The sequence below is a fragment of the Chiloscyllium plagiosum genome, unplaced genomic scaffold (genome assembly GCF_037043375.1).
Source record: "Chiloscyllium plagiosum isolate Xiang-an unplaced genomic scaffold, Cpla_swu_hap1 HiC_scaffold_51, whole genome shotgun sequence".
In the NCBI taxonomy this organism is placed as follows: Eukaryota; Metazoa; Chordata; class Chondrichthyes; order Orectolobiformes; family Hemiscylliidae; genus Chiloscyllium; species Chiloscyllium plagiosum.
Genome location: NW_028270189.1, coordinates 28,516,027 through 28,587,074, shown reverse-complemented (window position 1 = coordinate 28,587,074; position 71,048 = coordinate 28,516,027). Strand labels below are relative to the sequence as shown.

At 45.2% G+C, this 71,048-nt stretch overlaps 12 non-coding genes across 12 annotated transcripts; all 12 read left to right on the top strand.

The window, feature by feature from the left end:
• Positions 1-211: 211 nt before the first annotated feature.
• On the top strand, positions 212-293 carry trnal-cag (transfer RNA leucine (anticodon CAG)). The gene has a single exon. It is a non-coding gene; the product is annotated as a tRNA-Leu (tRNA).
• Positions 294-13,613: 13,320 nt separating this feature from the next.
• Positions 13,614-13,695, top strand: trnal-cag (transfer RNA leucine (anticodon CAG)). The gene has a single exon. It is a non-coding gene; the product is annotated as a tRNA-Leu (tRNA).
• Positions 13,696-20,318: 6,623 nt separating this feature from the next.
• trnal-cag (transfer RNA leucine (anticodon CAG)) lies at positions 20,319-20,400 on the top strand. The gene has a single exon. It is a non-coding gene; the product is annotated as a tRNA-Leu (tRNA).
• Positions 20,401-23,661: 3,261 nt separating this feature from the next.
• On the top strand, positions 23,662-23,743 carry trnal-cag (transfer RNA leucine (anticodon CAG)). Its single transcript has one exon. It is a non-coding gene; the product is annotated as a tRNA-Leu (tRNA).
• Positions 23,744-30,357: 6,614 nt separating this feature from the next.
• trnal-cag (transfer RNA leucine (anticodon CAG)) lies at positions 30,358-30,439 on the top strand. The gene has a single exon. It is a non-coding gene; the product is annotated as a tRNA-Leu (tRNA).
• Positions 30,440-37,054: 6,615 nt separating this feature from the next.
• trnal-cag (transfer RNA leucine (anticodon CAG)) lies at positions 37,055-37,136 on the top strand. The gene has a single exon. It is a non-coding gene; the product is annotated as a tRNA-Leu (tRNA).
• Positions 37,137-47,112: 9,976 nt separating this feature from the next.
• On the top strand, positions 47,113-47,194 carry trnal-cag (transfer RNA leucine (anticodon CAG)). The gene has a single exon. It is a non-coding gene; the product is annotated as a tRNA-Leu (tRNA).
• Positions 47,195-50,464: 3,270 nt separating this feature from the next.
• trnal-cag (transfer RNA leucine (anticodon CAG)) lies at positions 50,465-50,546 on the top strand. The gene has a single exon. It is a non-coding gene; the product is annotated as a tRNA-Leu (tRNA).
• A 3,271-nt stretch (positions 50,547-53,817) lies between these two features.
• On the top strand, positions 53,818-53,899 carry trnal-cag (transfer RNA leucine (anticodon CAG)). The gene has a single exon. It is a non-coding gene; the product is annotated as a tRNA-Leu (tRNA).
• Positions 53,900-57,182: 3,283 nt separating this feature from the next.
• trnal-caa (transfer RNA leucine (anticodon CAA)) lies at positions 57,183-57,264 on the top strand. Its single transcript has one exon. It is a non-coding gene; the product is annotated as a tRNA-Leu (tRNA).
• A 3,271-nt stretch (positions 57,265-60,535) lies between these two features.
• trnal-cag (transfer RNA leucine (anticodon CAG)) lies at positions 60,536-60,617 on the top strand. Its single transcript has one exon. It is a non-coding gene; the product is annotated as a tRNA-Leu (tRNA).
• Positions 60,618-63,888: 3,271 nt separating this feature from the next.
• Positions 63,889-63,970, top strand: trnal-cag (transfer RNA leucine (anticodon CAG)). The gene has a single exon. It is a non-coding gene; the product is annotated as a tRNA-Leu (tRNA).
• Positions 63,971-71,048: the final 7,078 nt, after the last annotated feature.

Here is a 71,048-nt window from a genome sequence, read left to right as displayed (position 1 = left end):
TGTCTGAGAAGATAGACTCAGCTTACCATTGATTTTTGTCTGGATTGATGGGCTATCAATATCTGCTGCGAAATTGACATTGTAGCCGGGCACATCCCAGCAGCTGTGCGAGTCCGAGAGGAATCATGGAACCCTTTTCATGTGACTTTGCATCTGTTGTTATGCAGGAGCACAATTGGAGATACAAGTAAATGAGGTGGCGCGGCCGGCTGGTAGTGTGGCCGAGCGGTCTAAGGCGCTGGATCCAGGTTCCAGTCTCGAAAGGGGCGTGGGTTCGAATCCCACCACTGCCATTTCTGCTGATCAACTCCAACGCTGCAGCTTGTTAAAATGCTGTTTCGGTACCCACTGTATATTGATGTTGAAAACAAAAGTATAATGGGTTTGCTTCCCAGGGAATTAACTTTGGTGTGAGATATTGCCAAATATTTGAAAATGTCTCCACTGTCATGATCGTGTTCGCCTCCCGCGCGGAAAATCGCAAACAATTCTGCAGTCCCACGCAAGTTGAGCTTTTACTGGAACCGAATGGAGACTGTTATTTCATCGTTGTTGTGAAACGAAGTCCTACGGTGACTCTACTCGTTGTTATTTGGGTTTCTAGCTAATGGGAAAATCGTTCCAGTGAATTTCGATGTCATACCTTATTGAATTTCTCCCATTTCCTTCATTTCCGTCCTGGAAACATCGGAAGGGAAAGGTAATCTAATCGAGACTGTGATTGGTGAAATTCATTTTTACGGCCAATTCTTATTATGTTCTTTCTTTCTCTCGTTTCAGCATTGTCTGGAAAGTGGTGGTGCGCTAAGGCTGCAGTATGTTTGAAAGAGTCGTTTGGAAATGCCCTCTTGTTAGTTGTGAGATTACTTTATGACTCATGCCCTCGGACTGTATCACATTTAGCATTCATGCATCTCTGCGTCTGAAAATGCATGAGGTATGCCAGTTTTGTTTGTGTTCCATGTTAAATGCTTTCTGTTTTGCGATTCGCTCAACACATTTCGATTTAACAGGATTTCTGAGGTAACTTCCAGCAGCAAAAATCCTCAGCTGAGGATCTGGGAAAATTTCACAGAGTATGGTCAGTCGGAGCTAAAGTAAGGAAGTCGTTCCTTTTTTGCAGTGTTTCACAATACTACCTTTCCCGTGAGCAGTCGAACAGACTAAATGATTGTGCCACAGACTGCGATGGCAAACTCCGCTAAAAAGTAATCCTTTAAAGCCGGTGGAAGCAACATGACGTTATTGGGGTACACCGTGGAAAAAGATACTTCGGTGGACCTCGTCCATGCTCACCACATTGCCAAAATTAAACAAGTCCCGTTCCCCAGCATTTGACCCCAATCCCTCTAAACGCATCCTATCCAGAAACTCACCCGATTACCTTTGCAATTTTCTGAGTGTAATAGCCTCCTCCACTTCCTCTGGTAGATCATTCCAAACACGCACAACCTTCTTTGTGGGAAATGTGCCTCAGGTCCTTTGTCACTTTCAGCCCACTCACCTTAAAGCTATGCTGTCGAGTTTTCAACTCACACCAACTTGGGTAAAGCACGTAAATACACAGTTTACCACCCTTCCATAAGGTCATGTCGCAGCTGTTACGCTGCAGGGAAAGTCGTCCCAGCCTATTCCACCTCGCCCTACGGTACAAACATCGACGACATCTTTGTCTATATTTTGTCATCAATTTAACGTGTCTTTTTTTTTACGTTTCCAAGATGTCGATTACGCTGGACAACAACGAGCTATTGGAAACAGAAAGGGGAGACGTAGAACGGATTCAACTTTCAGTGCTGGACGCCACGGAGCTGCAGCACATCCGGCTGTGGCTTGTTTCTGTCGTGTAGTGGTCATCACGTTCGCCTAACACGCGAAAGATCCCCAGTCCGGAACTGGGCAGAAACTGCTTTGTTCTTCAACTGCAGCCTTTTACATGGACAAGAGCTGAGCTTTCTTGCATGCTTTCCCATCTGAAAACCTGCCTTCGAATTTGCTTGAATAAACCTGCTCTGGTAGTGAAATGTAATGCAATTCCATTTAATTACAGTGCAAAGCGTTGTTAATTTTTTCTCCAACCTGGTTCTGATCATATGCCATTCTGTTGGAGAGTGCAGTTACTGCCTTCTGATCCTTCCACGAAAAGCAGTACCGCATTTGCCTTCCTTGCGCAGGCGGCACGGTTCAAAGACAGGAAAGAAGCAGATGCTCTGGTGTCACAGCACACCACGAATTCCTGAACTTGTCTGTCTGTCAAATGTACCCCAAGGTCGTCTCAGAAAGACCTCATTTGGAAGCTGTCAATCGTTATTCAACGTGCGAGAATTGGCACCAGATATCCTGAATCATGTTTTGGAGCAATTCGCACGTTAGTGGCTCATTCAATCAGCAACAGCAATGAAAGAAATTGCACTCTCAGGAACCTTTCGACTTGCGTCGCTAGTATTAAGGTCCGCCCCTAGATTTCAGTCATGTTGGAACTGAAACCGATGAATCGACAGAGAGGCTACAGAATGATATCGCATCCATTTGGTTTTCTTTTAATCACTGACGAGCAGGAAAATGTAAACGGGGAGGGCGTGTGGAGAAGTGAGGCAGTTGCAGCTCTGGTGAAATTCCTTCTTTGTGATTCACTCAGCAGCCAGAGACGTGAAGGTGACTCAGGCGTGAAAGCTCTTCACATCGAGAACAAAAAGCACTCAATGGCAGTTAGCACCTCTTCTGGAGTGGGGGTGGGGTGAGGTAATTACCTTTTGACTTCTGTTGCTATGTTCAGAAACTGGCTTTTAGATTGAGGTGAACAGAAACTGCATTTCGAAAAAGCACCACGGAATTTAGCAAAATTTATTGAGTCGCTTCTCCTCGATTCCCACCCAGGTTTCCAACTCAGTTGGTATCCATGTGGCTCATGTCCAGGAGTGAACATCTCAGCAACAAATTGCACGGTTAAGGTAAAAGGCACGGAAAGTGGCATCTCGAACTGGCTCCGAGGTCAGAGCATTCTCACAATGTGATCTGTCGTTCTCGGATTGTAATGCTACCTCCGGTTTTAGGGTGGAGAACATTCTTTGGGACTCTTTTCTGAAAAAAAAAACAGATACAGTGACAGAAACTATGCTGCAAGGTATGATGTGGAACACGGCCTGCTCAGGTATGTGCATTTTCCCTGTAGTCCGGTGTGTTTCGTGTTCCGTGTAAACGTGAAAGTCGTCCTGTTTCGAGCAATGGGTGAAATCATTTAGCAAAGCAAGAATGGAAATTCCAGTAATGTCAAGCAGCTCATGGTTATTTGAACAAATCATAAGCGAACCCATATTCTCACGCACTGACAGATACATTTGTAGCTGAAAAGAGTCTGAGAAGATAGACTCAGCTTACCATTGATTTTTGTCTGGATTGATGGGCTATCAATATCTGCTGCGAAATTGACATTGTAGCCGGGCACATCCCAGCAGCTGTGCGAGTCCGAGAGGAATCATGGAACCCTTTTCATGTGACTTTGCATCTGTTGTTATGCAGGAGCACAATTGAAGATACAAGTAAATGAGGTGGCGCGGCCGGCTGGTAGTGTGGCCGAGCGGTCTAAGGCGCTGGATCCAGGTTCCAGTCTCGAAAGGGGCGTGGGTTCGAATCCCACCGCTGCCATTTCTGCTGATCAACTCCAACGCTGCAGCTTGTTAAAATGCTGTTTCGGTGCCCACTGTATATTGATGTTGAAAACAAAAGTATAATGGGTTTGCTTCCCAGGGAATTAACTTTGGTGTGAGATATTGCCAAATATTTGAAAATGTCTCCACTGTCATGATCGTGTTCGCCTCCCACGCGGAAAATCGCAAACAGTTCTGCAGTCCCAGGCAAGTTGAGCTTTTACTGGAACCGAATGGAGACTGTTATTTCATCGTTGTTGTGAAACGAAGTCCTACGGTGACTCTACTCGTTGTTATTTGGGTTTCTAGCTAATGGGAAAATCGTTCCAGTGAATTTCGATGTCATACCTTATTGAATTTCTCCCATTTCCTTCATTTCCGTCCTGGAAACATCGGAAGGGAAAGGTAATCTAATCGAGACTGTGATTGGTGAAATTCATTTTTACGGCCAATTCTTATTATGTTCTTTCTTTCTCTCGTTTCAGCATTGTCTGGAAAGTGGTGGTGCGCTAAGGCTGCAGTATGTTTGAAAGAGTCGTTTGGAAATGCCCTCTTGTTAGTTGTGAGATTACTTTATGACTCATGCCCTCGGACTGTATCACATTTAGCATTCATGCATCTCTGCGTCTGAAAATGCATGAGGTATGCCAGTTTTGTTTGTGTTCCATGTTAAATGCTTTCTGTTTTGCGATTCGCTCAACACATTTCGATTTAACAGGATTTCTGAGGTAACTTCCAGCAGCAAAAATCCTCAGCTGAGGATCTGGGAAAATTTCACAGAGTATGGTCAGTCGGAGCTAAAGTAAGGAAGTCGTTCCTTTTTTGCAGTGTTTCACAATACTACCTTTCCCGTGAGCAGTCGAACAGACTAAATGATTGTGCCACAGACTGCGATGGCAAACTCCGCTAAAAAGTAATCCTTTAAAGCCGGTGGAAGCAACATGACGTTATTGGGGTACACCGTGGAAAAAGATACTTCGGTGGACCTCGTCCATGCTCACGACATTGCCAAAATTAAACAAGTCCCGTTCCCCAGCATTTGACCCCAATCCCTCTAAACGCATCCTATCCAGAAACTCACCCGATTACCTTTGCAATTTTCTGAGTGTAATAGCCTCCTCCACTTCCTCTGGTAGATCATTCCAAACACGCACAACCTTCTTTGTGGGAAATGTGCCTCAGGTCCTTTGTCACTTTCAGCCCACTCACCTTAAAGCTATGCTGTCGAGTTTTCAACTCACACCAACTTGGGTAAAGCACGTAAATACACAGTTTACCACCCTTCCATAAGGTCATGTCGCAGCTGTTACGCTGCAGGGAAAGTCGTCCCAGCCTATTCCACCTCGCCCTACGGTACAAACATCGACGACATCTTTGTCTATATTTTGTCATCAATTTAACGTGTCTTTTTTTTTACGTTTCCAAGATGTCGATTACGCTGGACAACAACGAGCTATTGGAAACAGAAAGGGGAGACGTAGAACGGATTCAACTTTCAGTGCTGGACGCCACGGAGCTGCAGCACATCCGGCTGTGGCTTGTTTCTGTCGTGTAGTGGTCATCACGTTCGCCTAACACGCGAAAGATCCCCAGTCCGGAACTGGGCAGAAACTGCTTTGTTCTTCAACTGCAGCCTTTTACATGGACAAGAGCTGAGCTTTCTTGCATGCTTTCCCATCTGAAAACCTGCCTTCGAATTTGCTTGAATAAACCTGCTCTGGTAGTGAAATGTAATGCAATTCCATTTAATTACAGTGCAAAGCGTTGTTAAATTTTTCTCCAACCTGGTTCTGATCATATGCCATTCTGTTGGAGAGTGCAGTTACCGCCTTCTGATCCTTCCACGAAAAGCAGTACCGCATTTGCCTTCCTTGCGCAGGCGGCACGGTTCAAAGACAGGAAAGAAGCAGATGCTCTGGTGTCACAGCGCACCACGAATTCCTGAACTTGTCTGTCTATCAAATGTACCCCAAGGTCGTCTCAGAAAGACCTCATTTGGAAGCTGTCAATCGTTATTCAACGTGCGAGAATTGGCACCAGATATCCTGAATCATGTTTTGGAGCAATTCGCACGTTAGTGGCTCATTCAATCAGCAACAGCAATGAAAGAAATTGCACTCTCAGGAACCTTTCGACTTGCGTCGCTAGTATTAAGGTCCGCCCCTAGATTTAAGTCATGTTGGAACTGAAACGGAGGAATCGACAGAGAGGCTACAGAATGATATCGCATCCATTTGGTTTTCTTTTAATCACTGACGAGCAGGAAAATGTAAACGGGGAGGGCGTGTGGAGAAGTGAGGCAGTTGCAGCTCTGGTGAAATTCCTTCTTTGTGATTCACTCAGCAGCCAGAGACGTGAAGGTGACTCAGGCGTGAAAGCTCTTCACATCGAGAACAAAAAGCACTCAAGGGCAGTTAGCACCTCTTCTGGAGTGGGGGTGGGGTGAGGTAATTACCTTTTGACTTCTGTTGCTATGTTCAGAAACTGGCTTTTAGATTGAGGTGAACAGAAACTGCATTTCTAAAAAGCACCACGGAATTTAGCAAAATTTATTGAGTCGCTTCTCCTCGATTCCCACCCAGGTTTCCAACTCAGTTGGTATCCATGTGGCTCATGTCCAGGAGTGAACATCTCAGCAACAAATTGCACGGTTCAGGTAAAAGGCACGGAAAGTGGCATCTCGAACTGGCTCCGAGGTCAGAGCATTCTCACAATGTGATCTGTCGTTCTCGGATTGTAATGCTACCTCCGGTTTTATGGTGGAGAACATTCTTTGGGACTCTTATTCTGAAAAAAAAACAGATACAGTGACAGAAACTATGCTGCAAGGTATGATGTGGAACACGGCCTGCTCAGGTATGTGCATTTTCCCTGTAGTCCGGTGTGTTTCGTGTTCCGTGTAAACGTGAAAGTCGTCCTGTTTCGAGCAATGGGTGAAATCATTTAGCAAAGCAAGAATGGAAATTCCAGTAATGTCAAGCAGCTCATGGTTATTTGAACAAATCATAAGCGAACCCATATTCTCACGCACTGACAGATACATTTGTAGCTGAAAAGAGTCTGAGAAGATAGACTCAGCTTACCATTGATTTTTGTCTGGATTGATGGGCTATCAATATCTGCTGCGAAATTGACATTGTAGCCGGGCACATCCCAGCAGCTGTGCGAGTCCGAGAGGAATCATGGAACCCTTTTCATGTGACTTTGCATCTGTTGTTATGCAGGAGCACAATTGAAGATACAAGTAAATGAGGTGGCGCGGCCGGCTGGTAGTGTAGCCGAGCGGTCTAAGGCGCTGGATCCAGGTTCCAGTCTCGAAAGGGGCGTGGGTTCGAATCCCACCGCTGCCATTTCTGCTGATCAACTCCAACGCTGCAGCTTGTTAAAATGCTGTTTCGGTGCCCACTGTATATTGATGTTGAAAACAAAAGTATAATGGGTTTGCTTCCCAGGGAATTAACTTTGGTGTGAGATATTGCCAAATATTTGAAAATGTCTCCACTGTCATGATCGTGTTCGCCTCCCACGCGGAAAATCGCAAACAGTTCTGCAGTCCCAGGCAAGTTGAGCTTTTACTGGAACCGAATGGAGACTGTTATTTCATCGTTGTTGTGAAACGAAGTCCTACGGTGACTCTACTCGTTGTTATTTGGGTTTCTAGCTAATGGGAAAATCGTTCCAGTGAATTTCGATGTCATACCTTATTGAATTTCTCCCATTTCCTTCATTTCCGTCCTGGAAACATCGGAAGGGAAAGGTAATCTAATCGAGACTGTGATTGGTGAAATTCATTTTTACGGTCAATTCTTATTATGTTCTTTCTTTCTCTCGTTTCAGCATTGTCTGGAAAGTGGTGGTGCGCTAAGGCTGCAGTATGTTTGAAAGAGTCGTTTGGAAATGCCCTCTTGTTAGTTGTGAGATTACTTTATGACTCATGCCCTCGGACTGTATCACATTTAGCATTCATGCATCTCTGCGTCTGAAAATGCATGAGGTATGCCAGTTTTGTTTGTGTTCCATGTTAAATGCTTTCTGTTTTGCGATTCGCTCAACACATTTCGATTTAACAGGATTTCTGAGGTAACTTCCAGCAGCAAAAATCCTCAGCTGAGGATCTGGGAAAATTTCACAGAGTATGGTCAGTCGGAGCTAAAGTAAGGAAGTCGTTCCTTTTTTGCAGTGTTTCACAATACTACCTTTCCCGTGAGCAGTCGAACAGACTAAATGATTGTGCCACAGACTGCGATGGCAAACTCCGCTAAAAAGTAATCCTTTAAAGCCGGTGGAAGCAACATGACGTTATTGGGGTACACCGTGGAAAAAGATACTTCGGTGGACCTCGTCCATGCTCACGACATTGCCAAAATTAAACAAGTCCCGTTCCCCAGCATTTGACCCCAATCCCTCTAAACGCATCCTATCCAGAAACTCACCCGATTACCTTTGCAATTTTCTGAGTGTAATAGCCTCCTCCACTTCCTCTGGTAGATCATTCCAAACACGCACAACCTTCTTTGTGGGAAATGTGCCTCAGGTCCTTTGTCACTTTCAGCCCACTCACCTTAAAGCTATGCTGTCGAGTTTTCAACTCACACCAACTTGGGTAAAGCACGTAAATACACAGTTTACCACCCTTCCATAAGGTCATGTCGCAGCTGTTACGCTGCAGGGAAAGTCGTCCCAGCCTATTCCACCTCGCCCTACGGTACAAACATCGACGACATCTTTGTCTATATTTTGTCATCAATTTAACGTGTCTTTTTTTTTACGTTTCCAAGATGTCGATTACGCTGGACAACAACGAGCTATTGGAAACAGAAAGGGGAGACGTAGAACGGATTCAACTTTCAGTGCTGGACGCCACGGAGCTGCAGCACATCCGGCTGTGGCTTGTTTCTGTCGTGTAGTGGTCATCACGTTCGCCTAACACGCGAAAGATCCCCAGTCCGGAACTGGGCAGAAACTGCTTTGTTCTTCAACTGCAGCCTTTTACATGGACAAGAGCTGAGCTTTCTTGCATGCTTTCCCATCTGAAAACCTGCCTTCGAATTTGCTTGAATAAACCTGCTCTGGTAGTGAAATGTAATGCAATTCCATTTAATTACAGTGCAAAGCGTTGTTAAATTTTTCTCCAACCTGGTTCTGATCATATGCCATTCTGTTGGAGAGTGCAGTTACCGCCTTCTGATCCTTCCACGAAAAGCAGTACCGCATTTGCCTTCCTTGCGCAGGCGGCACGGTTCAAAGACAGGAAAGAAGCAGATGCTCTGGTGTCACAGCGCACCACGAATTCCTGAACTTGTCTGTCTATCAAATGTACCCCAAGGTCGTCTCAGAAAGACCTCATTTGGAAGCTGTCAATCGTTATTCAACGTGCGAGAATTGGCACCAGATATCCTGAATCATGTTTTGGAGCAATTCGCACGTTAGTGGCTCATTCAATCAGCAACAGCAATGAAAGAAATTGCACTCTCAGGAACCTTTCGACTTGCGTCGCTAGTATTAAGGTCCGCCCCTAGATTTAAGTCATGTTGGAACTGAAACGGAGGAATCGACAGAGAGGCTACAGAATGATATCGCATCCATTTGGTTTTCTTTTAATCACTGACGAGCAGGAAAATGTAAACGGGGAGGGCGTGTGGAGAAGTGAGGCAGTTGCAGCTCTGGTGAAATTCCTTCTTTGTGATTCACTCAGCAGCCAGAGACGTGAAGGTGACTCAGGCGTGAAAGCTCTTCACATCGAGAACAAAAAGCACTCAAGGGCAGTTAGCACCTCTTCTGGAGTGGGGGTGGGGTGAGGTAATTACCTTTTGACTTCTGTTGCTATGTTCAGAAACTGGCTTTTAGATTGAGGTGAACAGAAACTGCATTTCTAAAAAGCACCACGGAATTTAGCAAAATTTATTGAGTCGCTTCTCCTCGATTCCCACCCAGGTTTCCAACTCAGTTGGTATCCATGTGGCTCATGTCCAGGAGTGAACATCTCAGCAACAAATTGCACGGTTCAGGTAAAAGGCACGGAAAGTGGCATCTCGAACTGGCTCCGAGGTCAGAGCATTCTCACAATGTGATCTGTCGTTCTCGGATTGTAATGCTACCTCCGGTTTTATGGTGGAGAACATTCTTTGGGACTCTTATTCTGAAAAAAAAACAGATACAGTGACAGAAACTATGCTGCAAGGTATGATGTGGAACACGGCCTGCTCAGGTATGTGCATTTTCCCTGTAGTCCGGTGTGTTTCGTGTTCCGTGTAAACGTGAAAGTCGTCCTGTTTCGAGCAATGGGTGAAATCATTTAGCAAAGCAAGAATGGAAATTCCAGTAATGTCAAGCAGCTCATGGTTATTTGAACAAATCATAAGCGAACCCATATTCTCACGCACTGACAGATACATTTGTAGCTGAAAAGAGTCTGAGAAGATAGACTCAGCTTACCATTGATTTTTGTCTGGATTGATGGGCTATCAATATCTGCTGCGAAATTGACATTGTAGCCGGGCACATCCCAGCAGCTGTGCGAGTCCGAGAGGAATCATGGAACCCTTTTCATGTGACTTTGCATCTGTTGTTATGCAGGAGCACAATTGAAGATACAAGTAAATGAGGTGGCGCGGCCGGCTGGTAGTGTAGCCGAGCGGTCTAAGGCGCTGGATCCAGGTTCCAGTCTCGAAAGGGGCGTGGGTTCGAATCCCACCGCTGCCATTTCTGCTGATCAACTCCAACGCTGCAGCTTGTTAAAATGCTGTTTCGGTGCCCACTGTATATTGATGTTGAAAACAAAAGTATAATGGGTTTGCTTCCCAGGGAATTAACTTTGGTGTGAGATATTGCCAAATATTTGAAAATGTCTCCACTGTCATGATCGTGTTCGCCTCCCACGCGGAAAATCGCAAACAGTTCTGCAGTCCCAGGCAAGTTGAGCTTTTACTGGAACCGAATGGAGACTGTTATTTCATCGTTGTTGTGAAACGAAGTCCTACGGTGACTCTACTCGTTGTTATTTGGGTTTCTAGCTAATGGGAAAATCGTTCCAGTGAATTTCGATGTCATACCTTATTGAATTTCTCCCATTTCCTTCATTTCCGTCCTGGAAACATCGGAAGGGAAAGGTAATCTAATCGAGACTGTGATTGGTGAAATTCATTTTTACGGTCAATTCTTATTATGTTCTTTCTTTCTCTCGTTTCAGCATTGTCTGGAAAGTGGTGGTGCGCTAAGGCTGCAGTATGTTTGAAAGAGTCGTTTGGAAATGCCCTCTTGTTAGTTGTGAGATTACTTTATGACTCATGCCCTCGGACTGTATCACATAAAAGCATTCATGCATCTCTGCGTCTGAAAATGCATGAGGTATGCCAGTTTTGTTTGTGTTCCATGTTAAATGCTTTCTGTTTTGCGATTCGCTCAACACATTTCGATTTAACAGGATTTCTGAGGTAACTTCCAGCAGCAAAAATCCTCAGCTGAGGATCTGGGAAAATTTCACAGAGTATGGTCAGTCGGAGCTAAAGTAAGGAAGTCGTTCCTTTTTTGCAGTGTTTCACAATACTACCTTTCCCGTGAGCAGTCGAACAGACTAAATGATTGTGCCACAGACTGCGATGGCAAACTCCGCTAAAAAGTAATCCTTTAAAGCCGGTGGAAGCAACATGACGTTATTGGGGTACACCGTGGAAAAAGATACTTCGGTGGACCTCGTCCATGCTCACCACATTGCCAAAATTAAACAAGTCCCGTTCCCCAGCATTTGACCCCAATCCCTCTAAACGCATCCTATCCAGAAACTCACCCGATTACCTTTGCAATTTTCTGAGTGTAATAGCCTCCTCCACTTCCTCTGGTAGATCATTCCAAACACGCACAACCTTCTTTGTGGGAAATGTGCCTCAGGTCCTTTGTCACTTTCAGCCCACTCACCTTAAAGCTATGCTGTCGAGTTTTCAACTCACACCAACTTGGGGAAAGCACGTAAATACTCAGTTTACCATAAGGTCATGTCGCAGCTGTTACGCTGCAGGGAAAGTCGTCCCAGCCTATTCCACCTCGCCCTACGGTACAAACATCGACGACATCTTTGTCTATATTTTGTCATCAATTTAACGTGTCTTTTTTTTTACGTTTCCAAGATGTCGATTACGCTGGACAACAACGAGCTATTGGAAACAGAAAGGGGAGACGTAGAACGGATTCAACTTTCAGTACTGGACGCCACGGAGCTGCAGCACATCCGGCTGTGGCTTGTTTCTGTCGTGTAGTGGTCATCACGTTCGCCTAACACGCGAAAGATCCCCAGTCCGGAACTGGGCAGAAACTGCTTTGTTCTTCAACTGCAGCCTTTTACATGGACAAGAGCTGAGCTTTCTTGCATGCTTTCCCATCTGCAAACCTGCATTCGAATTTGCTTGAATAAACCTGCTCTGGTAGTGAAATGTAATGCAATTCCATTTAATTACAGTGCAAAGCGTTGTTAAATTTTTCTCCAACCTGGTTCTGATCATATGCCAATCTGTTGGAGAGTGCAGTTACCGCCTTCTGATCCTTCCACGAAAAGCAGTACCGCATTTGCCTTCCTTGCGCAGGCGGCACGGTTCAAAGACAGGAAAGAAGCAGATGCTCTGGTGTCACAGTGCACCACGAATTCCTGAACTTGTCTGTGTGTCAAATGTACCCCAAGGTCGTCTCAGAAAGACCTCATTTGGAAGCTGTCAATCGTTATTCAACGTGCGAGAATTGGCACCAGATATCCTGAATCATGTTTTGGAGCAATTCGCACGTTAGTGGCTCATTCAATCAGCAAAAGCAATGAAAGAAATTGCACTCTCAGGAACCTTTCGACTTGCGTCGCTAGTATTAAGTTCCGCCCCTAGATTTAAGTCATGTTGGAACTGAAACGGAGGAATCGACAGAGAGGCTACAGAATGATATCGCATCCATTTGGTTTTCTTTTAATCACTGACGAGCAGGAAAATGTAAACGGGGAGGGCGTGTGGAGAAGTGAGGCAGTTGCAGCTCTGGTGAAATTCCTTCTTTGTGATTCACTCAGCAGCCAGAGACGTGAAGGTGACTCAGGCGTGAAAGCTCTTCACATCGAGAACAAAAAGCACTCAAGGGCAGTTAGCACCTCTTCTGGAGTGGGGGTGGGGTGAGGTAATTACCTTTTGACTTCTGTTGCTATGTTCAGAAACTGGCTTTTAGATTGAGGTGAACAGAAACTGCATTTCTAAAAAGCACCACGGAATTTAGCAAAATTTATTGAGTCGCTTCTCCTCGATTCCCACCCAGGTTTCCAACTCAGTTGGTATCCATGTGGCTCATGTCCAGGAGTGAACATCTCAGCAACAAATTGCACGGTTAAGGTAAAAGGCACGGAAAGTGGCATCTCGAACTGGCTCCGAGGTCAGAGCATTCTCACAATGTGATCTGTCGTTCTCGGATTGTAATGCTACCTCCGGTTTTAGGGTGGAGAACATTCTTTGGGACTCTTATTCTGAAAAAAAAAACAGATACAGTGACAGAAACTATGCTGCAAGGTATGATGTGGAACACGGCCTGCTCAGGTATGTGCATTTTCCCTGTAGTCCGGTGTGTTTCGTGTTCCGTGTAAACGTGAAAGTCGTCCTGTTTCGAGCAATGGGTGAAATCATTTAGCAAAGCAAGAATGGAAATTCCAGTAATGTCAAGCAGCTCATGGTTATTTGAACAAATCATAAGCGAACCCATATTCTCACGCACTGACAGATACATTTGTAGCTGAAAAGAGTCTGAGAAGATAGACTCAGCTTACCATTGATTTTTGTCTGGATTGATGGGCTATCAATATCTGCTGCGAAATTGACATTGTAGCCGGGCACATCCCAGCAGCTGTGCGAGTCCGAGAGGAATCATGGAACCCTTTTCATGTGACTTTGCATCTGTTGTTATGCAGGAGCACAATTGGAGATACAAGTAAATGAGGTGGCGCGGCCGGCTGGTAGTGTGGCCGAGCGGTCTAAGGCGCTGGATCCAGGTTCCAGTCTCGAAAGGGGCGTGGGTTCGAATCCCACCACTGCCATTTCTGCTGATCAACTCCAACGCTGCAGCTTGTTAAAATGCTGTTTCGGTGCCCACTGTATATTGATGTTGAAAACAAAAGTATAATGGGTTTGCTTCCCAGGGAATTAACTTTGGTGTGAGATATTGCCAAATATTTGAAAATGTCTCCACTGTCATGATCGTGTTCGCCTCCCGCGCGGAAAATCGCAAACAATTCTGCAGTCCCACGCAAGTTGAGCTTTTACTGGAACCGAATGGAGACTGTTATTTCATCGTTGTTGTGAAACGAAGTCCTACGGTGACTCTACTCGTTGTTATTTGGGTTTCTAGCTAATGGGAAAATCGTTCCAGTGAATTTCGATGTCATACCTTATTGAATTTCTCCCATTTCCTTCATTTCCGTCCTGGAAACATCGGAAGGGAAAGGTAATCTAATCGAGACTGTGATTGGTGAAATTCATTTTTACGGTCAATTCTTATTATGTTCTTTCTTTCTCTCGTTTCAGCATTGTCTGGAAAGTGGTGGTGCGCTAAGGCTGCAGTATGTTTGAAAGAGTCGTTTGGAAATGCCCTCTTGTTAGTTGTGAGATTACTTTATGACTCATGCCCTCGGACTGTATCACATTTAGCATTCATGCATCTCTGCGTCTGAAAATGCATGAGGTATGCCAGTTTTGTTTGTGTTCCATGTTAAATGCTTTCTGTTTTGCGATTCGCTCAACACATTTCGATTTAACAGGATTTCTGAGGTAACTTCCAGCAGCAAAAATCCTCAGCTGAGGATCTGGGAAAATTTCACAGAGTATGGTCAGTCGGAGCTAAAGTAAGGAAGTCGTTCCTTTTTTGCAGTGTTTCACAATACTACCTTTCCCGTGAGCAGTCGAACAGACTAAATGATTGTGCCACAGACTGCGATGGCAAACTCCGCTAAAAAGTAATCCTTTAAAGCCGGTGGAAGCAACATGACGTTATTGGGGTACACCGTGGAAAAAGATACTTCGGTGGACCTCGTCCATGCTCACCACATTGCCAAAATTAAACAAGTCCCGTTCCCCAGCATTTGACCCCAATCCCTCTAAACGCATCCTATCCAGAAACTCACCCGATTACCTTTGCAATTTTCTGAGTGTAATAGCCTCCTCCACTTCCTCTGGAAGATCATTCCAAACACGCACAACATTCTTTGTGGGAAATGTGCCTCAGGTCCTTTGTCACTTTCAGCCCACTCACCTTAAAGCTATGCTGTCGAGTTTTCAACTCACACCAACTTGGGTAAAGCACGTAAATACTCAGTTTACCACCCTTCCATAAGGTCATGTCGCAGCTGTTACGCTGCAGGGAAAGTCGTCCCAGCCTATTCCACCTCGCCCTACGGTACAAACATCGACGACATCTTTGTCTATATTTTGTCATCAATTTAACGTGTCTTTTTTTTTACGTTTCCAAGATGTCGATTACGCTGGACAACAACGAGCTATTGGAAACAGAAAGGGGAGACGTAGAACGGATTCAACTTTCAGTGCTGGACGCCACGGAGCTGCAGCACATCCGGCTGTGGCTTGTTTCTGTCGTGTAGTGGTCATCACGTTCGCCTAACACGCGAAAGATCCCCAGTCCGGAACTGGGCAGAAACTGCTTTGTTCTTCAACTGCAGCCTTTTACATGGACAAGAGCTGAGCTTTCTTGCATGCTTTCCCATCTGAAAACCTGCCTTCGAATTTGCTTGAATAAACCTGCTCTGGTAGTGAAATGTAATGCAATTCCATTTAATTACAGTGCAAAGCGTTGTTAAATTTTTCTCCAACCTGGTTCTGATCATATGCCATTCTGTTGGAGAGTGCAGTTACCGCCTTCTGATCCTTCCACGAAAAGCAGTACCGCATTTGCCTTCCTTGCGCAGGCGGCACGGTTCAAAGACAGGAAAGAAGCAGATGCTCTGGTGTCACAGCACACCACGAATTCCTGAACTTGTCTGTCTGTCAAATGTACCCCAAGGTCGTCTCAGAAAGACCTCATTTGGAAGCTGTCAATCGTTATTCAACGTGCGAGAATTGGCACCAGATATCCTGAATCATGTTTTGGAGCAATTCGCACGTTAGTGGCTCATTCAATCAGCAACAGCAATGAAAGAAATTGCACTCTCAGGAACCTTTCGACTTGCGTCGCTAGTATTAAGGTCCGCCCCTAGATTTCAGTCATGTTGGAACTGAAACCGATGAATCGACAGAGAGGCTACAGAATGATATCGCATCCATTTGGTTTTCTTTTAATCACTGACGAGCAGGAAAATGTAAACGGGGAGGGCGTGTGGAGAAGTGAGGCAGTTGCAGCTCTGGTGAAATTCCTTCTTTGTGATTCACTCAGCAGCCAGAGACGTGAAGGTGACTCAGGCGTGAAAGCTCTTCACATCGAGAACAAAAAGCACTCAAGGGCAGTTAGCACCTCTTCTGGAGTGGGGGTGGGGTGAGGTAATTACCTTTTGACTTCTGTTGCTATGTTCAGAAACTGGCTTTTAGATTGAGGTGAACAGAAACTGCATTTCGAAAAAGCACCACGGAATTTAGCAAAATTTATTGAGTCGCTTCTCCTCGATTCCCACCCAGGTTTCCAACTCAGTTGGTATCCATGTGGCTCATGTCCAGGAGTGAACATCTCAGCAACAAATTGCACGGTTAAGGTAAAAGGCACGGAAAGTGGCATCTCGAACTGGCTCCGAGGTCAGAGCATTCTCACAATGTGATCTGTCGTTCTCGGATTGTAATGCTACCTCCGGTTTTAGGGTGGAGAACATTCTTTGGGACTCTTTTCTGAAAAAAAAAAACAGATACAGTGACAGAAACTATGCTGCAAGGTATGATGTGGAACACGGCCTGCTCAGGTATGTGCATTTTCCCTGTAGTCCGGTGTGTTTCGTGTTCCGTGTAAACGTGAAAGTCGTCCTGTTTCGAGCAATGGGTGAAATCATTTAGCAAAGCAAGAATGGAAATTCCAGTAATGTGAAGCAGCTCATGGTTATTTGAACAAATCATAAGCGAACCCATATTCTCACGCACTGACAGATACATTTGTAGCTGAAAAGAGTCTGAGAAGATAGACTCAGCTTACCATTGATTTTTGTCTGGATTGATGGGCTATCAATATCTGCTGCGAAATTGACATTGTAGCCGGGCACATCCCAGCAGCTGTGCGAGTCCGAGAGGAATCATGGAACCCTTTTCATGTGACTTTGCATCTGTTGTTATGCAGGAGCACAATTGAAGATACAAGTAAATGAGGTGGCGCGGCCGGCTGGTAGTGTGGCCGAGCGGTCTAAGGCGCTGGATCCAGGTTCCAGTCTCGAAAGGGGCGTGGGTTCGAATCCCACCGCTGCCATTTCTGCTGATCAACTCCAACGCTGCAGCTTGTTAAAATGCTGTTTCGGTGCCCACTGTATATTGATGTTGAAAACAAAAGTATAATGGTTTTGCTTCCCAGGGAATTAACTTTGGTGTGAGATATTGCCAAATATTTGAAAATGTCTCCACTGTCATGATCGTGTTCGCCTCCCACGCGGAAAATCGCAAACAGTTCTGCAGTCCCAGGCAAGTTGAGCTTTTACTGGAACCGAATGGAGACTGTTATTTCATCGTTGTTGTGAAACGAAGTCCTACGGTGACTCTACTCGTTGTTATTTGGGTTTCTAGCTAATGGGAAAATCGTTCCAGTGAATTTCGATGTCATACCTTATTGAATTTCTCCCATTTCCTTCATTTCCGTCCTGGAAACATCGGAAGGGAAAGGTAATCTAATCGAGACTGTGATTGGTGAAATTCATTTTTACGGCCAATTCTTATTATGTTCTTTCTTTCTCTCGTTTCAGCATTGTCTGGAAAGTGGTGGTGCGCTAAGGCTGCAGTATGTTTGAAAGAGTCGTTTGGAAATGCCCTCTTGTTAGTTGTGAGATTACTTTATGACTCATGCCCTCGGACTGTATCACATTTAGCATTCATGCATCTCTGCGTCTGAAAATGCATGAGGTATGCCAGTTTTGTTTGTGTTCCATGTTAAATGCTTTCTGTTTTGCGATTCGCTCAACACATTTCGATTTAACAGGATTTCTGAGGTAACTTCCAGCAGCAAAAATCCTCAGCTGAGGATCTGGGAAAATTTCACAGAGTATGGTCAGTCGGAGCTAAAGTAAGGAAGTCGTTCCTTTTTTGCAGTGTTTCACAATACTACCTTTCCCGTGAGCAGTCGAACAGACTAAATGATTGTGCCACAGACTGCGATGGCAAACTCCGCTAAAAAGTAATCCTTTAAAGCCGGTGGAAGCAACATGACGTTATTGGGGTACACCGTGGAAAAAGATACTTCGGTGGACCTCGTCCATGCTCACGACATTGCCAAAATTAAACAAGTCCCGTTCCCCAGCATTTGACCCCAATCCCTCTAAACGCATCCTATCCAGAAACTCACCCGATTACCTTTGCAATTTTCTGAGTGTAATAGCCTCCTCCACTTCCTCTGGTAGATCATTCCAAACACGCACAACCTTCTTTGTGGGAAATGTGCCTCAGGTCCTTTGTCACTTTCAGCCCACTCACCTTAAAGCTATGCTGTCGAGTTTTCAACTCACACCAACTTGGGTAAAGCACGTAAATACACAGTTTACCACCCTTCCATAAGGTCATGTCGCAGCTGTTACGCTGCAGGGAAAGTCGTCCCAGCCTATTCCACCTCGCCCTACGGTACAAACATCGACGACATCTTTGTCTATATTTTGTCATCAATTTAACGTGTCTTTTTTTTTACGTTTCCAAGATGTCGATTACGCTGGACAACAACGAGCTATTGGAAACAGAAAGGGGAGACGTAGAACGGATTCAACTTTCAGTGCTGGACGCCACGGAGCTGCAGCACATCCGGCTGTGGCTTGTTTCTGTCGTGTAGTGGTCATCACGTTCGCCTAACACGCGAAAGATCCCCAGTCCGGAACTAGGCAGAAACTGCTTTGTTCTTCAACTGCAGCCTTTTACATGGACAAGAGCTGAGCTTTCTTGCATGCTTTCCCATCTGAAAACCTGCCTTCGAATTTGCTTGAATAAACCTGCTCTGGTAGTGAAATGTAATGCAATTCCATTTAATTACAGTGCAAAGCGTTGTTAAATTTTTCTCCAACCTGGTTCTGATCATATGCCATTCTGTTGGAGAGTGCAGTTACCGCCTTCTGATCCTTCCACGAAAAGCAGTACCGCATTTGCCTTCCTTGCGCAGGCGGCACGGTTCAAAGACAGGAAAGAAGCAGATGCTCTGGTGTCACAGCGCACCACGAATTCCTGAACTTGTCTGTCTGTCAAATGTACCCCAAGGTCGTCTCAGAAAGACCTCATTTGGAAGCTGTCAATCGTTATTCAACGTGCGAGAATTGGCACCAGATATCCTGAATCATGTTTTGGAGCAATTCGCACGTTAGTGGCTCATTCAATCAGCAACAGCAATGAAAGAAATTGCACTCTCAGGAACCTTTCGACTTGCGTCGCTAGTATTAAGGTCCGCCCCTAGATTTAAGTCATGTTGGAACTGAAACGGAGGAATCGACAGAGAGGCTACAGAATGATATCGCATCCATTTGGTTTTCTTTTAATCACTGACGAGCAGGAAAATGTAAACGGGGAGGGCGTGTGGAGAAGTGAGGCAGTTGCAGCTCTGGTGAAATTCCTTCTTTGTGATTCACTCAGCAGCCAGAGACGTGAAGGTGACTCAGGCGTGAAAGCTCTTCACATCGAGAACAAAAAGCACTCAAGGGCAGTTAGCACCTCTTCTGGAGTGGGGGTGGGGTGAGGTAATTACCTTTTGACTTCTGTTGCTATGTTCAGAAACTGGCTTTTAGATTGAGGTGAACAGAAACTGCATTTCTAAAAAGCACCACGGAATTTAGCAAAATTTATTGAGTCGCTTCTCCTCGATTCCCACCCAGGTTTCCAACTCAGTTGGTATCCATGTGGCTCATGTCCAGGAGTGAACATCTCAGCAACAAATTGCACGGTTCAGGTAAAAGGCACGGAAAGTGGCATCTCGAACTGGCTCCGAGGTCAGAGCATTCTCACAATGTGATCTGTCGTTCTCGGATTGTAATGCTACCTCCGGTTTTAGGGTGGAGAACATTCTTTGGGACTCTTATTCTGAAAAAAAAACAGATACAGTGACAGAAACTATGCTGCAAGGTATGATGTGGAACACGGCCTGCTCAGGTATGTGCATTTTCCCTGTAGTTCGGTGTGTTTCGTGTTCCGTGTAAACGTGAAAGTCGTCCTGTTTCGAGCAATGGGTGAAATCATTTAGCAAAGCAAGAATGGAAATTCCAGTAATGTCAAGCAGCTCATGGTTATTTGAACAAATCATAAGCGAACCCATATTCTCACGCACTGACAGATACATTTGTAGCTGAAAAGAGTCTGAGAAGATAGACTCAGCTTACCATTGATTTTTGTCTGGATTGATGGGCTATCAATATCTGCTGCGAAATTGACATTGTAGCCGGGCACATCCCAGCAGCTGTGCGAGTCCGAGAGGAATCATGGAACCCTTTTCATGTGACTTTGCATCTGTTGTTATGCAGGAGCACAATTGAAGATACAAGTAAATGAGGTGGCGCGGCCGGCTGGTAGCGTAGCCGAGCGGTCTAAGGCGCTGGATCCAGGTTCCAGTCTCGAAAGGGGCGTGGGTTCGAATCCCACCGCTGCCATTTCTGCTGATCAACTCCAACGCTGCAGCTTGTTAAAATGCTGTTTCGGTGCCCACTGTATATTGATGTTGAAAACAAAAGTATAATGGGTTTGCTTCCCAGGGAATTAACTTTGGTGTGAGATATTGCCAAATATTTGAAAATGTCTCCACTGTCATGATCGTGTTCGCCTCCCACGCGGAAAATCGCAAACAGTTCTGCAGTCCCAGGCAAGTTGAGCTTTTACTGGAACCGAATGGAGACTGTTATTTCATCGTTGTTGTGAAACGAAGTCCTACGGTGACTCTACTCGTTGTTATTTGGGTTTCTAGCTAATGGGAAAATCGTTCCAGTGAATTTCGATGTCATACCTTATTGAATTTCTCCCATTTCCTTCATTTCCGTCCTGGAAACATCGGAAGGGAAAGGTAATCTAATCGAGACTGTGATTGGTGAAATTCATTTTTACGGTCAATTCTTATTATGTTCTTTCTTTCTCTCGTTTCAGCATTGTCTGGAAAGTGGTGGTGCGCTAAGGCTGCAGTATGTTTGAAAGAGTCGTTTGGAAATGCCCTCTTGTTAGTTGTGAGATTACTTTATGACTCATGCCCTCGGACTGTATCACATTTAGCATTCATGCATCTCTGCGTCTGAAAATGCATGAGGTATGCCAGTTTTGTTTGTGTTCCATGTTAAATGCTTTCTGTTTTGCGATTCGCTCAACACATTTCGATTTAACAGGATTTCTGAGGTAACTTCCAGCAGCAAAAATCCTCAGCTGAGGATCTGGGAAAATTTCACAGAGTATGGTCAGTCGGAGCTAAAGTAAGGAAGTCGTTCCTTTTTTGCAGTGTTTCACAATACTACCTTTCCAGTGAGCAGTCGAACAGACTAAATGATTGTGCCACAGACTGCGATGGCAAACTCCGCTAAAAAGTAATCCTTTAAAGCCGGTGGAAGCAACATGACATTATTGGGGTACACCGTGGAAAAAGATACTTCGGTGGACCTCGTCCATGCTCACCACATTGCCAAAATTAAACAAGTCCCGTTCCCCAGCATTTGACCCCAATCCCTCTAAACGCATCCTATCCAGAAACTCACCCGATTACCTTTGCAATTTTCTGAGTGTAATAGCCTCCTCCACTTCCTCTGGTAGATCATTCCAAACACGCACAACCTTCTTTGTGGGAAATGTGCCTCAGGTCCTTTGTCACTTTCAGCCCACTCACCTTAAAGCTATGCTGTCGAGTTTTCAACTCACACCAACTTGGGTAAAGCACGTAAATACTCAGTTTACCATAAGGTCATGTCGCAGCTGTTACGCTGCAGGGAAAGTCGTCCCAGCCTATTCCACCTCGCCCTACGGTACAAACATCGACGACATCTTTGTCTATATTTTGTCATCAATTTAACGTGTCTTTTTTTTTACGTTTCCAAGATGTCGATTACGCTGGACAACAACGAGCTATTGGAAACAGAAAGGGGAGACGTAGAACGGATTCAACTTTCAGTACTGGACGCCACGGAGCTGCAGCACATCCGGCTGTGGCTTGTTTCTGTCGTGTAGTGGTCATCACGTTCGCCTAACACGCGAAAGATCCCCAGTCCGGAACTGGGCAGAAACTGCTTTGTTCTTCAACTGCAGCCTTTTACATGGACAAGAGCTGAGCTTTCTTGCATGCTTTCCCATCTGCAAACCTGCATTCGAATTTGCTTGAATAAACCTGCTCTGGTAGTGAAATGTAATGCAATTCCATTTAATTACAGTGCAAAGCGTTGTTAAATTTTTCTCCAACCTGGTTCTGATCATATGCCAATCTGTTGGAGAGTGCAGTTACCGCCTTCTGATCCTTCCACGAAAAGCAGTACCGCATTTGCCTTCCTTGCGCAGGCGGCACGGTTCAAAGACAGGAAAGAAGCAGATGCTCTGGTGTCACAGTGCACCACGAATTCCTGAACTTGTCTGTGTGTCAAATGTACCCCAAGGTCGTCTCAGAAAGACCTCATTTGGAAGCTGTCAATCGTTATTCAACGTGCGAGAATTGGCACCAGATATCCTGAATCATGTTTTGGAGCAATTCGCACGTTAGTGGCTCATTCAATCAGCAAAAGCAATGAAAGAAATTGCACTCTCAGGAACCTTTCGACTTGCGTCGCTAGTATTAAGTTCCGCCCCTAGATTTAAGTCATGTTGGAACTGAAACGGAGGAATCGACAGAGAGGCTACAGAATGATATCGCATCCATTTGGTTTTCTTTTAATCACTGACGAGCAGGAAAATGTAAACGGGGAGGGCGTGTGGAGAAGTGAGGCAGTTGCAGCTCTGGTGAAATTCCTTCTTTGTGATTCACTCAGCAGCCAGAGACGTGAAGGTGACTCAGGCGTGAAAGCTCTTCACATCGAGAACAAAAAGCACTCAAGGGCAGTTAGCACCTCTTCTGGAGTGGGGGTGGGGTGAGGTAATTACCTTTTGACTTCTGTTGCTATGTTCAGAAACTGGCTTTTAGATTGAGGTGAACAGAAACTGCATTTCTAAAAAGCACCACGGAATTTAGCAAAATTTATTGAGTCGCTTCTCCTCGATTCCCACCCAGGTTTCCAACTCAGTTGGTATCCATGTGGCTCATGTCCAGGAGTGAACATCTCAGCAACAAATTGCACGGTTAAGGTAAAAGGCACGGAAAGTGGCATCTCGAACTGGCTCCGAGGTCAGAGCATTCTCACAATGTGATCTGTCGTTCTCGGATTGTAATGCTACCTCCGGTTTTAGGGTGGAGAACATTCTTTGGGACTCTTATTCTAAAAAAAAACAGATACAGTGACAGAAACTATGCTGCAAGGTATGATGTGGAACACGGCCTGCTCAGGTATGTGCATTTTCCCTGTAGTCCGGTGTGTTTCGTGTTCCGTGTAAACGTGAAAGTCGTCCTGTTTCGAGCAATGGGTGAAATCATTTAGCAAAGCAAGAATGGAAATTCCAGTAATGTCAAGCAGCTCATGGTTATTTGAACAAATCATAAGCGAACCCATATTCTCACGCACTGACAGATACATTTGTAGCTGAAAAGAGTCTGAGAAGATAGACTCAGCTTACCATTGATTTTTGTCTGGATTGATGGGCTATCAATATCTGCTGCGAAATTGACATTGTAGCCGGGCACATCCCAGCAGCTGTGCGAGTCCGAGAGGAATCATAGAACCCTTTTCATGTGACTTTGCATCTGTTGTTATGCAGGAGCACAATTGGAGATACAAGTAAATGAGGTGGCGCGGCCGGCTGGTAGTGTGGCCGAGCGGTCTAAGGCGCTGGATCCAGGTTCCAGTCTCGAAAGGGGCGTGGGTTCGAATCCCACCACTGCCATTTCTGCTGATCAACTCCAACGCTGCAGCTTGTTAAAATGCTGTTTCGGTACCCACTGTATATTGATGTTGAAAACAAAAGTATAATGGGTTTGCTTCCCAGGGAATTAACTTTGGTGTGAGATATTGCCAAATATTTGAAAATGTCTCCACTGTCATGATCGTGTTCGCCTCCCGCGCGGAAAATCGCAAACAATTCTGCAGTCCCACGCAAGTTGAGCTTTTACTGGAACCGAATGGAGACTGTTATTTCATCGTTGTTGTGAAACGAAGTCCTACGGTGACTCTACTCGTTGTTATTTGGGTTTCTAGCTAATGGGAAAATCGTTCCAGTGAATTTCGATGTCATACCTTATTGAATTTCTCCCATTTCCTTCATTTCCGTCCTGGAAACATCGGAAGGGAAAGGTAATCTAATCGAGACTGTGATTGGTGAAATTCATTTTTACGGCCAATTCTTATTATGTTCTTTCTTTCTCTCGTTTCAGCATTGTCTGGAAAGTGGTGGTGCGCTAAGGCTGCAGTATGTTTGAAAGAGTCGTTTGGAAATGCCCTCTTGTTAGTTGTGAGATTACTTTATGACTCATGCCCTCGGACTGTATCACATTTAGCATTCATGCATCTCTGCGTCTGAAAATGCATGAGGTATGCCAGTTTTGTTTGTGTTCCATGTTAAATGCTTTCTGTTTTGCGATTCGCTCAACACATTTCGATTTAACAGGATTTCTGAGGTAACTTCCAGCAGCAAAAATCCTCAGCTGAGGATCTGGGAAAATTTCACAGAGTATGGTCAGTCGGAGCTAAAGTAAGGAAGTCGTTCCTTTTTTGCAGTGTTTCACAATACTACCTTTCCCGTGAGCAGTCGAACAGACTAAATGATTGTGCCACAGACTGCGATGGCAAACTCCGCTAAAAAGTAATCCTTTAAAGCCGGTGGAAGCAACATGACGTTATTGGGGTACACCGTGGAAAAAGATACTTCGGTGGACCTCGTCCATGCTCACGACATTGCCAAAATTAAACAAGTCCCGTTCCCCAGCATTTGACCCCAATCCCTCTAAACGCATCCTATCCAGAAACTCACCCGATTACCTTTGCAATTTTCTGAGTGTAATAGCCTCCTCCACTTCCTCTGGTAGATCATTCCAAACACGCACAACCTTCTTTGTGGGAAATGTGCCTCAGGTCCTTTGTCACTTTCAGCCCACTCACCTTAAAGCTATGCTGTCGAGTTTTCAACTCACACCAACTTGGGTAAAGCACGTAAATACACAGTTTACCACCCTTCCATAAGGTCATGTCGCAGCTGTTACGCTGCAGGGAAAGTCGTCCCAGCCTATTCCACCTCGCCCTACGGTACAAACATCGACGACATCTTTGTCTATATTTTGTCATCAATTTAACGTGTCTTTTTTTTTACGTTTCCAAGATGTCGATTACGCTGGACAACAACGAGCTATTGGAAACAGAAAGGGGAGACGTAGAACGGATTCAACTTTCAGTGCTGGACGCCACGGAGCTGCAGCACATCCGGCTGTGGCTTGTTTCTGTCGTGTAGTGGTCATCACGTTCGCCTAACACGCGAAAGATCCCCAGTCCGGAACTGGGCAGAAACTGCTTTGTTCTTCAACTGCAGCCTTTTACATGGACAAGAGCTGAGCTTTCTTGCATGCTTTCCCATCTGAAAACCTGCCTTCGAATTTGCTTGAATAAACCTGCTCTGGTAGTGAAATGTAATGCAATTCCATTTAATTACAGTGCAAAGCGTTGTTAAATTTTTCTCCAACCTGGTTCTGATCATATGCCATTCTGTTGGAGAGTGCAGTTACCGCCTTCTGATCCTTCCACGAAAAGCAGTACCGCATTTGCCTTCCTTGCGCAGGCGGCACGGTTCAAAGACAGGAAAGAAGCAGATGCTCTGGTGTCACAGCGCACCACGAATTCCTGAACTTGTCTGTCTGTCAAATGTACCCCAAGGTCGTCTCAGAAAGACCTCATTTGGAAGCTGTCAATCGTTATTCAACGTGCGAGAATTGGCACCAGATATCCTGAATCATGTTTTGGAGCAATTCGCACGTTAGTGGCTCATTCAATCAGCAACAGCAATGAAAGAAATTGCACTCTCAGGAACCTTTCGACTTGCGTCGCTAGTATTAAGGTCCGCCCCTAGATTTAAGTCATGTTGGAACTGAAACGGAGGAATCGACAGAGAGGCTACAGAATGATATCGCATCCATTTGGTTTTCTTTTAATCACTGACGAGCAGGAAAATGTAAACGGGGAGGGCGTGTGGAGAAGTGAGGCAGTTGCAGCTCTGGTGAAATTCCTTCTTTGTGATTCACTCAGCAGCCAGAGACGTGAAGGTGACTCAGGCGTGAAAGCTCTTCACATCGAGAACAAAAAGCACTCAAGGGCAGTTAGCACCTCTTCTGGAGTGGGGGTGGGGTGAGGTAATTACCTTTTGACTTCTGTTGCTATGTTCAGAAACTGGCTTTTAGATTGAGGTGAACAGAAACTGCATTTCGAAAAAGCACCACGGAATTTAGCAAAATTTATTGAGTCGCTTCTCCTCGATTCCCACCCAGGTTTCCAACTCAGTTGGTATCCATGTGGCTCATGTCCAGGAGTGAACATCTCAGCAACAAATTGCACGGTTCAGGTAAAAGGCACGGAAAGTGGCATCTCGAACTGGCTCCGAGGTCAGAGCATTCTCACAATGTGATCTGTCGTTCTCGGATTGTAATGCTACCTCCGGTTTTAGGGTGGAGAACATTCTTTGGGACTCTTATTCTGAAAAAAAAACAGATACAGTGACAGAAACTATGCTGCAAGGTATGATGTGGAACACGGCCTGCTCAGGTATGTGCATTTTCCCTGTAGTCCGGTGTGTTTCGTGTTCCGTGTAAACGTGAAAGTCGTCCTGTTTCGAGCAATGGGTGAAATCATTTAGCAAAGCAAGAATGGAAATTCCAGTAATGTCAAGCAGCTCATGGTTATTTGAACAAATCATAAGCGAACCCATATTCTCACGCACTGACAGATACATTTGTAGCTGAAAAGAGTCTGAGAAGATAGACTCAGCTTACCATTGATTTTTGTCTGGATTGATGGGCTATCAATATCTGCTGCGAAATTGACATTGTAGCCGGGCACATCCCAGCAGCTGTGCGAGTCCGAGAGGAATCATGGAACCCTTTTCATGTGACTTTGCATCTGTTGTTATGCAGGAGCACAATTGAAGATACAAGTAAATGAGGTGGCGCGGCCGGCTGGTAGTGTAGCCGAGCGGTCTAAGGCGCTGGATCCAGGTTCCAGTCTCGAAAGGGGCGTGGGTTCGAATCCCACCGCTGCCATTTCTGCTGATCAACTCCAACGCTGCAGCTTGTTAAAATGCTGTTTCGGTGCCCACTGTATATTGATGTTGAAAACAAAAGTATAATGGGTTTGCTTCCCAGGGAATTAACTTTGGTGTGAGATATTGCCAAATATTTGAAAATGTCTCCACTGTCATGATCGTGTTCGCCTCCCACGCGGAAAATCGCAAACAGTTCTGCAGTCCCAGGCAAGTTGAGCTTTTACTGGAACCGAATGGAGACTGTTATTTCATCGTTGTTGTGAAACGAAGTCCTACGGTGACTCTACTCGTTGTTATTTGGGTTTCTAGCTAATGGGAAAATCGTTCCAGTGAATTTCGATGTCATACCTTATTGAATTTCTCCCATTTCCTTCATTTCCGTCCTGGAAACATCGGAAGGGAAAGGTAATCTAATCGAGACTGTGATTGGTGAAATTCATTTTTACGGCCAATTCTTATTATGTTCTTTCTTTCTCTCGTTTCAGCATTGTCTGGAAAGTGGTGGTGCGCTAAGGCTGCAGTATGTTTGAAAGAGTCGTTTGGAAATGCCCTCTTGTTAGTTGTGAGATTACTTTATGACTCATGCCCTCGGACTGTATCACATTTAGCATTCATGCATCTCTGCGTCTGAAAATGCATGAGGTATGCCAGTTTTGTTTGTGTTCCATGTTAAATGCTTTCTGTTTTGCGATTCGCTCAACACATTTCGATTTAACAGGATTTCTGAGGTAACTTCCAGCAGCAAAAATCCTCAGCTGAGGATCTGGGAAAATTTCACAGAGTATGGTCAGTCGGAGCTAAAGTAAGGAAGTCGTTCCTTTTTTGCAGTGTTTCACAATACTACCTTTCCCGTGAGCAGTCGAACAGACTAAATGATTGTGCCACAGACTGCGATGGCAAACTCCGCTAAAAAGTAATCCTTTAAAGCCGGTGGAAGCAACATGACGTTATTGGGGTACACCGTGGAAAAAGATACTTCGGTGGACCTCGTCCATGCTCACCACATTGCCAAAATTAAACAAGTCCCGTTCCCCAGCATTTGACCCCAATCCCTCTAAACGCATCCTATCCAGAAACTCACCCGATTACCTTTGCAATTTTCTGAGTGTAATAGCCTCCTCCACTTCCTCTGGTAGATCATTCCAAACACGCACAACCTTCTTTGTGGGAAATGTGCCTCAGGTCCTTTGTCACTTTCAGCCCACTCACCTTAAAGCTATGCTGTCGAGTTTTCAACTCACACCAACTTGGGTAAAGCACGTAAATACTCAGTTTACCATAAGGTCATGTCGCAGCTGTTACGCTGCAGGGAAAGTCGTCCCAGCCTATTCCACCTCGCCCTACGGTACAAACATCGACGACATCTTTGTCTATATTTTGTCATCAATTTAACGTGTCTTTTTTTTTACGTTTCCAAGATGTCGATTACGCTGGACAACAACGAGCTATTGGAAACAGAAAGGGGAGACGTAGAACGGATTCAACTTTCAGTACTGGACGCCACGGAGCTGCAGCACATCCGGCTGTGGCTTGTTTCTGTCGTGTAGTGGTCATCACGTTCGCCTAACACGCGAAAGATCCCCAGTCCGGAACTGGGCAGAAACTGCTTTGTTCTTCAACTGCAGCCTTTTACATGGACAAGAGCTGAGCTTTCTTGCATGCTTTCCCATCTGCAAACCTGCATTCGAATTTGCTTGAATAAACCTGCTCTGGTAGTGAAATGTAATGCAATTCCATTTAATTACAGTGCAAAGCGTTGTTAAATTTTTCTCCAACCTGGTTCTGATCATATGCCAATCTGTTGGAGAGTGCAGTTACCGCCTTCTGATCCTTCCACGAAAAGCAGTACCGCATTTGCCTTCCTTGCGCAGGCGGCACGGTTCAAAGACAGGAAAGAAGCAGATGCTCTGGTGTCACAGTGCACCACGAATTCCTGAACTTGTCTGTGTGTCAAATGTACCCCAAGGTCGTCTCAGAAAGACCTCATTTGGAAGCTGTCAATCGTTATTCAACGTGCGAGAATTGGCACCAGATATCCTGAATCATGTTTTGGAGCAATTCGCACGTTAGTGGCTCATTCAATCAGCAAAAGCAATGAAAGAAATTGCACTCTCAGGAACCTTTCGACTTGCGTCGCTAGTATTAAGTTCCGCCCCTAGATTTAAGTCATGTTGGAACTGAAACGGAGGAATCGACAGAGAGGCTACAGAATGATATCGCATCCATTTGGTTTTCTTTTAATCACTGACGAGCAGGAAAATGTAAACGGGGAGGGCGTGTGGAGAAGTGAGGCAGTTGCAGCTCTGGTGAAATTCCTTCTTTGTGATTCACTCAGCAGCCAGAGACGTGAAGGTGACTCAGGCGTGAAAGCTCTTCACATCGAGAACAAAAAGCACTCAAGGGCAGTTAGCACCTCTTCTGGAGTGGGGGTGGGGTGAGGTAATTACCTTTTGACTTCTGTTGCTATGTTCAGAAACTGGCTTTTAGATTGAGGTGAACAGAAACTGCATTTCTAAAAAGCACCACGGAATTTAGCAAAATTTATTGAGTCGCTTCTCCTCGATTCCCACCCAGGTTTCCAACTCAGTTGGTATCCATGTGGCTCATGTCCAGGAGTGAACATCTCAGCAACAAATTGCACGGTTAAGGTAAAAGGCACGGAAAGTGGCATCTCGAACTGGCTCCGAGGTCAGAGCATTCTCACAATGTGATCTGTCGTTCTCGGATTGTAATGCTACCTCCGGTTTTAGGGTGGAGAACATTCTTTGGGACTCTTATTCTGAAAAAAAAACAGATACAGTGACAGAAACTATGCTGCAAGGTATGATGTGGAACACGGCCTGCTCAGGTATGTGCATTTTCCCTGTAGTCCGGTGTGTTTCGTGTTCCGTGTAAACGTGAAAGTCGTCCTGTTTCGAGCAATGGGTGAAATCATTTAGCAAAGCAAGAATGGAAATTCCAGTAATGTCAAGCAGCTCATGGTTATTTGAACAAATCATAAGCGAACCCATATTCTCACGCACTGACAGATACATTTGTAGCTGAAAAGAGTCTGAGAAGATAGACTCAGCTTACCATTGATTTTTGTCTGGATTGATGGGCTATCAATATCTGCTGCGAAATTGACATTGTAGCCGGGCACATCCCAGCAGCTGTGCGAGTCCGAGAGGAATCATGGAACCCTTTTCATGTGACTTTGCATCTGTTGTTATGCAGGAGCACAATTGGAGATACAAGTAAATGAGGTGGCGCGGCCGGCTGGTAGTGTGGCCGAGCGGTCTAAGGCGCTGGATCCAGGTTCCAGTCTCGAAAGGGGCGTGGGTTCGAATCCCACCACTGCCATTTCTGCTGATCAACTCCAACGCTGCAGCTTGTTAAAATGCTGTTTCGGTACCCACTGTATATTGATGTTGAAAACAAAAGTATAATGGGTTTGCTTCCCAGGGAATTATCTTTGGTGTGAGATATTGCCAAATATTTGAAAATGTCTCCACTGTCATGATCGTGTTCGCCTCCCGCGCGGAAAATCGCAAACAATTCTGCAGTCCCACGCAAGTTGAGCTTTTACTGGAACCGAATGGAGACTGTTATTTCATCGTTGTTGTGAAACGAAGTCCTACGGTGACTCTACTCGTTGTTATTTGGGTTTCTAGCTAATGGGAAAATCGTTCCAGTGAATTTCGATGTCATACCTTATTGAATTTCTCCCATTTCCTTCATTTCCGTCCTGGAAACATCGGAAGGGAAAGGTAATCTAATCGAGACTGTGATTGGTGAAATTCATTTTTACGGCCAATTCTTATTATGTTCTTTCTTTCTCTCGTTTCAGCATTGTCTGGAAAGTGGTGGTGCGCTAAGGCTGCAGTATGTTTGAAAGAGTCGTTTGGAAATGCCCTCTTGTTAGTTGTGAGATTACTTTATGACTCATGCCCTCGGACTGTATCACATTTAGCATTCATGCATCTCTGCGTCTGAAAATGCATGAGGTATGCCAGTTTTGTTTGTGTTCCATGTTAAATGCTTTCTGTTTTGCGATTCGCTCAACACATTTCGATTTAACAGGATTTCTGAGGTAACTTCCAGCAGCAAAAATCCTCAGCTGAGGATCTGGGAAAATTTCACAGAGTATGGTCAGTCGGAGCTAAAGTAAGGAAGTCGTTCCTTTTTTGCAGTGTTTCACAATACTACCTTTCCCGTGAGCAGTCGAACAGACTAAATGATTGTGCCACAGACTGCGATGGCAAACTCCGCTAAAAAGTAATCCTTTAAAGCCGGTGGAAGCAACATGACGTTATTGGGGTACACCGTGGAAAAAGATACTTCGGTGGACCTCGTCCATGCTCACCACATTGCCAAAATTAAACAAGTCCCGTTCCCCAGCATTTGACCCCAATCCCTCTAAACGCATCCTATCCAGAAACTCACCCGATTACCTTTGCAATTTTCTGAGTGTAATAGCCTCCTCCACTTCCTCTGGTAGATCATTCCAAACACGCACAACCTTCTTTGTGGGAAATGTGCCTCAGGTCCTTTGTCACTTTCAGCCCACTCACCTTAAAGCTATGCTGTCGAGTTTTCAACTCACACCAACTTGGGTAAAGCACGTAAATACTCAGTTTACCACCCTTCCATAAGGTCATGTCGCAGCTGTTACGCTGCAGGGAAAGTCGTCCCAGCCTATTCCACCTCGCCCTACGGTACAAACATCGACGACATTTTTGTCTATATTTTGTCATCAATTTAACGTGTCTTTTTTTTACGTTTCCAAGATGTCGATTACGCTGGACAACAACGAGCTATTGGAAACAGAAAGGGGAGACGTAGAACGGATTCAACTTTCAGTGCTGGACGCCACGGAGCTGCAGCACATCCGGCTGTGGCTTGTTTCTGTCGTGTAGTGGTCATCACGTTCGCCTAACACGCGAAAGATCCCCAGTCCGGAACTGGGCAGAAACTGCTTTGTTCTTCAACTGCAGCCTTTTACATGGACAAGAGCTGAGCTTTCTTGCATGCTTTCCCATCTGCAAACCTGCATTCGAATTTGCTTGAATAAACCTGCTCTGGTAGTGAAATGTAATGCAATTCCATTTAATTACAGTGCAAAGCGTTGTTAAATTTTTCTCCAACCTGGTTCTGATCATATGCCATTCTGTTGGAGAGTGCAGTTACCGCCTTCTGATCCTTCCACGAAAAGCAGTACCGCATTTGCCTTCCTTGCGCAGGCGGCACGGTTCAAAGACAGGAAAGAAGCAGATGCTCTGGTGTCACAGCGCACCACGAATTCCTGAACTTGTCTGTCTGTCAAATGTACCCCAAGGTCGTCTCAGAAAGACCTCATTTGGAAGCTGTCAATCGTTATTCAACGTGCGAGAATTGGCACCAGATATCCTGAATCATGTTTTGGAGCAATTCGCACGTTAGTGGCTCATTCAATCAGCAACAGCAATGAAAGGAATTGCACTCTCAGGAACCTTTCGACTTGCGTCGCTAGTATTAAGGTCCGCCCCTAGATTTAAGTCATGTTGGAACTGAAACGGAGGAATCGACAGAGAGGCTACAGAATGATATCGCATCCATTTGGTTTTCTTTTAATCACTGACGAGCAGGAAAATGTAAACGGGGAGGGCGTGTGGAGAAGTGAGGCAGTTGCAGCTCTGGTGAAATTCCTTCTTTGTGATTCACTCAGCAGCCAGAGACGTGAAGGTGACTCAGGCGTGAAAGCTCTTCACATCGAGAACAAAAAGCACTCAAGGGCAGTTAGCACCTCTTCTGGAGTGGGGGTGGGGTGAGGTAATTACCTTTTGACTTCTGTTGCTATGTTCAGAAACTGGCTTTTAGATTGAGGTGAACAGAAACTGCATTTCTAAAAAGCACCACGGAATTTAGCAAAATTTATTGAGTCGCTTCTCCTCGATTCCCACCCAGGTTTCCAACTCAGTTGGTATCCATGTGGCTCATGTCCAGGAGTGAACATCTCAGCAACAAATTGCACGGTTAAGGTAAAAGGCACGGAAAGTGGCATCTCGAACTGGCTCCGAGGTCAGAGCATTCTCACAATGTGATCTGTCGTTCTCGGATTGTAATGCTACCTCCGGTTTTAGGGTGGAGAACATTCTTTGGGACTCTTATTCTGAAAAAAAAACAGATACAGTGACAGAAACTATGCTGCAAGGTATGATGTGGAACACGGCCTGCTCAGGTTTGTGCATTTTCCCTGTAGTCCGGTGTGTTTCGTGTAAACGTGAAAGTCGTCCTGTTTCGAGCAATGGGTGAAATCATTTAGCAAAGCAAGAATAGAAATTCCAGTAATGTCAAGCAGCTCATGGTTATTTGAACAAATCATAAGCGAACCCATATTCTCACGCACTGACAGATACATTTGTAGCTGAAAAGAGTCTGAGAAGATAGACTCAGCTTACCATTGAGTTTTGTCTGGATTGATGGGCTATCAATATCTGCTGCGAAATTGACATTGTAGCCGGGCACATCCCAGCAGCTGTGCGAGTCCGAGAGGAATCATGGAACCCTTTTCATGTGACTTTGCATCTGTTGTTATGCAGGAGCACAATTGAAGATACAAGTAAATGAGGTGGCGCGGCCGGCTGGTAGTGTGGCCGAGCGGTCTAAGGCGCTGGATCCAGGTTCCAGTCTCGAAAGGGGCGTGGGTTCGAATCCCACCGCTGCCATTTCTGCTGATCAACTCCAACGCTGCAGCTTGTTAAAATGCTGTTTCGGTGTCCACTGTATATTGATGTTGAAAACAAAAGTATAATGGGTTTGCTTCCCAGGGAATTAACTTTGGTGTGAGATATTGCCAAATATTTGAAAATGTCTCCACTGTCATGATCGTGTTCGCCTCCCACGCGGAAAATCGCAAACAGTTCTGCAGTCCCAGGCAAGTTGAGCTTTTACTGGAACCGAATGGAGACTGTTATTTCATCGTTGTTGTGAAACGAAGTCCTACGGTGACTCTACTCGTTGTTATTTGGGTTTCTAGCTAATGGGAAAATCGTTCCAGTGAATTTCGATGTCATACCTTATTGAATTTCTCCCATTTCCTTCATTTCCGTCCTGGAAACATCGGAAGGGAAAGGTAATCTAATCGAGACTGTGATTGGTGAAATTCATTTTTACGGTCAATTCTTATTATGTTCTTTCTTTCTCTCGTTTCAGCATTGTCTGGAAAGTGGTGGTGCGCTAAGGCTGCAGTATGTTTGAAAGAGTCGTTTGGAAATGCCCTCTTGTTAGTTGTGAGATTACTTTATGACTCATGCCCTCGGACTGTATCACATTTAGCATTCATGCATCTCTGCGTCTGAAAATGCATGAGGTATGCCAGTTTTGTTTGTGTTCCATGTTAAATGCTTTCTGTTTTGCGATTCGCTCAACACATTTCGATTTAACAGGATTTCTGAGGTAACTTCCAGCAGCAAAAATCCTCAGCTGAGGATCTGGGAAAATTTCACAGAGTATGGTCAGTCGGAGCTAAAGTAAGGAAGTCGTTCCTTTTTTGCAGTGTTTCACAATACTACCTTTCCCGTGAGCAGTCGAACAGACTAAATGATTGTGCCACAGACTGCGATGGCAAACTCCGCTAAAAAGTAATCCTTTAAAGCCGGTGGAAGCAACATGACGTTATTGGGGTACACCGTGGAAAAAGATACTTCGGTGGACCTCGTCCATGCTCACCACATTGCCAAAATTAAACAAGTCCCGTTCCCCAGCATTTGACCCCAATCCCTCTAAACGCATCCTATCCAGAAACTCACCCGATTACCTTTGCAATTTTCTGAGTGTAATAGCCTCCTCCACTTCCTCTGGTAGATCATTCCAAACACGCACAACCTTCTTTGTGGGAAATGTGCCTCAGGTCCTTTGTCACTTTCAGCCCACTCACCTTAAAGCTATGCTGTCGAGTTTTCAACTCACACCAACTTGGGTAAAGCACGTAAATACACAGTTTACCACCCTTCCATAAGGTCATGTCGCAGCTGTTACGCTGCAGGGAAAGTCGTCCCAGCCTATTCCACCTCGCCCTACGGTACAAACATCGACGACATCTTTGTCTATATTTTGTCATCAATTTAACGTGTCTTTTTTTTTACGTTTCCAAGATGTCGATTACGCTGGACAACAACGAGCTATTGGAAACAGAAAGGGGAGACGTAGAACGGATTCAACTTTCAGTGCTGGACGCCACGGAGCTGCAGCACATCCGGCTGTGGCTTGTTTCTGTCGTGTAGTGGTCATCACGTTCGCCTAACACGCGAAAGATCCCCAGTCCGGAACTGGGCAGAAACTGCTTTGTTCTTCAACTGCAGCCTTTTACATGGACAAGAGCTGAGCTTTCTTGCATGCTTTCCCATCTGCAAACCTGCCTTCGAATTTGCTTGAATAAACCTGCTCTGGTAGTGAAATGTAATGCAATTCCATTTAATTACAGTGCAAAGCGTTGTTAAATTTTTCTCCAACCTGGTTCTGATCATATGCCATTCTGTTGGAGAGTGCAGTTACCGCCTTCTGATCCTTCCACGAAAAGCAGTACCGCATTTGCCTTCCTTGCGCAGGCGGCACGGTTCAAAGACAGGAAAGAAGCAGATGCTCTGGTGTCACAGCGCACCACGAATTCCTGAACTTGTCTGTCTGTCAAATGTACCCCAAGGTCGTCTCAGAAAGACCTCATTTGGAAGCTGTCAATCGTTATTCAACGTGCGAGAATTGGCACCAGATATCCTGAATCATGTTTTGGAGCAATTCGCACGTTAGTGGCTCATTCAATCAGCAACAGCAATGAAAGAAATTGCACTCTCAGGAACCTTTCGACTTGCGTCGCTAGTATTAAGGTCCGCCCCTAGATTTAAGTCATGTTGGAACTGAAACGGAGGAATCGACAGAGAGGCTACAGAATGATATCGCATCCATTTGGTTTTCTTTTAATCACTGACGAGCAGGAAAATGTAAACGGGGAGGGCGTGTGGAGAAGTGAGGCAGTTGCAGCTCTGGTGAAATTCCTTCTTTGTGATTCACTCAGCAGCCAGAGACGTGAAGGTGACTCAGGCGTGAAAGCTCTTCACATCGAGAACAAAAAGCACTCAAGGGCAGTTAGCACCTCTTCTGGAGTGGGGGTGGGGTGAGGTAATTACCTTTTGACTTCTGTTGCTATGTTCAGAAACTGGCTTTTAGATTGAAGTGAACAGAAACTGCATTTCTAAAAAGCACCACGGAATTTAGCAAAATTTATTGAGTCGCTTCTCCTCGATTCCCACCCAGGTTTCCAACTCAGTTGGTATCCATGTGGCTCATGTCCAGGAGTGAACATCTCAGCAACAAATTGCACGGTTAAGGTAAAAGGCACGGAAAGTGGCATCTCGAACTGGCTCCGAGGTCAGAGCATTCTCACAATGTGATCTGTCGTTCTCGGATTGTAATGCTACCTCCGGTTTTAGGGTGGAGAACATTCTTTGGGACTCTTATTCTGAAAAAAAAAACAGATACAGTGACAGAAACTATGCTGCAAGGTATGATGTGGAACACGGCCTGCTCAGGTATGTGCATTTTCCCTGTAGTCCGGTGTGTTTCGTGTTCCGTGTAAACGTGAAAGTCGTCCTGTTTCGAGCAATGGGTGAAATCATTTAGCAAAGCAAGAATGGAAATTCCAGTAATGTCAAGCAGCTCATGGTTATTTGAACAAATCATAAGCGAACCCATATTCTCACGCACTGACAGATACATTTGTAGCTGAAAAGAGTCTGAGAAGATAGACTCAGCTTACCATTGATTTTTGTCTGGATTGATGGGCTATCAATATCTGCTGCGAAATTGACATTGTAGCCGGGCACATCCCAGCAGCTGTGCGAGTCCGAGAGGAATCATGGAACCCTTTTCATGTGACTTTGCATCTGTTGTTATGCAGGAGCACAATTGGAGATACAAGTAAATGAGGTGGCGCGGCCGGCTGGTAGTGTGGCCGAGCGGTCTAAGGCGCTGGATCCAGGTTCCAGTCTCGAAAGGGGCGTGGGTTCGAATCCCACCACTGCCATTTCTGCTGATCAACTCCAACGCTGCAGCTTGTTAAAATGCTGTTTCGGTGCCCACTGTATATTGATGTTGAAAACAAAAGTATAATGGGTTTGCTTCCCAGGGAATTAACTTTGGTGTGAGATACTGCCAAATATTTGAAAATGTCTCCACTGTCATGATCGTGTTCGCCTCCCGCGCGGAAAATCGCAAACAGTTCTGCCGTCCCAGGCAAGTTGAGCTTTTACTGGAACCGAATGGAGACTGTTATTTCATCGTTGTTGTGAAACGAAGTCCTACGGTGACTCTACTCGTTGTTATTTGGGTTTCTAGCTAATGGGAAAATCGTTCCAGTGAATTTCGATGTCATACCTTATTGAATTTCTCCCATTTCCTTCATTTCCGTCCTGGAAACATCGGAAGGGAAAGGTAATCTAATCGAGACTGTGATTGGTGAAATTCATTTTTACGGCCAATTCTTATTATGTTCTTTCTTTCTCTCGTTTCAGCATTGTCTGGAAAGTGGTGGTGCGCTAAGGCTGCAGTATGTTTGAAAGAGTCGTTTGGAAATGCCCTCTTGTTAGTTGTGAGATTACTTTATGACTCATGCCCTCGGACTGTATCACATTTAGCATTCATGCATCTCTGCGTCTGAAAATGCATGAGGTATGCCAGTTTTGTTTGTGTTCCATGTTAAATGCTTTCTGTTTTGCGATTCGCTCAACACATTTCGATTTAACAGGATTTCTGAGGTAACTTCCAGCAGCAAAAATCCTCAGCTGAGGATCTTGGAAAATTTCACAGAGTATGGTCAGTCGGAGCTAAAGTAAGGAAGTCGTTCCTTTTTTGCAGTGTTTCACAATACTACCTTTCCCGTGAGCAGTCGAACAGACTAAATGATTGTGCCACAGACTGCGATGGCAAACTCCGCTAAAAAGTAATCCTTTAAAGCCGGTGGAAGCAACATGACGTTATTGGGGTACACCGTGGAAAAAGATACTTCGGTGGACCTCGTCCATGCTCACCACATTGCCAAAATTAAACAAGTCCCGTTCCCCAGCATTTGACCCCAATCCCTCTAAACGCATCCTATCCAGAAACTCACCCGATTACCTTTGCAATTTTCTGAGTGTAATAGCCTCCTCCACTTCCTCTGGTAGATCATTCCAAACACGCACAACCTTCTTTGTGGGAAATGTGCCTCAGGTCCTTTGTCACTTTCAGCCCACTCACCTTAAAGCTATGCTGTCGAGTTTTCAACTCACACCAACTTGGGTAAAGCACGTAAATACTCAGTTTACCACCCTTCCATAAGGTCATGTCGCAGCTGTTACGCTGCAGGGAAAGTCGTCCCAGCCTATTCCACCTCGCCCTACGGTACAAACATCGACGACATCTTTGTCTATATTTTGTCATCAATTTAACGTGTCTATTTTTTTACGTTTCCAAGATGTCGATTACGCTGGACAACAACGAGCTATTGGAAACAGAAAGGGGAGACGTAGAACGGATTCAACTTTCAGTGCTGGACGCCACGGAGCTGCAGCACATCCGGCTGTGGCTTGTTTCTGTCGTGTAGTGGTCATCACGTTCGCCTAACACGCGAAAGATCCCCAGTCCGGAACTGGGCATAAACTGCTTTGTTCTTCAACTGCAGCCTTTTACATGGACAAGAGCTGAGCTTTCTTGCATGCTTTCCCATCTGCAAACCTGCCTTCGAATTTGCTTGAATAAACCTGCTCTGGTAGTGAAATGTAATGCAATTCCATTTAATTACAGTGCAAAGCGTTGTTAAATTTTTCTCCAACCTGGTTCTGATCATATGCCATTCTGTTGGAGAGTGCAGTTACCGCCTTCTGATCCTTCCACGAAAAGCAGTACCGCATTTGCCTTCCTTGCGCAGGCGGCACGGTTCAAAGACAGGAAAGAAGCAGATGCTCTGGTGTCACAGCGCACCACGAATTCCTGAACTTGTCTGTCTGTCAAATGTACCCCAAGGTCGTCTCAGAAAGACCTCATTTGGAAGCTGTCAATCGTTATTCAACGTGCGAGAATTGGCACCAGATATCCTGAATCATGTTTTGGAGCAATTCGCACGTTAGTGGCTCATTCAATCAGCAACAGCAATGAAAGGAATTGCACTCTCAGGAACCTTTCGACTTGCGTCGCTAGTATTAAGGTCCGCCCCTAGATTTAAGTCATGTTGGAACTGAAACGGAGGAATCGACAGAGAGGCTACAGAATGATATCGCATCCATTTGGTTTTCTTTTAATCACTGACGAGCAGGAAAATGTAAACGGGGAGGGCGTGTGGAGAAGTGAGGCAGTTGCAGCTCTGGTGAAATTCCTTCTTTGTGATTCACTCAGCAGCCAGAGACGTGAAGGTGACTCAGGCGTGAAAGCTCTTCACATCGAGAACAAAAAGCACTCAAGGGCAGTTAGCACCTCTTCTGGAGTGGGGGTGGGGTGAGGTAATTACCTTTTGACTTCTGTTGCTATGTTCAGAAACTGGCTTTTAGATTGAGGTGAACAGAAACTGCATTTCTAAAAAGCACCACGGAATTTAGCAAAATTTATTGAGTCGCTTCTCCTCGATTCCCACCCAGGTTTCCAACTCAGTTGGTATCCATGTGGCTCATGTCCAGGAGTGAACATCTCAGCAACAAATTGCACGGTTAAGGTAAAAGGCACGGAAAGTGGCATCTCGAACTGGCTCCGAGGTCAGAGCATTCTCACAATGTGATCTGTCGTTCTCGGATTGTAATGCTACCTCCGGTTTTAGGGTGGAGAACATTCTTTGGGACTCTTATTCTGAAAAAAAAACACATACAGTGACAGAAACTATGCTGCAAGGTATGATGTGGAACACGGCCTGCTCAGGTTTGTGCATTTTCCCTGTAGTCCGGTGTGTTTCGTGTTCCGTGTAAACGTGAAAGTCGTCCTGTTTCGAGCAATGGGTGAAATCATTTAGCAAAGCAAGAATGGAAATTCCAGTAATGTCAAGCAGCTCATGGTTATTTGAACAAATCATAAGCGAACCCATATTCTCACGCACTGACAGATACATTTGTAGCTGAAAAGAGTCTGAGAAGATAGACTCAGCTTACCATTGAGTTTTGTCTGGATTGATGGGCTATCAATATCTGCTGCGAAATTGACATTGTAGCCGGGCACATCCCAGCAGCTGTGCGAGTCCGAGAGGAATCATGGAACCCTTTTCATGTGACTTTGCATCTGTTGTTATGCAGGAGCACAATTGAAGATACAAGTAAATGAGGTGGCGCGGCCGGCTGGTAGTGTGGCCGAGCGGTCTAAGGCGCTGGATCCAGGTTCCAGTCTCGAAAGGGGCGTGGGTTCGAATCCCACCGCTGCCATTTCTGCTGATCAACTCCAACGCTGCAGCTTGTTAAAATGCTGTTTCGGTGCCCACTGTATATTGATGTTGAAAACAAAAGTATAATGGGTTTGCTTCGCAGGGAATTAACTTTGGTGTGAGATATTGCCAAATATTTGAAAATGTCTCCACTGTCATGATCGTGTTCGCCTCCCACGCGGAAAATCGCAAACAGTTCTGCAGTCCCAGGCAAGTTGAGCTTTTACTGGAACCGAATGGAGACTGTTATTTCATCGTTGTTGTGAAACGAAGTCCTACGGTGACTCTACTCGTTGTTATTTGGGTTTCTAGCTAATGGGAAAATCGTTCCAGTGAATTTCGATGTCATACCTTATTGAATTTCTCCCATTTCCTTCATTTCCGTCCTGGAAACATCGGAAGGGAAAGGTAATCTAATCGAGACTGTGATTGGTGAAATTCATTTTTACGGTCAATTCTTATTATGTTCTTTCTTTCTCTCGTTTCAGCATTGTCTGGAAAGTGGTGGTGCGCTAAGGCTGCAGTATGTTTGAAAGAGTCGTTTGGAAATGCCCTCTTGTTAGTTGTGAGATTACTTTATGACTCATGCCCTCGGACTGTATCACAGTTAGCATTCATGCATCTCTGCGTCTGAAAATGCATGAGGTATGCCAGTTTTGTTTGTGTTCCATGTTAAATGCTTTCTGTTTTGCGATTCGCTCAACACATTTCGATTTAACAGGATTTCTGAGGTAACTTCCAGCAGCAAAAATCCTCAGCTGAGGATCTGGGAAAATTTCACAGAGTATGGTCAGTCGGAGCTAAAGTAAGGAAGTCGTTCCTTTTTTGCAGTGTTTCACAATACTACCTTTCCCGTGAGCAGTCGAACAGACTAAATGATTGTGCCACAGACTGCGATGGCAAACTCCGCTAAAAAGTAATCCTTTAAAGCCGGTGGAAGCAACATGACGTTATTGGGGTACACCGTGGAAAAAGATACTTCGGTGGACCTCGTCCATGCTCACCACATTGCCAAAATTAAACAAGTCCCGTTCCCCAGCATTTGACCCCAATCCCTCTAAACGCATCCTATCCAGAAACTCACCCGATTACCTTTGCAATTTTCTGAGTGTAATAGCCTCCTCCACTTCCTCTGGTAGATCATTCCAAACACGCACAACCTTCTTTGTGGGAAATGTGCCTCAGGTCCTTTGTCACTTTCAGCCCACTCACCTTAAAGCTATGCTGTCGAGTTTTCAACTCACACCAACTTGGGTAAAGCACGTAAATACACAGTTTACCACCCTTCCATAAGGTCATGTCGCAGCTGTTACGCTGCAGGGAAAGTCGTCCCAGCCTATTCCACCTCGCCCTACGGTACAAACATCGACGACATCTTTGTCTATATTTTGTCATCAATTTAACGTGTCTTTTTTTTTACGTTTCCAAGATGTCGATTACGCTGGACAACAACGAGCTATTGGAAACAGAAAGGGGAGACGTAGAACGGATTCAACTTTCAGTGCTGGACGCCACGGAGCTGCAGCACATCCGGCTGTGGCTTGTTTCTGTCGTGTAGTGGTCATCACGTTCGCCTAACACGCGAAAGATCCCCAGTCCGGAACTGGGCAGAAACTGCTTTGTTCTTCAACTGCAGCCTTTTACATGGACAAGAGCTGAGCTTTCTTGCATGCTTTCCCATCTGCAAACCTGCCTTCGAATTTGCTTGAATAAACCTGCTCTGGTAGTGAAATGTAATGCAATTCCATTTAATTACAGTGCAAAGCGTTGTTAAATTTTTCTCCAACCTGGTTCTGATCATATGCCATTCTGTTGGAGAGTGCAGTTACCGCCTTCTGATCCTTCCACGAAAAGCAGTACCGCATTTGCCTTCCTTGCGCAGGCGGCACGGTTCAAAGACAGGAAAGAAGCAGATGCTCTGGTGTCACAGCGCACCACGAATTCCTGAACTTGTCTGTCTGTCAAATGTACCCCAAGGTCGTCTCAGAAAGACCTCATTTGGAAGCTGTCAATCGTTATTCAACGTGCGAGAATTGGCACCAGATATCCTGAATCATGTTTTGGAGCAATTCGCACGTTAGTGGCTCATTCAATCAGCAACAGCAATGAAAGAAATTGCACTCTCAGGAACCTTTCGACTTGCGTCGCTAGTATTAAGGTCCGCCCCTAGATTTAAGTCATGTTGGAACTGAAACGGAGGAATCGACAGAGAGGCTACAGAATGATATCGCATCCATTTGGTTTTCTTTTAATCACTGACGAGCAGGAAAATGTAAACGGGGAGGGCGTGTGGAGAAGTGAGGCAGTTGCAGCTCTGGTGAAATTCCTTCTTTGTGATTCACTCAGCAGCCAGAGACGTGAAGGTGACTCAGGCGTGAAAGCTCTTCACATCGAGAACAAAAAGCACTCAAGGGCAGTTAGCACCTCTTCTGGAGTGGGGGTGGGGTGAGGTAATTACCTTTTGACTTCTGTTGCTATGTTCAGAAACTGGCTTTTAGATTGAGGTGAACAGAAACTGCATTTCTAAAAAGCACCACGGAATTTAGCAAAATTTATTGAGTCGCTTCTCCTCGATTCCCACCCAGGTTTCCAACTCAGTTGGTATCCATGTGGCTCATGTCCAGGAGTGAACATCTCAGCAACAAATTGCACGGTTAAGGTAAAAGGCACGGAAAGTGGCATCTCGAACTGGCTCCGAGGTCAGAGCATTCTCACAATGTGATCTGTCGTTCTCGGATTGTAATGCTACCTCCGGTTTTAGGGTGGAGAACATTCTTTGGGACTCTTATTCTGAAAAAAAAAACAGATACAGTGACAGAAACTATGCTGCAAGGTATGATGTGGAACACGGCCTGCTCAGGTATGTGCATTTTCCCTGTAGTCCGGTGTGTTTCGTGTTCCGTGTAAACGTGAAAGTCGTCCTGTTTCGAGCAATGGGTGAAATCATTTAGCAAAGCAAGAATGGAAATTCCAGTAATGTCAAGCAGCTCATGGTTATTTGAACAAATCATAAGCGAACCCATATTCTCACGCACTGACAGATACATTTGTAGCTGAAAAGAGTCTGAGAAGATAGACTCAGCTTACCATTGATTTTTGTCTGGATTGATGGGCTATCAATATCTGCTGCGAAATTGACATTGTAGCCGGGCACATCCCAGCAGCTGTGCGAGTCCGAGAGGAATCATGGAACCCTTTTCATGTGACTTTGCATCTGTTGTTATGCAGGAGCACAATTGAAGATACAAGTAAATGAGGTGGCGCGGCCGGCTGGTAGTGTGGCCGAGCGGTCTAAGGCGCTGGATCCAGGTTCCAGTCTCGAAAGGGGCGTGGGTTCGAATCCCACCGCTGCCATTTCTGCTGATCAACTCCAACGCTGCAGCTTGTTAAAATGCTGTTTCGGTGCCCACTGTATATTGATGTTGAAAACAAAAGTATAATGGTTTTGCTTCCCAGGGAATTAACTTTGGTGTGAGATATTGCCAAATATTTGAAAATGTCTCCACTGTCATGATCGTGTTCGCCTCCCACGCGGAAAATCGCAAACAGTTCTGCAGTCCCAGGCAAGTTGAGCTTTTACTGGAACCGAATGGAGACTGTTATTTCATCGTTGTTGTGAAACGAAGTCCTACGGTGACTCTACTCGTTGTTATTTGGGTTTCTAGCGAATGGGAAAATCGTTCCAGTGAATTTCGATGTCATACCTTATTGAATTTCTCCCATTTCCTTCATTTCCGTCCTGGAAACATCGGAAGGAAAAGGTAATCTAATCGAGACTGTGATTGGTGAAATTCATTTTTACGGTCAATTCTTATTATGTTCTTTCTTTCTCTCGTTTCAGCATTGTCTGGAAAGTGGTGGTGCGCTAAGGCTGCAGTATGTTTGAAAGAGTCGTTTGGAAATGCCCTCTTGTTAGTTGTGAGATTACTTTATGACTCATGCCCTCGGACTGTATCACATTTAGCATTCATGCATCTCTGCGTCTGAAAATGCATGAGGTATGCCAGTTTTGTTTGTGTTCCATGTTAAATGCTTTCTGTTTTGCGATTCGCTCAACACATTTCGATTTAACAGGATTTCTGAGGTAACTTCCAGCAGCAAAAATCCTCAGCTGAGGATCTGGGAAAATTTCACAGAGTATGGTCAGTCGGAGCTAAAGTAAGGAAGTCGTTCCTTTTTTGCAGTGTTTCACAATACTACCTTTCCCGTGAGCAGTCGAACAGACTAAATGATTGTGCCACAGACTGCGATGGCAAACTCCGCTAAAAAGTAATCCTTTAAAGCCGGTGGAAGCAACATGACGTTATTGGGGTACACCGTGGAAAAAGATACTTCGGTGGACCTCGTCCATGCTCACCACATTGCCAAAATTAAACAAGTCCCGTTCCCCAGCATTTGACCCCAATCCCTCTAAACGCATCCTATCCAGAAACTCACCCGATTACCTTTGCAATTTTCTGAGTGTAATAGCCTCCTCCACTTCCTCTGGTAGATCATTCCAAACACGCACAACCTTCTTTGTGGGAAATGTGCCTCAGGTCCTTTGTCACTTTCAGCCCACTCACCTTAAAGCTATGCTGTCGAGTTTTCAACTCACACCAACTTGGGTAAAGCACGTAAATACACAGTTTACCACCCTTCCATAAGGTCATGTCGCAGCTGTTACGCTGCAGGGAAAGTCGTCCCAGCCTATTCCACCTCGCCCTACGGTACAAACATCGACGACATCTTTGTCTATATTTTGTCATCAATTTAACGTGTCTTTTTTTTTACGTTTCCAAGATGTCGATTACGCTGGACAACAACGAGCTATTGGAAACAGAAAGGGGAGACGTAGAACGGATTCAACTTTCAGTGCTGGACGCCACGGAGCTGCAGCACATCCGGCTGTGGCTTGTTTCTGTCGTGTAGTGGTCATCACGTTCGCCTAACACGCGAAAGATCCCCAGTCCGGAACTGGGCAGAAACTGCTTTGTTCTTCAACTGCAGCCTTTTACATGGACAAGAGCTGAGCTTTCTTGCATGCTTTCCCATCTGCAAACCTGCCTTCGAATTTGCTTGAATAAACCTGCTCTGGTAGTGAAATGTAATGCAATTCCATTTAATTATAGTGCAAAGCGTTGTTAAATTTTTCTCCAACCTGGTTCTGATCATATGCCATTCTGTTGGAGAGTGCAGTTACCGCCTTCTGATCCTTCCACGAAAAGCAGGACCGCATTTGCCTTCCTTGCGCAGGCGGCACGGTTCAAAGACAGGAAAGAAGCAGATGCTCTGGTGTCACAGCGCACCACGAATTCCTGAACTTGTCTGTCTGTCAAATGTACCCCAAGGTCGTCTCAGAAAGACCTCATTTGGAAGCTGTCAATCGTTATTCAACGTGCGAGAATTGGCACCAGATATCCTGAATCATGTTTTGGAGCAATTCGCACGTTAGTGGCTCATTCAATCAGCAACAGCAATGAAAGGAATTGCACTCTCAGGAACCTTTCGACTTGCGTCGCTAGTATTAAGGTCCGCCCCTAGATTTAAGTCATGTTGGAACTGAAACGGAGGAATCGACAGAGAGGCTACAGAATGATATCGCATCCATTTGGTTTTCTTTTAATCACTGACGAGCAGGAAAATGTAAACGGGGAGGGCGTGTGGAGAAGTGAGGCAGTTGCAGCTCTGGTGAAATTCCTTCTTTGTGATTCACTCAGCAGCCAGAGACGTGAAGGTGACTCAGGCGTGAAAGCTCTTCACATCGAGAACAAAAAGCACTCAAGGGCAGTTAGCACCTCTTCTGGAGTGGGGGTGGGGTGAGGTAATTACCTTTTGACTTCTGTTGCGATGTTCAGAAACTGGCTTTTAGATTGAGGTGAACAGAAACTGCATTTCTAAAAAGCACCACGGAATTTAGCAAAATTTATTGAGTCGCTTCTCCTCGATTCCCACCCAGGTTTCCAACTCAGTTGGTATCCATGTGGCTCATGTCCAGGAGTGAACATCTCAGCAACAAATTGCACGGTTAAGGTAAAAGGCACGGAAAGTGGCATCTCGAACTGGCTCCGAGGTCAGAGCATTCTCACAATGTGATCTGTCGTTCTCGGATTGTAATGCTACCTCCGGTTTTAGGGTGGAGAACATTCTTTGGGACTCTTATTCTGAAAAAAAAAACAGATACAGTGACAGAAACTATGCTGCAAGGTATGATGTGGAACACGGCCTGCTCAGGTATGTGCATTTTCCCTGTAGTCCGGTGTGTTTCGTGTTCCGTGTAAACGTGAAAGTCGTCCTGTTTCGAGCAATGGGTGAAATCATTTAGCAAAGCAAGAATGGAAATTCCAGTAATGTCAAGCAGCTCATGGTTATTTGAACAAATCATAAGCGAACCCATATTCTCACGCACTGACAGATACATTTGTAGCTGAAAAGAGTCTGAGAAGATAGACTCAGCTTACCATTGATTTTTGTCTGGATTGATGGGCTATCAATATCTGCTGCGAAATTGACATTGTAGCCGGGCACATCCCAGCAGCTGTGCGAGTCCGAGAGGAATCATGGAACCCTTTTCATGTGACTTTGCATCTGTTGTTATGCAGGAGCACAATTGGAGATACAAGTAAATGAGGTGGCGCGGCCGGCTGGTAGTGTGGCCGAGCGGTCTAAGGCGCTGGATCCAGGTTCCAGTCTCGAAAGGGGCGTGGGTTCGAATCCCACCACTGCCATTTCTGCTGATCAACTCCAACGCTGCAGCTTGTTAAAATGCTGTTTCGGTGTCCACTGTATATTGATGTTGAAAACAAAAGTATAATGGGTTTGCTTCCCAGGGAATTAACTTTGGTGTGAGATACTGCCAAATATTTGAAAATGTCTCCACTGTCATGATCGTGTTCGCCTCCCGCGCGGAAAATCGCAAACAGTTCTGCCGTCCCAGGCAAGTTGAGCTTTTACTGGAACCGAATGGAGACTGTTATTTCATCGTTGTTGTGAAACGAAGTCCTACGGTGACTCTACTCGTTGTTATTTGGGTTTCTAGCTAATGGGAAAATCGTTCCAGTGAATTTCGATGTCATACCTTATTGAATTTCTCCCATTTCCTTCATTTCCGTCCTGGAAACATCGGAAGGGAAAGGTAATCTAATCGAGACTGTGATTGGTGAAATTCATTTTTACGGCCAATTCTTATTATGTTCTTTCTTTCTCTCGTTTCAGCATTGTCTGGAAAGTGGTGGTGCGCTAAGGCTGCAGTATGTTTGAAAGAGTCGTTTGGAAATGCCCTCTTGTTAGTTGTGAGATTACTTTATGACTCATGCCCTCGGACTGTATCACATTTAGCATTCATGCATCTCTGCGTCTGAAAATGCATGAGGTATGCCAGTTTTGTTTGTGTTCCATGTTAAATGCTTTCTGTTTTGCGATTCGCTCAACACATTTCGATTTAACAGGATTTCTGAGGTAACTTCCAGCAGCAAAAATCCTCAGCTGAGGATCTGGGAAAATTTCACAGAGTATGGTCAGTCGGAGCTAAAGTAAGGAAGTCGTTCCTTTTTTGCAGTGTTTCACAATACTACCTTTCCCGTGAGCAGTCGAACAGACTAAATGATTGTGCCACAGACTGCGATGGCAAACTCCGCTAAAAAGTAATCCTTTAAAGCCGGTGGAAGCAACATGACGTTATTGGGGTACACCGTGGAAAAAGATACTTCGGTGGACCTCGTCCATGCTCACCACATTGCCAAAATTAAACAAGTCCCGTTCCCCAGCATTTGACCCCAATCCCTCTAAACGCATCCTATCCAGAAACTCACCCGATTACCTTTGCAATTTTCTGAGTGTAATAGCCTCCTCCACTTCCTCTGGTAGATCATTCCAAACACGCACAACCTTCTTTGTGGGAAATGTGCCTCAGGTCCTTTGTCACTTTCAGCCCACTCACCTTAAAGCTATGCTGTCGAGTTTTCAACTCACACCAACTTGGGTAAAGCACGTAAATGCTCAGTTTACCACCCTTCCATAAGGTCATGTCGCAGCTGTTGCGCTGCAGGGAAAGTCGTCCCAGCCTATTCCACCTCGCCCTACGGTACAAACATCGACGACATCTTTGTCTATATTTTGTCATCAATTTAACGTGTCTTTTTTTTTACGTTTCCAAGATGTCGATTACGCTGGACAACAACGAGCTATTGGAAACAGAAAGGGGAGACGTAGAACGGATTCAACTTTCAGTGCTGGACGCCACGGAGCTGCAGCACATCCGGCTGTGGCTTGTTTCTGTCGTGTAGTGGACATCACGTTCGCCTAACACGCGAAAGATCCCCAGTCCGGAACTGGGCAGAAACTGCTTTGTTCTTCAACTGCAGCCTTTTACATGGACAAGAGCTGAGCTTTCTTGCATGCTTTCCCATCTGCAAACCTGCCTTCGAATTTGCTTGAATAAACCTGCTCTGGTAGTGAAATGTAATGCAATTCCATTTAATTACAGTGCAAAGCGTTGTTAAATTTTTCTCCAACCTGGTTCTGATCATATGCCATTCTGTTGGACAGTGCAGTTACCGCCTTCTGATCCTTCCACGAAAAGCAGTACCGCATTTGCCTTCCTTGCGCAGGCGGCACGGTTCAAAGACAGGAATGAAGCAGATGCTCTGGTGTCACAGCACACCACGAATTCCTGAACTTGTCTGTCTGTCAAATGTACCCCAAGGTCGTCTCAGAAAGACCTCATTTGGAAGCTGTCAATCGTTATTCAACGTGCGAGAATTGGCACCAGATATCCTGAATCATGTTTTGGAGCAATTCGCACGTTAGTGGCTCATTCAATCAGCAACAGCAATGAAAGGAATTGCACTCTCAGGAACCTTTCGACTTGCGTCGCTAGTATTAAGGTCCGCCCCTAGATTTAAGTCATGTTGGAACTGAAACGGAGGAATCGACAGAGAGGCTACAGAATGATATCGCATCCATTTGGTTTTCTTTTAATCACTGACGAGCAGGAAAATGTAAACGGGGAGGGCGTGTGGAGAAGTGAGGCAGTTGCAGCTCTGGTGAAATTCCTTCTTTGTGATTCACTCAGCAGCCAGAGACGTGAAGGTGACTCAGGCGTGAAAGCTCTTCACATCGAGAACAAAAAGCACTCAAGGGCAGTTAGCACCTCTTCTGGAGTGGGGGTGGGGTGAGGTAATTACCTTTTGACTTCTGTTGCTATGTTCAGAAACTGGCTTTTAGATTGAGGTGAACAGAAACTGCATTTCTAAAAAGCACCACGGAATTTAGCAAAATTTATTGAGTCGCTTCTCCTCGATTCCCACCCAGGTTTCCAACTCAGTTGGTATCCATGTGGCTCATGTCCAGGAGTGAACATCTCAGCAACAAATTGCACGGTTAAGGTAAAAGGCACGGAAAGTGGCATCTCGAACTGGCTCCGAGGTCAGAGCATTCTCACAATGTGATCTGTCGTTCTCGGATTGTAATGCTACCTCCGGTTTTAGGGTGGAGAACATTCTTTGGGACTCTGATTCTGAAAAAAAAACAGATACAGTGACAGAAACTATGCTGCAAGGTATGATGTGGAACACGGCCTGCTCAGGTTTGTGCATTTTCCCTGTAGTCCGGTGTGTTTCGTGTTCCGTGTAAACGTGAAAGTCGTCCTGTTTCGAGCAATGGGTGAAATCATTTAGCAAAGCAAGAATGGAAATTCCAGTAATGTCAAGCAGCTCATGGTTATTTGAACAAATCATAAGCGAACCCATATTCTCACGCACTGACAGATACATTTGTAGCTGAAAAGAGTCTGAGAAGATAGACTCAGCTTACCATTGAGTTTTGTCTGGATTGATGGGCTATCAATATCTGCTGCGAAATTGACATTGTAGCCGGGCACATCCCAGCAGCTGTGCGAGTCCGAGAGGAATCATGGAACCCTTTTCATGTGACTTTGCATCTGTTGTGATGCAGGAGCACAATTGAAGATACAAGTAAATGAGGTGGCGCGGCCGGCTGGTAGCGTGGCCGAGCGGTCTAAGGCGCTGGATCCAGGTTCCAGTCTCGAAAGGGGCGTGGGTTCGAATCCCACCGCTGCCATTTCTGCTGATCAACTCCAACGCTGCAGCTTGTTAAAATGCTGTTTCGGTGCCCACTGTATATTGATGTTGAAAACAAAAGTATAATGGGTTTGCTTCCCAGGGAATTAACTTTGGTGTGAGATATTGCCAAATATTTGAAAATGTCTCCACTGTCATGATCGTGTTCGCCTCCCACGCGGAAAATCGCAAACAGTTCTGCAGTCCCAGGCAAGTTGAGCTTTTACTGGAACCGAATGGAGACTGTTATTTCATCGTTGTTGTGAAACGAAGTCCTACGGTGACTCTACTCGTTGTTATTTGGGTTTCTAGCTAATGGGAAAATCGTTCCAGTGAATTTCGATGTCATACCTTATTGAATTTCTCCCATTTCCTTCATTTCCGTCCTGGAAACATCGGAAGGGAAAGGTAATCTAATCGAGACTGTGATTGGTGAAATTCATTTTTACGGTCAATTCTTATTATGTTCTTTCTTTCTCTCGTTTCAGCATTGTCTGGAAAGTGGTGGTGCGCTAAGGCTGCAGTATGTTTGAAAGAGTCGTTTGGAAATGCCCTCTTGTTAGTTGTGAGATTACTTTATGACTCATGCCCTCGGACTGTATCACATTTAGCATTCATGCATCTCTGCGTCTGAAAATGCATGAGGTATGCCAGTTTTGTTTGTGTTCCATGTTAAATGCTTTCTGTTTTGCGATTCGCTCAACACATTTCGATTTAACAGGATTTCTGAGGTAACTTCCAGCAGCAAAAATCCTCAGCTGAGGATCTGGGAAAATTTCACAGAGTATGGTCAGTCGGAGCTAAAGTAAGGAAGTCGTTCCTTTTTTGCAGTGTTTCACAATACTACCTTTCCCGTGAGCAGTCGAACAGACTAAATGATTGTGTCACAGACTGCGATGGCAAACTCCGCTAAAAAGTAATCCTTTACAGCCGGTGGAAGCAACATGACGTTATTGGGGTACACCGTGGAAAAAGATACTTCGGTGGACCTCGTCCATGCTCACCACATTGCCAAAATTAAACAAGTCCCGTTCCCCAGCATTTGACCCCAATCCCTCTAAACGCATCCTATCCAGAAACTCACCCGATTACCTTTGCAATTTTCTGAGTGTAATAGCCTCCTCCACTTCCTCTGGTAGATCATTCCAAACACGCACAACCTTCTTTGTGGGAAATGTGCCTCAGGTCCTTTGTCACTTTCAGCCCACTCACCGTAAAGCTATGCTGTCGAGTTTTCAACTCACACCAACTTGGGTAAAGCACGTAAATACACAGTTTACCACCCTTCCATAAGGTCATGTCGCAGCTGTTACGCTGCAGGGAAAGTCGTCCCAGCCTATTCCACCTCGCCCTACGGTACAAACATCGACGACATCTTTGTCTATATTTTGTCATCAATTTAACGTGTCTTTTTTTTTACGTTTCCAAGATGTCGATTACGCTGGACAACAACGAGCTATTGGAAACAGAAAGGGGAGACGTAGAACGGATTCAACTTTCAGTGCTGGACGCCACGGAGCTGCAGCACATCCGGCTGTGGCTTGTTTCTGTCGTGTAGTGGTCATCACGTTCGCCTAACACGCGAAAGATCCCCAGTCCGGAACTGGGCAGAAACTGCTTTGTTCTTCAACTGCAGCCTTTTACATGGACAAGAGATGAGCTTTCTTGCATGCTTTCCCATCTGCAAACCTGCCTTCGAATTTGCTTGAATAAACCTGCTCTGGTAGTGAAATGTAATGCAATTCCATTTAATTACAGTGCAAAGCGTTGTTAAATTTTTCTCCAACCTGGTTCTGATCATATGCCATTCTGTTGGAGAGTGCAGTTACCGCCTTCTGATCCTTCCACGAAAAGCAGTACCGCATTTGCCTTCCTTGCGCAGGCGGCACGGTTCAAAGACAGGAAAGAAGCAGATGCTCTGGTGTCACAGCGCACCACGAATTCCTGAACTTGTCTGTCTGTCAAATGTACCCCAAGGTCGTCTCAGAAAGACCTCATTTGGAAGCTGTCAATCGTTATTCAACGTGCGAGAATTGGCACCAGATATCCTGAATCATGTTTTGGAGCAATTCGCACGTTAGTGGCTCATTCAATCAGCAACAGCAATGAAAGAAATTGCACTCTCAGGAACCTTTCGACTTGCGTCGCTAGTATTAAGGTCCGCCCCTAGATTTAAGTCATGTTGGAACTGAAACGGAGGAATCGACAGAGAGGCTACAGAATGATATCGCATCCATTTGGTTTTCTTTTAATCACTGACGAGCAGGAAAATGTAAACGGGGAGGGCGTGTGGAGAAGTGAGGCAGTTGCAGCTCTGGTGAAATTCCTTCTTTGTGATTCACTCAGCAGCCAGAGACGTGAAGGTGACTCAGGCGTGAAAGCTCTTCACATCGAGAACAAAAAGCACTCAAGGGCAGTTAGCACCTCTTCTGGAGTGGGGGTGGGGTGAGGTAATTACCTTTTGACTTCTGTTGCTATGTTCAGAAACTGGCTTTTAGATTGAGGTGAACAGAAACTGCATTTCTAAAAAGCACCACGGAATTTAGCAAAATTTATTGAGTCGCTTCTCCTCGATTCCCACCCAGGTTTCCAACTCAGTTGGTATCCATGTGGCTCATGTCCAGGAGTGAACATCTCAGCAACAAATTGCACGGTTAAGGTAAAAGGCACGGAAAGTGGCATCTCGAACTGGCTCCGAGGTCAGAGCATTCTCACAATGTGATCTGTCGTTCTCGGATTGTAATGCTACCTCCGGTTTTAGGGTGGAGAACATTCTTTGGGACTCTTATTCTGAAAAAAAAAACAGATACAGTGACAGAAACTATGCTGCAAGGTATGATGTGGAACACGGCCTGCTCAGGTATGTGCATTTTCCCTGTAGTCCGGTGTGTTTCGTGTTCCGTGTAAACGTGAAAGTCGTCCTGTTTCGAGCAATGGGTGAAATCATTTAGCAAAGCAAGAATGGAAATTCCAGTAATGTCAAGCAGCTCATGGTTATTTGAACAAATCATAAGCGAACCCATATTCTCACGCACTGACAGATACATTTGTAGCTGAAAAGAGTCTGAGAAGATAGACTCAGCTTACCATTGATTTTTGTCTGGATTGATGGGCTATCAATATCTGCTGCGAAATTGACATTGTAGCCGGGCACATCCCAGCAGCTGTGCGAGTCCGAGAGGAATCATGGAACCCTTTTCATGTGACTTTGCATCTGTTGTTATGCAGGAGCACAATTGGAGATACAAGTAAATGAGGTGGCGCGGCCGGCTGGTAGTGTGGCCGAGCGGTCTAAGGCGCTGGATCCAGGTTCCAGTCTCGAAAGGGGCGTGGGTTCGAATCCCACCACTGCCATTTCTGCTGATCAACTCCAACGCTGCAGCTTGTTAAAATGCTGTTTCGGTGCCCACTGTATATTGATGTTGAAAACAAAAGTATAATGGGTTTGCTTCCCAGGGAATTAACTTTGGTGTGAGATACTGCCAAATATTTGAAAATGTCTCCACTGTCATGATCGTGTTCGCCTCCCGCGCGGAAAATCGCAAACAGTTCTGCCGTCCCAGGCAAGTTGAGCTTTTACTGGAACCGAATGGAGACTGTTATTTCATCGTTGTTGTGAAACGAAGTCCTACGGTGACTCTACTCGTTGTTATTTGGGTTTCTAGCGAATGGGAAAATCGTTCCAGTGAATTTCGATGTCATACCTTATTGAATTTCTCCCATTTCCTTCATTTCCGTCCTGGAAACATCGGAAGGGAAAGGTAATCTAATCGAGACTGTGATTGGTGAAATTCATTTTTACGGCCAATTCTTATTATGTTCTTTCTTTCTCTCGTTTCAGCATTGTCTGGAAAGTGGTGGTGCGCTAAGGCTGCAGTATGTTTGAAAGAGTCGTTTGGAAATGCCCTCTTGTTAGTTGTGAGATTACTTTATGACTCATGCCCTCGGACTGTATCACGTTTAGCATTCATGCATCTCTGCGTCTGAAAATGCATGAGGTATGCCAGTTTTGTTTGTGTTCCATGTTAAATGCTTTCTGTTTTGCGATTCGCTCAACACATTTCGATTTAACAGGATTTCTGAGGTAACTTCCAGCAGCAAAAATCCTCAGCTGAGGATCTGGGAAAATTTCACAGAGTATGGTCAGTCGGAGCTAAAGTAAGGAAGTCGTTCCTTTTTTGCAGTGTTTCACAATACTACCTTTCCCGTGAGCAGTCGAACAGACTAAATGATTGTGCCACAGACTGCGATGGCAAACTCCGCTAAAAAGTAATCCTTTAAAGCCGGTGGAAGCAACATGACGTTATTGGGGTACACTGTGGAAAAAGATACTTCGGTGGACCTCGTCCATGCTCACCACATTGCCAAAATTAAACAAGTCCCGTTCCCCAGCATTTGACCCCAATCCCTCTAAACGCATCCTGTCCAGAAACTCACCCGATTACCTTTGCAATTTTCTGAGTGTAATAGCCTCCTCCACTTCCTCTGGTAGATCATTCCAAACACGCACAACCTTCTTTGTGGGAAATGTGCCTCAGGTCCTTTGTCACTTTCAGCCCACTCACCTTAAAGCTATGCTGTCGAGTTTTCAACTCACACCAACTTGGGTAAAGCACGTAAACACTCAGTTTACCACCCTTCCATAAGGTCATGTCGCAGCTGTTACGCTGCAGGGAAAGTCGTCCCAGCCTATTCCACCTCGCCCTACGGTACAAACATCGACGACATCTTTGTCTATATTTTGTCATCAATTTAACGTGTCTTTTTTTTTACGTTTCCAAGATGTCGATTACGCTGGACAACAACGAGCTATTGGAAACAGAAAGGGGAGACGTAGAACGGATTCAACTTTCAGTGCTGGACGCCACGGAGCTGCAGCACATCCGGCTGTGGCTTGTTTCTGTCGTGTAGTGGTCATCACGTTCGCCTAACACGCGAAAGATCCCCAGTCCGGAACTGGGCAGAAACTGCTTTGTTCTTCAACTGCAGCCTTTTACATGGACAAGAGCTGAGCTTTCTTGCATGCTTTCCCATCTGCAAACCTGCCTTCGAATTTGCTTGAATAAACCTGCTCTGGTAGTGAAATGTAATGCAATTCCATTTAATTACAGTGCAAAGCGTTGTTAAATTTTTCTCCAACTTGGTTCTGATCATATGCCATTCTGTTGGAGAGTGCAGTTACCGCCTTCTGATCCTTCCACGAAAAGCAGTACCGCATTTGCCTTCCTTGCGCAGGCGGCACGGTTCAAAGACAGGAAAGAAGCAGATGCTCTGGTGTCACAGCGCACCACGAATTCCTGAACTTGTCTGTCTGTCAAATGTACCCCAAGGTCGTCTCAGAAAGACCTCATTTGGAAGCTGTCAATCGTTATTCAACGTGCGAGAATTGGCACCAGATATCCTGAATCATGTTTTGGAGCAATTCGCACGTTAGTGGCTCATTCAATCAGCAACAGCAATGAAAGAAATTGCACTCTCAGGAACCTTTCGACTTGCGCATTCATAGCGTCGCTAGTATTAAGGTCCGCCCCTAGATTTAAGTCATGTTGGAACTGAAACGGAGGAATCGACAGAGAGGCTACAGAATGATAACGCATCCATTTGGTTTTCTTTTAATCACTGACGAGCAGGAAAATGTAAACGGGGAGGGCGTGTGGAGAAGTGAGGCAGTTGCAGCTCTGGTGAAATTCCTTCTTTGTGATTCACTCAGCAGCCAGAGACGTGAAGGTGACTCAGGCGTGAAAGCTCTTCACATCGAGAACAAAAAGCACTCAAGGGCAGTTAGCACCTCTTCTGGAGTGGGGGTGGGGTGAGGTAATTACCTTTTGACTTCTGTTGCTATGTTCAGAAACTGGCTTTTAGATTGAGGTGAACAGAAACTGCATTTCTAAAAAGCACCACGGAATTTAGCAAAATTTATTGAGTCGCTTCTCCTCGATTCCCACCCAGGTTTCCAACTCAGTTGGTATCCATGTGGCTCATGTCCAGGAGTGAACATCTCAGCAACAAATTGCACGGTTAAGGTAAAAGGCACGGAAAGTGGCATCTCGAACTGGCTCCGAGGTCAGAGCATTCTCACAATGTGATCTGTCGTTCTCGGATTGTAATGCTACCTCCGGTTTTAGGGTGGAGAACATTCTTTGGGACTCTTATTCTGAAAAAAATAAACAGATACAGTGACAGAAACTATGCTGCAAGGTATGATGTGGAACACGGCCTGCTCAGGTTTGTGCATTTTCCCTGTAGTCCGGTGTGTTTCGTGTTCCGTGTAAACGTGAAAGTCGTCCTGTTTCGAGCAATGGGTGAAATCATTTAGCAAAGCAAGAATGGAAATTCCAGTAATGTCAAGCAGCTCATGGTTATTTGAACAAATCATAAGCGAACCCATATTCTCACGCACTGACAGATACATTTGTAGCTGAAAAGAGTCTGAGAAGATAGACTCAGCTTACCATTGAGTTTTGTCTGGATTGATGGGCTATCAATATCTGCTGCGAAATTGACATTGTAGCCGGGCACATCCCAGCAGCTGTGCGAGTCCGAGAGGAATCATGGAACCCTTTTCATGTGACTTTGCATCTGTTGTTATGCAGGAGCACAATTGAAGATACAAGTAAATGAGGTGGCTCGGCCGGCTGGTAGTGTGGCCGAGCGGTCTAAGGCGCTGGATCCAAGTTCCAGTCTCGAAAGGGGCGTGGGTTCGAATCCCACCGCTGCCATTTCTGCTGATCGACTCCAACGCTGCAGCTTGTTAAAATGCTGTTTCGGTGCCCACTGTATATTGATGTTGAAAACAAAAGTATAATGGGTTTGCTTCCCAGGGAATTAACTTTGGTGTGAGATATTGCCAAATATTTGAAAATGTCTCCACTGTCATGATCGTGTTCGCCTCCCACGCGGAAAATCGCAAACAATTCTGCAGTCCCAGGCAAGTTGAGCTTTTACTGGAACCGAATGGAGACTGTTATTTCATCGTTGTTGTGAAACGAAGTCCTACGGTGACTCTACTCGTTGTTATTTGGGTTTCTAGCTAATGGGAAAATCGTTCCAGTGAATTTCGATGTCATACCTTATTGAATTTCTCCCATTTCCTTCATTTCCGTCCTGGAAACATCGGAAGGGAAAGGTAATCTAATCGAGACTGTGATTGGTGAAATTCATTTTTACGGTCAATTCTTATTATGTTCTTTCTTTCTCTCGTTTCAGCATTGTCTGGAAAGTGGTGGTGCGCTAAGGCTGCAGTATGTTTGAAAGAGTCGTTTGGAAATGCCCTCTTGTTAGTTGTGAGATTACTTTATGACTCATGCCCTCGGACTGTATCACATTTAGCATTCATGCATCTCTGCGTCTGAAAATGCATGAGGTATGCCAGTTTTGTTTGTGTTCCATGTTAAATGCTTTCTGTTTTGCGATTCGCTCAACACATTTCGATTTAACAGGATTTCTGAGGTAACTTCCAGCAGCAAAAATCCTCAGCTGAGGATCTGGGAAAATTTCACAGAGTATGGTCAGTCGGAGCTAAAGTAAGGAAGTCGTTCCTTTTTTGCAGTGTTTCACAATACTACCTTTCCCGTGAGCAGTCGAACAGACTAAATGATTGTGCCACAGACTGCGATGGCAAACTCCGCTAAAAAGTAATCCTTTAAAGCCGGTGGAAGCAACATGACGTTATTGGGGTACACCGTGGAAAAAGATACTTCGGTGGACCTCGTCCATGCTCACCACATTGCCAAAATTAAACAAGTCCCGTTCCCCAGCATTTGACCCCAATCCCTCTAAACGCATCCTATCCAGAAACTCACCCGATTACCTTTGCAATTTTCTGAGTGTAATAGCCTCCTCCACTTCCTCTGGTAGATCATTCCAAACACGCACAACCTTCTTTGTGGGAAATGTGCCTCAGGTCCTTTGTCACTTTCAGCCCACTCACCTTAAAGCTATGCTGTCGAGTTTTCAACTCACACCAACTTGGGTGAAGCACGTAAATACACAGTTTACCACCCTTCCATAAGGTCATGTCGCAGCTGTTACGCTGCAGGGAAAGTCGTCCCAGCCTATTCCACCTCGCCCTACGGTACAAACATCGACGACATCTTTGTCTATATTTTGTCATCAATTTAACGTGTCTTTTTTTTTACGTTTCCAAGATGTCGATTACGCTGGACAACAACGAGCTATTGGAAACAGAAAGGGGAGACGTAGAACGGATTCAACTTTCAGTGCTGGACGCCACGGAGCTGCAGCACATCCGGCTGTGGCTTGTTTCTGTCGTGTAGTGGTCATCACGTTCGCCTAACACGCGAAAGATCCCCAGTCCGGAACTGGGCAGAAACTGCTTTGTTCTTCAACTGCAGCCTTTTACATGGACAAGAGATGAGCTTTCTTGCATGCTTTCCCATCTGCAAACCTGCCTTCGAATTTGCTTGAATAAACCTGCTCTGGTAGTGAAATGTAATGCAATTCCATTTAATTACAGTGCAAAGCGTTGTTAAATTTTTCTCCAACCTGGTTCTGATCATATGCCATTCTGTTGGAGAGTGCAGTTACCGCCTTCTGATCCTTCCACGAAAAGCAGTACCGCATTTGCCTTCCTTGCGCAGGCGGCACGGTTCAAAGACAGGAAAGAAGCAGATGCTCTGGTGTCACAGCGCACCACGAATTCCTGAACTTGTCTGTCTGTCAAATGTACCCCAAGGTCGTCTCAGAAAGACCTCATTTGGAAGCTGTCAATCGTTATTCAACGTGCGAGAATTGGCACCAGATATCCTGAATCATGTTTTGGAGCAATTCGCACGTTAGTGGCTCATTCAATCAGCAACAGCAATGAAAGAAATTGCACTCTCAGGAACCTTTCGACTTGCGTCGCTAGTATTAAGGTCCGCCCCTAGATTTAAGTCATGTTGGAACTGAAACGGAGGAATCGACAGAGAGGCTACAGAATGATATCGCATCCATTTGGTTTTCTTTTAATCACTGACGAGCAGGAAAATGTAAACGGGGAGGGCGTGTGGAGAAGTGAGGCAGTTGCAGCTCTGGTGAAATTCCTTCTTTGTGATTCACTCAGCAGCCAGAGACGTGAAGGTGACTCAGGCGTGAAAGCTCTTCACATCGAGAACAAAAAGCACTCAAGGGCAGTTAGCACCTCTTCTGGAGTGGGGGTGGGGTGAGGTAATTACCTTTTGACTTCTGTTGCTATGTTCAGAAACTGGCTTTTAGATTGAGGTGAACAGAAACTGCATTTCTAAAAAGCACCACGGAATTTAGCAAAATTTATTGAGTCGCTTCTCCTCGATTCCCACCCAGGTTTCCAACTCAGTTGGTATCCATGTGGCTCATGTCCAGGAGTGAACATCTCAGCAACAAATTGCACGGTTAAGGTAAAAGGCACGGAAAGTGGCATCTCGAACTGGCTCCGAGGTCAGAGCATTCTCACAATGTGATCTGTCGTTCTCGGATTGTAATGCTACCTCCGGTTTTAGGGTGGAGAACATTCTTTGGGACTCTTATTCTGAAAAAAAAAACAGATACAGTGACAGAAACTATGCTGCAAGGTATGATGTGGAACACGGCCTGCTCAGGTATGTGCATTTTCCCTGTAGTCCGGTGTGTTTCGTGTTCCGTGTAAACGTGAAAGTCGTCCTGTTTCGAGCAATGGGTGAAATCATTTAGCAAAGCAAGAATGGAAATTCCAGTAATGTCAAGCAGCTCATGGTTATTTGAACAAATCATAAGCGAACCCATATTCTCACGCACTGACAGATACATTTGTAGCTGAAAAGAGTCTGAGAAGATAGACTCAGCTTACCATTGATTTTTGTCTGGATTGATGGGCTATCAATATCTGCTGCGAAATTGACATTGTAGCCGGGCACATCCCAGCAGCTGTGCGAGTCCGAGAGGAATCATGGAACCCTTTTCATGTGACTTTGCATCTGTTGTTATGCAGGAGCACAATTGGAGATACAAGTAAATAAGGTGGCGCGGCCGGCTGGTAGTGTGGCCGAGCGGTCTAAGGCGCTGGATCCAGGTTCCAGTCTCGAAAGGGGCGTGGGTTCGAATCCCACCACTGCCATTTCTGCTGATCAACTCCAACGCTGCAGCTTGTTAAAATGCTGTTTCGGTGCCCACTGTATATTGATGTTGAAAACAAAAGTATAATGGGTTTGCTTCCCAGGGAATTAACTTTGGTGTGAGATACTGCCAAATATTTGAAAATGTCTCCACTGTCATGATCGTGTTCGCCTCCCGCGCGGAAAATCGCAAACAGTTCTGCCGTCCCAGGCAAGTTGAGCTTTTACTGGAACCGAATGGAGACTGTTATTTCATCGTTGTTGTGAAACGAAGTCCTACGGTGACTCTACTCGTTGTTATTTGGGTTTCTAGCTAATGGGAAAATCGTTCCAGTGAATTTCGATGTCATACCTTATTGAATTTCTCCCATTTCCTTCATTTCCGTCCTGGAAACATCGGAAGGGAAAGGTAATCTAATCGAGACTGTGATTGGTGAAATTCATTTTTACGGCCAATTCTTATTATGTTCTTTCTTTCTCTCGTTTCAGCATTGTCTGGAAAGTGGTGGTGCGCTAAGGCTGCAGTATGTTTGAAAGAGTCGTTTGGAAATGCCCTCTTGTTAGTTGTGAGATTACTTTATGACTCATGCCCTCGGACTGTATCACATTTAGCATTCATGCATCTCTGCGTCTGAAAATGCATGAGGTATGCCAGTTTTGTTTGTGTTCCATGTTAAATGCTTTCTGTTTTGCGATTCGCTCAACACATTTCGATTTAACAGGATTTCTGAGGTAACTTCCAGCAGCAAAAATCCTCAGCTGAGGATCTGGGAAAATTTCACAGAGTATGGTCAGTCGGAGCTAAAGTAAGGAAGTCGTTCCTTTTTTTCAGTGTTTCACAATACTACCTTTCCCGTGAGCAGTCGAACAGACTAAATGATTGTGCCACAGACTGCGATGGCAAACTCCGCTAAAAAGTAATCCTTTAAAGCCGGTGGAAGCAACATGACGTTATTGGGGTACACCGTGGAAAAAGATACTTCGGTGGACCTCGTCCATGCTCACCACATTGCCAAAATTAAACAAGTCCCGTTCCCCAGCATTTGACCCCAATCCCTCTAAACGCATCCTATCCAGAAACTCACCCGATTACCTTTGCAATTTTCTGAGTGTAATAGCCTCCTCCACTTCCTCTGGTAGATCATTCCAAACACGCACAACCTTCTTTGTGGGAAATGTGCCTCAGGTCCTTTGTCACTTTCAGCCCACTCACCTTAAAGCTATGCTGTCGAGTTTTCAACTCACACCAACTTGGGTGAAGCACGTAAATACACAGTTTACCACCCTTCCATAAGGTCATGTCGCAGCTGTTACGCTGCAGGGAAAGTCGTCCCAGCCTATTCCACCTCGCCCTACGGTACAAACATCGACGACATCTTTGTCTATATTTTGTCATCAATTTAACGTGTCTTTTTTTTTACGTTTCCAAGATGTCGATTACGCTGGACAACAACGAGCTATTGGAAACAGAAAGGGGAGACGTAGAACGGATTCAACTTTCAGTGCTGGACGCCACGGAGCTGCAGCACATCCGGCTGTGGCTTGTTTCTGTCGTGTAGTGGTCATCACGTTCGCCTAACACGCGAAAGATCCCCAGTCCGGAACTGGGCAGAAACTGCTTTGTTCTTCAACTGCAGCCTTTTACATGGACAAGAGATGAGCTTTCTTGCATGCTTTCCCATCTGCAAACCTGCCTTCGAATTTGCTTGAATAAACCTGCTCTGGTAGTGAAATGTAATGCAATTCCATTTAATTACAGTGCAAAGCGTTGTTAAATTTTTCTCCAACCTGGTTCTGATCATATGCCATTCTGTTGGAGAGTGCAGTTACCGCCTTCTGATCCTTCCACGAAAAGCAGTACCGCATTTGCCTTCCTTGCGCAGGCGGCACGGTTCAAAGACAGGAAAGAAGCAGATGCTCTGGTGTCACAGCGCACCACGAATTCCTGAACTTGTCTGTCTGTCAAATGTACCCCAAGGTCGTCTCAGAAAGACCTCATTTGGAAGCTGTCAATCGTTATTCAACGTGCGAGAATTGGCACCAGATATCCTGAATCATGTTTTGGAGCAATTCGCACGTTAGTGGCTCATTCAATCAGCAACAGCAATGAAAGAAATTGCACTCTCAGGAACCTTTCGACTTGCGTCGCTAGTATTAAGGTCCGCCCCTAGATTTAAGTCATGTTGGAACTGAAACGGAGGAATCGACAGAGAGGCTACAGAATGATATCGCATCCATTTGGTTTTCTTTTAATCACTGACGAGCAGGAAAATGTAAACGGGGAGGGCGTGTGGAGAAGTGAGGCAGTTGCAGCTCTGGTGAAATTCCTTCTTTGTGATTCACTCAGCAGCCAGAGACGTGAAGGTGACTCAGGCGTGAAAGCTCTTCACATCGAGAACAAAAAGCACTCAAGGGCAGTTAGCACCTCTTCTGGAGTGGGGGTGGGGTGAGGTAATTACCTTTTGACTTCTGTTGCTATGTTCAGAAACTGGCTTTTAGATTGAGGTGAACAGAAACTGCATTTCTAAAAAGCACCACGGAATTTAGCAAAATTTATTGAGTCGCTTCTCCTCGATTCCCACCCAGGTTTCCAACTCAGTTGGTATCCATGTGGCTCATGTCCAGGAGTGAACATCTCAGCAACAAATTGCACGGTTAAGGTAAAAGGCACGGAAAGTGGCATCTCGAACTGGCTCCGAGGTCAGAGCATTCTCACAATGTGATCTGTCGTTCTCGGATTGTAATGCTACCTCCGGTTTTAGGGTGGAGAACATTCTTTGGGACTCTTATTCTGAAAAAAAAAACAGATACAGTGACAGAAACTATGCTGCAAGGTATGATGTGGAACACGGCCTGCTCAGGTATGTGCATTTTCCCTGTAGTCCGGTGTGTTTCGTGTTCCGTGTAAACGTGAAAGTCGTCCTGTTTCGAGCAATGGGTGAAATCATTTAGCAAAGCAAGAATGGAAATTCCAGTAATGTCAAGCAGCTCATGGTTATTTGAACAAATCATAAGCGAACCCATATTCTCACGCACTGACAGATACATTTGTAGCTGAAAAGAGTCTGAGAAGATAGACTCAGCTTACCATTGATTTTTGTCTGGATTGATGGGCTATCAATATCTGCTGCGAAATTGACATTGTAGCCGGGCACATCCCAGCAGCTGTGCGAGTCCGAGAGGAATCATGGAACCCTTTTCATGTGACTTTGCATCTGTTGTTATGCAGGAGCACAATTGGAGATACAAGTAAATGAGGTGGCGCGGCCGGCTGGTAGTGTGGCCGAGCGGTCTAAGGCGCTGGATCCAGGTTCCAGTCTCGAAAGGGGCGTGGGTTCGAATCCCACCACTGCCATTTCTGCTGATCAACTCCAACGCTGCAGCTTGTTAAAATGCTGTTTCGGTGCCCACTGTATATTGATGTTGAAAACAAAAGTATAATGGGTTTGCTTCCCAGGGAATTAACTTTGGTGTGAGATACTGCCAAATATTTGAAAATGTCTCCACTGTCATGATCGTGTTCGCCTCCCGCGCGGAAAATCGCAAACAGTTCTGCCGTCCCAGGCAAGTTGAGCTTTTACTGGAACCGAATGGAGACTGTTATTTCATCGTTGTTGTGAAACGAAGTCCTACGGTGACTCTACTCGTTGTTATTTGGGTTTCTAGCTAATGGGAAAATCGTTCCAGTGAATTTCGATGTCATACCTTATTGAATTTCTCCCATTTCCTTCATTTCCGTCCTGGAAACATCGGAAGGGAAAGGTAATCTAATCGAGACTGTGATTGGTGAAATTCATTTTTACGGCCAATTCTTATTATGTTCTTTCTTTCTCTCGTTTCAGCATTGTCTGGAAAGTGGTGGTGCGCTAAGGCTGCAGTATGTTTGAAAGAGTCGTTTGGAAATGCCCTCTTGTTAGTTGTGAGATTACTTTATGACTCATGCCCTCGGACTGTATCACATTTAGCATTCATGCATCTCTGCGTCTGAAAATGCATGAGGTATGCCAGTTTTGTTTGTGTTCCATGTTAAATGCTTTCTGTTTTGCGATTCGCTCAACACATTTCGATTTAACAGGATTTCTGAGGTAACTTCCAGCAGCAAAAATCCTCAGCTGAGGATCTGGGAAAATTTCACAGAGTATGGTCAGTCGGAGCTAAAGTAAGGAAGTCGTTCCTTTTTTGCAGTGTTTCACAATACTACCTTTCCCGTGAGCAGTCGAACAGACTAAATGATTGTGCCACAGACTGCGATGGCAAACTCCGCTAAAAAGTAATCCTTTAAAGCCGGTGGAAGCAACATGACGTTATTGGGGTACACCGTGGAAAAAGATACTTCGGTGGACCTCGTCCATGCTCACCACATTGCCAAAATTAAACAAGTCCCGTTCCCCAGCATTTGACCCCAATCCCTCTAAACGCATCCTATCCAGAAACTCACCCGATTACCTTTGCAATTTTCTGAGTGTAATAGCCTCCTCCACTTCCTCTGGTAGATCATTCCAAACACGCACAACCTTCTTTGTGGGAAATGTGCCTCAGGTCCTTTGTCACTTTCAGCCCACTCACCTTAAAGCTATGCTGTCGAGTTTTCAACTCACACCAACTTGGGTAAAGCACGTAAATACTCAGTTTACCACCCTTCCATAAGGTCATGTCGCAGCTGTTACGCTGCAGGGAAAGTCGTCCCAGCCTATTCCACCTCGCCCTACGGTACAAACATCGACGACATCTTTGTCTATATTTTGTCATCAATTTAACGTGTCTTTTTTTTTACGTTTCCAAGATGTCGATTACGCTGGACAACAACGAGCTATTGGAAACAGAAAGGGGAGACGTAGAACGGATTCAACTTTCAGTGCTGGACGCCACGGAGCTGCAGCACATCCGGCTGTGGCTTGTTTCTGTCGTGTAGTGGTCATCACGTTCGCCTAACACGCGAAAGATCCCCAGTCCGGAACTGGGCAGAAACTGCTTTGTTCTTCAACTGCAGCCTTTTACATGGACAAGAGCTGAGCTTTCTTGCATGCTTTCCCATCTGCAAACCTGCCTTCGAATTTGCTTGAATAAACCTGCTCTGGTAGTGAAATGTAATGCAATTCCATTTAATTACAGTGCAAAGCGTTGTTAAATTTTTCTCCAACTTGGTTCTGATCATATGCCATTCTGTTGGAGAGTGCAGTTACCGCCTTCTGATCCTTCCACGAAAAGCAGTACCGCATTTGCCTTCCTTGCGCAGGCGGCACGGTTCAAAGACAGGAAAGAAGCAGATGCTCTGGTGTCACAGCGCACCACGAATTCCTGAACTTGTCTGTCTGTCAAATGTACCCCAAGGTCGTCTCAGAAAGACCTCATTTGGAAGCTGTCAATCGTTATTCAACGTGCGAGAATTGGCACCAGATATCCTGAATCATGTTTTGGAGCAATTCGCACGTTAGTGGCTCATTCAATCAGCAACAGCAATGAAAGAAATTGCACTCTCAGGAACCTTTCGACTTGCGTCGCTAGTATTAAGGTCCGCCCCTAGATTTAAGTCATGTTGGAACTGAAACGGAGGAATCGACAGAGAGGCTACAGAATGATATCGCATCCATTTGGTTTTCTTTTAATCACTGACGAGCAGGAAAATGTAAACGGGGAGGGCGTGTGGAGAAGTGAGGCAGTTGCAGCTCTGGTGAAATTCCTTCTTTGTGATTCACTCAGCAGCCAGAGACGTGAAGGTGACTCAGGCGTGAAAGCTCTTCACATCGAGAACAAAAAGCACTCAAGGGCAGTTAGCACCTCTTCTGGAGTGGGGGTGGGGTGAGGTAATTACCTTTTGACTTCTGTTGCTATGTTCAGAAACTGGCTTTTAGATTGAGGTGAACAGAAACTGCATTTCTAAAAAGCACCACGGAATTTAGCAAAATTTATTGAGTCGCTTCTCCTCGATTCCCACCCAGGTTTCCAACTCAGTTGGTATCCATGTGGCTCATGTCCAGGAGTGAACATCTCAGCAACAAATTGCACGGTTAAGGTAAAAGGCACGGAAAGTGGCATCTCGAACTGGCTCCGAGGTCAGAGCATTCTCACAATGTGATCTGTCGTTCTCGGATTGTAATGCTACCTCCGGTTTTAGGGTGGAGAACATTCTTTGGGACTCCTATTCTGGAAAAAAAAACAGATACAGTGACAGAAACTATGCTGCAAGGTATGATGTGGAACACGGCCTGCTCAGGTATGTGCATTTTCCCTGTAGTCCGGTGTGTTTCGTGTTCCGTGTAAACGTGAAAGTCGTCCTGTTTCGAGCAATGGGTGAAATCATTTAGCAAAGCAAGAATGGAAATTCCAGTAATGTCAAGCAGCTCATGGTTATTTGAACAAATCATAAGCGAACCCATATTCTCACGCACTGACAGATACATTTGTAGCTGAAAAGAGTCTGAGAAGATAGACTCAGCTTACCATTGATTTTTGTCTGGATTGATGGGCTATCAATATCTGCTGCGAAATTGACATTGTAGCCGGGCACATCCCAGCAGCTATGCGAGTCCGAGAGGAATCATGGAACCCTTTTCATGTGACTTTGCATCTGTTGTTATGCAGGAGCACAATTGGAGATACAAGTAAATGAGGTGGTGCGCCTGGCTGGTAGTGTGGCCGAGCGGTCTAAGGCGCTGGATGCAGGTTCCAGTCTCGAAAGGGGCGTGGGTTCGAATCCCACCGCTGCCATTTCTGCTGATCAACTCCAACGCTGCAGCTTGTTAAAATGCTGTTTCGGTGCCCACTGTATATTGATGTTGAAAACAAAAGTATAATGGGTTTGCTTCCCAGGGAATTAACTTTGGTGTGAGATACTGCCAAATATTTGAAAATGTCTCCACTGTCATGATCGTGTTCGCCTCCCGCGCGGAAAATCGCAAACAGTTCTGCCGTCCCAGGCAAGTTGAGCTTTTACTGGAACCGAATGGAGACTGTTATTTCATCGTTGTTGTGAAACGAAGTCCTCCGGTGACTCTACTCGTTGTTATTTGGGTTTCTAGCTAATGGGAAAATCGTTCCAATGAATTTCGATGTCATACCTTATTGAATTTCTCCCATTTCCTTCATATCCGTCCTGGAAACATCGGAAGGGAAAGGTAATCTAATCGAGACTGTGATTGGTGAAATTCATTTTTACGGCCAATTCTTATTATGTTCCTTCTTTCTCTCGTTTCAGCATTGTCTGGAAAGTGGTGGTGCGCTAAGGCTGCAGTATGTTTGAAAGAGTCGTTTGGAAATGCCCTCTTGTTAGTTGTGAGATTACTTTATGACTCATGCCCTCGGACTGTATCACATTTAGCATTCATGCATCTCTGCGTCTGAAAATGCATGAGGTATGCCAGTTTTGTTTGTGTTCCATGTTAAATGCTTTCTGTTTTGCGATTCGCTCAACACATTTCGATTTAACAGGATTTCTGAGGTAACTTCCAGCAGCAAAAATCCTCAGCTGAGGATCTGGGAAAATTTCACAGAGTATGGTCAGTCGGAGCTAAAGTAAGGAAGTCGTTCCTTTTTTGCAGTGTTTCACAATACTACCTTTCCCGTGAGCAGTCGGACAGACTAAATGATTGTGCCACAGACTGCGATGGCAAACTCCGCTAAAAAGTAATCCTTTAAAGCCGGTGGAAGCAACATGACGTTATTGGGGTACACCGTGGAAAAAGATACTTCGGTGGACCTCGTCCATGCTCACCACATTGCCAAAATTAAACAAGTCCCGTTCCCCAGCATTTGACCCCAATCCCTCTAAACGCATCCTATCCAGAAACTCACCCGATTACCTTTGCAATTTTCTGAGTGTAATAGCCTCCTCCACTTCCTCTGGTAGATCATTCCAAACACGCACAACCTTCTTTGTGGGAAATGTGCCTCAGGTCCTTTGTCACTTTCAGCCCACTCACCTTAAAGCTTTGCTGTCGAGTTTTCAACTCACACCAACTTGGGTAAAGCACGTAAATACTCAGTTTACCACCCTTCCATAAGGTCATGTCGCAGCTGTTACGCTGCAGGGAAAGTCGTCCCAGCCTATTCCACCTCGCCCTACGGTACAAACATCGACGACATCTTTGTCTATATTTTGTCATCAATTTAACGTGTCTTTTTTTTTACGTTTCCAAGATGTCGATTACGCTGGACAACAACGAGCTATTGGAAACAGAAAGGGGAGACGTAGAACGGATTCAACTTTCAGTGCTGGACGCCACGGAGCTGCAGCACATCCGGCTGTGGCTTGTTTCTGTCGTGTAGTGGTCATCACGTTCGCCTAACACGCGAAAGATCCCCAGTCCGGAACTGGGCAGAAACTGCTTTGTTCTTCAACTGCAGCCTTTTACATGGACAAGAGATGAGCTTTCTTGCATGCTTTCCCATCTGCAAACCTGCCTTCGAATTTGCTTGAATAAACCTGCTCTGGTAGTGAAATGTAATGCAATTCCATTTAATTACAGTGCAAAGCGTTGTTAAATTTTTCTCCAACTTGGTTCTGATCATATGCCATTCTGTTGGAGAGTGCGGTTACCGCCTTCTGATCCTTCCACGAAAAGCAGTACCGCATTTGCCTTCCTTGCGCAGGCGGCACGGTTCAAAGACAGGAAAGAAGCAGATGCTCTGGTGTCACAGCGCACCACGAATTCCTGAACTTGTCTGTCTGTCAAATGTACCCCAAGGTCGTCTCAGAAAGACCTCATTTGGAAGCTGTCAATCGTTATTCAACGTGCGAGAATTGGCACCAGATATCCTGAATCATGTTTTGGAGCAATTCGCACGTTAGTGGCTCATTCAATCAGCAACAGCAATGAAAGAAATTGCACTCTCAGGAACCTTTCGACTAGCGCATTCATAGCGTCGCTAGTATTAAGGTCCGCCCCTAGATTTAAGTCATGTTGGAACTGAAACGGAGGAATCGACAGAGAGGCTACAGAATGATAACGCATCCATTTGGTTTTCTTTTAATCACTGACGAGCAGGAAAATGTAAACGGGGTGGGCGTGTGGAGAAGTGAGGCAGTTGCAGCTCTGGTGAAATTCCTTCTTTGTGATTCACTCAGCAGCCAGAGACGTGAAGGTGACTCAGGCGTGAAAGCTCTTCACATCGAGAACAAAAAGCACTCAAGGGCAGTTAGCACCTCTTCTGGAGTGGGGGTGGGGTGAGGTAATTACCTTTTGACTTCTGTTGCTATGTTCAGAAACTGGCTTTTAGATTGAGGTGAACAGAAACTGCATTTCTAAAAAGCACCACGGAATTTAGCAAAATTTATTGAGTCGCTTCTCCTCGATTCCCACCCAGGTTTCCAACTCAGTTGGTATCCATGTGGCTCATGTCCAGGAGTGAACATCTCAGCAACAAATTGCACGGTTAAGGTAAAAGGCACGGAAAGTGGCATCTCGAACTGGCTCCGAGGTCAGAGCATTCTCACAATGTGATCTGTCGTTCTCGGATTGTAATGCTACCTCCGGTTTTAGGGTGGAGAACATTCTTTGGGACTCTTATTCTGAAAAACAAAACAGATACAGTGACAGAAACTATGCTGCACGGTATGATGTGGAACACGGCCTGCTCAGGTATGTGCATTTTCCCTGTAGTCCGGTGTGTTTCGTGTTCCGTGTAAACGTGAAAGTCGTCCTGTTTCGAGCAATGGGTGAAATCATTTAGCAAAGCAAGAATGGAAATTCCAGTAATGTCAAGCAGCTCATGGTTATTTGAACAAATCATAAGCGAACCCATATTCTCACGCACTGACAGATACATTTGTAGCTGAAAAGAGTCTGAGAAGATAGACTCAGCTTACCATTGATTTTTGTCTGGATTGATGGGCTATCAATATCTGCTGCGAAATTGACATTGTAGCCGGGCACATCCCAGCAGCTGTGCGAGTCCGAGAGGAATCATGGAACCCTTTTCATGTGACTTTGCATCTGTTGTTATGCAGGAGCACAATTGGAGATACAAGTAAATGAGGTGGCGCGGCCGGCTGGTAGTGTGGCCGAGCGGTCTAAGGCGCTGGATCCAGGTTCCAGTCTCGAAAGGGGCGTGGGTACGAATCCCACCACTGCCATTTCTGCTGATCAACTCCAACGCTGCAGCTTGTTAAAATGCTGTTTCGGTGCCCACTGTATATTGATGTTGAAAACAAAAGTATAATGGGTTTGCTTCCCAGGGAATTAACTTTGGTGTGAGATACTGCCAAATATTTGAAAATGTCTCCACTGTCATGATCGTGTTCGCCTCCCGCGCGGAAAATCGCAAACAGTTCTGCCGTCCCAGGCAAGTTGAGCTTTTACTGGAACCGAATGGAGACTGTTATTACATCGTGGTTGTGAAACGAAGTCCTCCGGTGACTCTACTCGTTGTTATTTGGGTTTCTAGCTAATGGGAAAATCGTTCCAGTGAATTTCGATGTCATACCTTATTGAATT